Below are 72,089 nucleotides of genomic sequence, written 5' to 3'. Positions count from 1 at the left end.
GCCTATAAAATGGCGCTTAATGGGTGTACAATCACACCCACCGCTTGCTTGATCGGTGGATGGTCGTTAGCCGAACGGGTAGGATAGGGCAACCTCATCCTTTCATTAAAAGTATAATATGAAATACAAAGTAACTACATGTTTTTCAAAAATTTCCCAATCTTAGTTACTTTAGGAAAAGTGAATTGATGCAATCCCATGAAATTACACTTTGCACCTTGCTAAGAAGTTAGTGGAGCGTGTGTGGTTTACCGGCACACTAATTGGTTCTAAGCGAAGATGGTAAAGGGTGATTCATTGTTTATCATAGTTCGATAGAGCGTGTGTGGTTTACCGGCACATCGAATGAGTGATCGTTACAATGAAGGCACCATGTGAATTTGCATGGTAATTCACACCCGCTTTGTGATCCTCGGTATCCCAGTCACAAACAAGAGGGGCATATCGAGATTTAAACATGCCATTGAAATGTTTCAATGAATCTCATCTAAACCTAGGAATTCTCAAATTCATTTAGAACTTAAAGTTAGGTTTTCATGGTGGAGAATTAGTGAATCATCATTCACTTACCTTCAAATTGTTTGCATGTTAGATTACGGCATCCCTTTTCTAATATGTAAATATTGTTGTTGGATCCTAGCCCTAATTTTTCTTATTGGGTGATAATTAGGGATTCATATTCTAATCTATCTTTGTCCTTTCTAATTATAGATGTCGAACACAAACAACGATGCTGCTAGTTCATTCACATTGATGAGCCTTTGTCAAAAGGTCACCTTCGATGGAACGAACTTTAGCGAATGGATAAGATACATTCGCACTATTGCTCGCTATGAGGATAAGGAGTATGTCCTCGATGAGAAGCTCGAGAAAATCAACCCTGAAATCGCTACCACGACTGAAATGAACGCTTTTGAAACTCACGAGCGTGATGCAACAAAGGTTCATTGCATCATGATAGCCACTATGAACTCCGAATTCCAAAAGTCCTATGAGGACATGTACCCGTACGAGATGCACCAAGACTTATTGGAGAGATACCACCAAAACGTGAGACAAGAGCGTTATGAGATTTTCACTAACATGATTTCCGCTAAGATGGGTCATGGAGAGTCTCTTACCGTGCACCTGCAAAAGATGCAAAGGTATGTCGACCGTCTTTGCAAGTTGAATGTTGACTTTGGGGAAGACTTGGCGATCGACATGGTGCTTCACTCTTTGCCTCCAAGCTACAATCAATTTAGGATGACCTACCACATGAATAAAGAGGAGGTCACCCTAAGCAAACTCCAAGGTCTCTTGAGGGTTGCTGAGAGCAACTTCAAGGACAAGTCTGTTGCACCAACTCCCAATCCACCTGCTACTCCTGTTTTGGCTATTGGACAAGGAAAGGGAAAGAAGAGGAAGGCTTCGTCTAAGAACTATCGCAAGGTTAAAGCCCGAGATGGTGCCTCTTCTAGTGGGACCAAAGTTGATCCTGCTAAGCCCTGCCCTAACCCAAAGGAGGCAGAGTGCCACCACTGCCACAAAATAGGACATTGGAAGAGAAGCTTCCCAGAGTACCTACAAGCCATCAAGGAAGGAAAGATCAAGCAGTCTTTCGCAGGTATATACACAATTAAATGTAACGATTCATCTCATGCTATTTCTTGGGTTCTTGATACCGGTTGTGGTTACCACATTTGTTCTAATGTGCAGGGACTAAGAAGAAATAGGGATGTGGAGGCTGGAAGAATTAATCTAATCATGGGGAACAGAAGATCGTCGCTTGTGACCAAGATTGGAGTGTATTCTTTAGTGCTTAGGAATGGTTTAAGTTTAGATTTGAACAATTTTTGCTATTCGCTAGAAATGGCTAGAAACATCATTTCATTTCATGGTTTGTTTAGACAAGCTTTTAGATTTTCTTTCAATAATGAGAATGGTTCTATTTTGGCTTATCTAAATGGTGTTTTTTATTTTGAAGCAATACCGTGTAATGGAATTTATGAAACTGTTATGATTGTTAATAACTTAGGAAATGATGGTTTGAACATAGATTCTTCCAATAGTATGGATAGAGCATCCTTGTGGCATTGTCGTCTAGGATATGTCAACAAGAAACGCATAGCCCAACTCCAAAAGGATGGAGTGTTAGAGTCATTCGACCTTAGGGAAGATGACACATGCGAATCTTGTTTACTTGAAAAGATGACCAAGTCACCCTTCACAAGTACGTGTGAAAGGGGCGAGGGTCTATTGGACCTAATACATACCGACGTATGTGGACCGTTTAGATCAACCACGAAGGATGGGAACCACTTCTACGTGACTTTTACCGATGACTATAGTAGATATGGGTATATCTATTTAATCAAGCAAAAGTCAGAAACTTTTGAAAAGTTCAAAGAGTTCAAGAATGAAGTGGAGAATCAATTGGGCAGGAAAATCAAGATGCTTCGATCCGATCGAGGAGGAGAGTACCTAAGTCTTGAATTCCACGATTATCTCAAGGAGTGTGGAATAGTTTCACAATTGACGCCACCTAGGACACCACAATTGAATGGTGTGGCAGAAAGGCATAATCGAACCTTGTTGGACATGGTTCGCTCTATGATGAGTCGTGCTTCACTACCAATCTCTTTTTGGGGGTATGCCTTAGAGATTGCCGCCCATATCCTTAACCGAGTCCCTACTAAGAAGGTTGCCAAAACACCTCACGAGATGTGGACAGGGAAAGCTCCCTCGTTAGCACATATCAAGGTTTGGGGTTGCGAGGCTTTCGTAAGACGAGATACTCACGACAAGCTCGAACCTCGTAGTGAGCGATGTATTTTCATCGGCTACCCGCAGAAATCCTTTGGATATCTCTTCTATAGACCAAAGGACAATGTTGTCTTTGTTGCGAGGAGATGAGTTTTCCAAGAGCAAGAACTCATAGGCCAAGGAGACAGTGGGAGGAAAATCGAGCTTGAAGAGATTCAAGAGTTAATAGATGAAGGAACCTCTACCGTTGGCACTCAACCCGAGGAGGAAACTCCGGTTGAACTAATTGATGAGTCCTTACCTCTTAGACGTTCTGAAAGAGTTAGAGTTCAACCCCAGTTTTATGGTTTTCATATCACTACCGAAGGGGACACGTATATTAGTGATGGTACACTAATAAACCTTGATGAACCTAATAGCTATAAGGAAGCCATGGCAGGTCCGAAGTCTGCGATATGGAAAGAGGCAATGGATAGCGAGATCCAATCCATGTATGATAAGCAAGTTTGGAATTTGGTTGATAATGTACCCGGACGTAAGACCGTTGGGTGCAAATGGATCTTCAAGAAGTAGACCGACGTGGATGGAAACATACACACATATAAGGCGCGATTGGTCGCGAAGGGCTTTACTCAAACTCCCGGAGTTGACTATGACGAGACCTTCTCACCAGTTGCGAAGATAAAATCTATTAGAGTGATGCTAGCGATTGCCGCATTTCATGATTATGAGATTTGGCAAATGGATGTCAAGACTGCTTTCCTTAACAGAAAGTTGGCTGAGGATGTTTACATGGCTCAGCTAGAGGGGTTTGTGGATCCGAAGCATCCGAATAGAGTGTGTAAGCTTGAGAAGTCTATTTATGGACTTAAGTAAGCATCTCGCAGATGGAATATTTGTTTCGATGAGAAAGTCAAAGAGTTTGGATTTGTACGAAGCGAAGATTAATCGTGTGTATATGTTAAAGCCAGTGGGAGCATAGTTAGCTTTATCGTTTTGTATGTCGATGACATACTACTCATAGGAAACAACATCCCGACTCTGCAGGAGGTTAAGTCCTGGCTCGGGAAGTGCTTCACTATGAAGGACCTCGGAGAGGCTTCTTATATTTTGAGAATAAGGGTAGTAAGAGAAAGAAGTAAGAGACTAATAGGACTTAGTTAGAACACTTATTTAGAGAAGGTACTAAAACGTTTTAGTATGGAAAACTCGAAGAAGGGAGAATTACCGATACAATGTAATACCAAGTTGAGTAAGACTCAAAGTCCGAGTACCGAAGCTGAAATAGCAGAAATGAGCCGAGTACCATACGCTTCTGCAGTTGGCTCAATCATGTATGCTATGACTTGTACTCGCCCTGATGTAGCCTTTTCTTTGAGCATGGTTAGAAGATATCAAGGGAATCCTGGCAGAGCCCATTGGATTGCGGTTAAGAATATCCTTAAGTACCTTCGGAGGATGAAGGAATGGTTCTTAGTCCTCAGAGGGAGTGATGACTTGAAGTTGCGAGGGTATAGTGACGCCAGCTTTCAGACCGACAGCGACAACTACCGTTCGTAGTCGGGATGGGTCTTTACCCTAAATGGAGGAGCAGTAACTTGGAAAAGTTCCAAGTAGGAAACCGTAGCTGATTCAACGTGCGAATCAGAGTACATTGCAGCGAGCGAAGCGTCGAAGGAGGCAATATGGTTGAAGAACTTCATCGGTGATCTTGGAGTTGTACCTGCCATAAAGGAGCCCATGGAAAGTTTCTGCGATAATGAAGGAGCAGTTTCCTTGACCAAGGAACCAAGGGATCATGGTAGATCTCGACATATCGACATAAAATATCTCTTTATTAAACATCGTGTAGAAGAAGGACAACTCGTAGTGAAGAGGATATCATCAGAAGATAACCCAACAGATCCGCTTACGAAGGGATTGAGTAGGGTTAAGCACTTGCAGCATGCTAGGAGTATTGGGCTGAAGGATGATATTAGCATAGATTAGATAGTAGTAGAAACGTGTAATAGATAAATGTAATTAACATTTGATGATTAAATAAAGGAGTATTATTTATGAGTAATGTTATTGTCTTGTGTTAATTGTTTAACTATTGTTTCATTTTTGCATGTTTTGACTTCCAAAATAATTGAGTTTATTAAGAATAATCGAATTATTCAAATTGTCCACAATCGTTCATATGTTGGAAGTAGATATGAATGAAGATTGTCATGAATCGGTGTGTAGATTGTCTAAATGGTATTAGATATAGCAAAGGGTTGCTGCAACGTTCATGAGTGCTTATGAACTGGTTTTGAGCATTGGAACAAACCCACGCTTGCTGGAATCACCTTATGGAATATGATATAAAAGGGTGATCGCAAGACGATAATATCATATAGTCTTAAAACCTAGACATATGGTTTGTTATTTGTTAATTGGTTGTACATTGATAATGCGAAAACGCATCGATAACTCGGTGTTATAAAACGCATTGTTGTGTATAGTTGATTAATGAATAAGTAAATGCATATAAGTCGAAGTTTATCTGTTACTTTTATCCCAAGAGGGTAAAAGCGATATCTCGGCCGCTCGATGATTTGATTTGACTTATGTGCCGGGCCCGACCAGAACTAAATTGATGTGTTCGATTAAGTTCTATGTCAAATGAATCGGAGATCGAGAAACCAAAATGCTAGACAAATTATTCCATAGAATTGTCAGCATGATATCTAACAGAGGACTGTACGATCCCTTATCTAAAGGACAAGATTGATTAGATCAGAGTTTGACAGCGTCTTTGAGAGCTACGATTGCGAATCGGAATGTACTTGTGCATATAGTTACTAGACTTATCCAAGTGGGAGACTGTTGGAATAGTGTCTAAGGTTGCAACTATATTAGGCAAGTATTTGACCCGATTATGCATGGTCCTTTTGGGTTGCCTTCACCATAGCAACTTGACAGGATGATTTATTATGAGAGAATAAATATTATTGATATATTATGAGAATAATATAATGAATAATAATATTGTTAGTTGATTAATATAAGTACTGAATTAATTAGTATTAATTTGGTGACTTAAAGAGTTTAATTAAATAAGAGGGTATAAACTGTCAATTGTTTGATAGTTACACTTTGGGCTGTAAATCCTTCTTGGATAGAGGTTGGACGAATTCTAGGGCTTGGGATAGCCTCAAATTCGTCCAAGGCTTATCTTTGGAAAGGATTTGGATTGCTTTAAGGAAAGATTATCCAACTAGGGTTTAAGGGTGAAACCCTAAGAGCCTTACAAGTATAAATAGACCCCTAGGGCAAGGGAAATCGACACCTCTTCTAAAGCAAAGAAACCCTGACCGATTTCTAATCCCTCTCCTCTCTCTCAAATCATCCTACTTGCTAGTTGGTGTTTGTAAACCATTAGAGGAGTGACAATTATGACTCTAGAGCTCCAAGACAACAAGATCAAACAAGAGATTCAAAGGTAAACTTCTAGATCTGATTTTGTATAGTTCTTATACCTAATTAGTCATTAGAAGTCTTGGATTCAAAGCATGTTTAATTAGAGAAACCTAGATCCAAGCATTAGGGTTTGCATGTGCACATAGGAATGTTCATATGGCCAAAACCCATCACAAACAACGAGCCGTCGTCGCAACGAATCATGAAATACTATGGGAGTATTTTTGAGCCAAATCCGTTATAGAAATCCTCATTCCAGCATTGCTCCTCAATCATTCCTTTAGCGATAGTTTATTTGCTTTGATAACTCTTTCCTGCTTTATCGCTTAATAGAATTCTATATCTGTCTTAATGAGATATCCCCTGTTCCATATCTCTTGATTCAATTCAGAGGACTTATGATCCTCTCTTTCCTGGCTATTTTAGATCAAGATGCCTCCAAGAAAGAGACCCAGCTCAAAGAACAACAGCCCTTCGCCACCACCTCCTCCTCAATTTGATCCTATAATGTTCCAGGAAGCTGTTACTGCCGCAGTGGCAGCCGCCATGTCTCAAATGAACCCCGTTGGTTCAGGAGGTGGTCCCCATCCCCAAAACCATGAAGGTAGCCAGGGACACCGAAAGGAGTGTTCCTATAAGGACTTTATGAACGCAAAACCCACATTCTTCGATGGCACAGGAGGTGTCATTGCCCTAACTCGGTGGTTAGAGAAAATCGAATCTATCTTCGAGATCTGTGCTTGTTCAAAATTCGACAAGGTGAAATTCGCCGCCTGCACGTTCACCGATAAAGCCCTGACTTGGTGGAATGGCCGAGTCAAATCTCTAACCCTACCTGTAGTCAATGCTATGGGTTGGGAAGTCATGAAAGAACTTCTGTTCTCGGAGTACTGCCCTCGGGGCGAAATACAGAAGCTGGAGCATGAACTCTGGAACCTGAAGATGAAGGGTTCTGATATTTCCGCTTACACTTCCAGATTCGATGACTTGGCATTACTCTGTCCGGGAATGGTTACCCCGGAGAGTAAGAATATTGAGAGGTTCATCTGGGGGTTGACCCATCCAACCAAAGGGAACGTTTTAGCTATGAAGCCGGATACCTACGACAGCGCCAAATGCCTAGCGCAAACCCTGATCGACCATAGTGATGACCTAGAGGAAGCAACCACCACTCATGAGCCGACAGAGAGAAGTGGTGAGAAAAGAAAGTTTTGGAAGAAGAAGAAGAAGAGTCAGCCTTCTCAGGAGTCGTCGAAGAAACAACAAATAGTGGCAGTCCACGCTGCCACTACCCCTGCTGCTGTTTCTGTCGTCGGTTCCTCAGCCCAAGCACTTGTCATCGAATATGCTGGTATTCTTCCGTGGTGCAACAGGTGCAGTTACCACCATCGTATCCCAGGTCCATGTCGTGAGAAGTTTTGCGAAAACTGTGGCCAAGAGGGTCACCTTGCGCGAAGCTGTAGAACACCAACCAGTCAAGCCTCCGGAGCAACTATCAGTCAGGCCTGCTACGGTTGCGGTGAAGTCGGGCATTATAAGCGAAACTGCCCCAAGGCAGAAGCAACTGGCAACACCGGGAGAGTCCTAGCTATTGGACAAGATGAGGCAGCCGCCGACCCCACCGTTGCCACATGTATATTCCTCTTCGATAAATCTTATGCCTGTAATCCTTTTCGATTCTAGTGCTGAAAGAAAATTTGTTAGTTATTCATTCAAACACCTTCCTAAACTTATTTCTTCGTTAGTAACCGAAATGTTTACCGTCGAAATGGATAACAGTGAGAAAGAGAACGTTAACGACATATCCATAGGTTGTATCCTTACTCTGGATGATTATTCCTTTCCATTCGACCCAATGCCAATTTCTTTATGAAGAGCTTTGATGATTATCATTGGCTTGAATTGACTGAGTCCAATCATACTGATATTATTGGTTTCGAAAAGGCCATCCGTCTTAATCTCCCCTCTAACCCGACTCTCATGATCTACGATGACAAACCTAATTCCAATTTTCGTATCGATCAAATTCTGGGAGCTAACCCTATAACTAAGTCTCAGTATCGATTAGCGCCAACAGAAATACAGGAGCATTCCGGTCAACTTAATGAACTACTCAACAAAGGGTTCATCAGGCCAAGTTCCTCACCCTAAGGAACCCCGGTATTGCTATTCCTTTCGAATGTGTATCGACTACCGTTAGCTGAATAAGTTGACTGCCAAAAACCGATATCCTTTTCTTCGAATAGATGACCTCTTCGACCAACTTCAGAGAGCCAACTATTTCTCATAGATAGACCTTAGGTCAAGGGACCATTAGCTACAAGTTCACAGGAATGATGTTTCCAAAACAACATTTAGGACTTGATATGGTCACTACGAAGATGTAGTGATGCCCTTTGGTCTAACCATTTTCTTTGGTCACTTAGTAAGCGAAGAAGGAATCATACATTTTGAAACGCGTATCTCGAGGTACATAGAACTTTTCGAAATCCTCATTAGGATCGATCCCGTAGCCTACAAACTCCGACTACCCTCAGAACTTAGCAGCATCCATCCGGTATTCGACGTCTTTGTTCTTAAGAGGTGCCTATTCGATGAAACCATAGTAAATCCCTTTGATGAGACCGAAATCAATGAAAGTCCGAACCCCATGGAAAAACCAATCGAAATCATACATCGAGAGATTAAACGTACGAAACAAAGCCGTAACTCGATAAGTGAAGGATCCGAGTTCACTTGGGAGTGTGAAGATCCGATGAAATAGAAGTTTTCGTATCTCTTTCTAAATCCTTGATTCGTATCTAAAGTTTGAATTTCGGGATGAAATTCCCTCTAACGGGGGGATAATGTGACAACCCGAAGTTTTCTCCATCGTCGTAACCCGTTTCCGTCCATAAAATCCGTCTTTTTCGAATTGTTTCCGTTTAAGTTTTTAAATTAAGTCATTATTGTTGAGAATTCTATTATGACTTAATGGGTGTCCAAACACATTAGAAACTCAAGAAAACACCCCAATTTAGTGATTAGAAAATTTTTAGTTTCGACCATATCGGGTTACGACAACTTAATCGGGTGCGACCAAAAGCCCCGTTTAACATCCGTATCGGGTAGAATTCCACCGTGTCCCAAAATTTAACCATATATAAAGTGGAATGAGCCTCATTTGAAGCCTTTTCCACTCTCTCTCTCTCTCTCTCTCCTCCAATCCAAGCTCTAGGTCAAAAATCATCAAGTTAAAGCTCCAAATCATCAAGGTAACAATCCTAGCTCATAGTATAACATCTTTAGCCTTCAAATTCGTGTTTAATCTATGAAATAGGACCATTATCATGAGTTTACAGCCCTAGAACAGTCCTAGGCCGTGAACTCACATAAAATGGGTTTTGGAGCCCAAAAACCGTCCCAAATCACTTATGGAGCTTGGATATGGCTTAAGGACTTATTTGAATGGACTAGGAACACCTTAAACTCATCATTTAGGGAGTAAACATGAGTTTACGGCCCAAGCACATGCTTGGACCGTAAACATTGTTTCTTGGGCAGTAAACTCCTTTTAAGGTGTTAAGAAGCCCCTTAAACACCTCCTAAGCCTTGGATTAAAGTCTAGAAGCAAAAAAAAATGAGTTAGAGGCCTTAAACTTGATGAAAACCACCCCTATAAGAGCTTACAACCATAAAATCCCCAAGGATAGGTTCCTGGGCCATAAACTCCTATATCTTAGTCAAATGATGCCCTAATTTCAGCCCATGACTTATATACTAAGCTAGAAACACTTAGGTTTGACCTAGGACCACCAAAGCACACTTTGAATGGGCACATAAGAGTTTACGGCCGTAAAATCCTAGTTTACTGCCGTAAACTCCTCAAATGGTCCTTAGGATGTCCAAATTTCCTTCCAATGTTTTAAAACCAAGCCTAGCATTAACCCACAAGAGTTGTAAGACCATTTAGCACCCTAGAACACCCCACCATGAGTTTACGGCCATAAAATCATGGGGAGTTGGTCATTAGGGCCATAAACTCTCTTATGAGTTTAGTCTTGAAGAGCAAACTCCAATTCCAAGCTTTACACATCCATAGATGCCGCCGGGTCACTCTAAACACTTATAATGAAGTGTTTTCACGACTAGAAGTGTATATCCTTAAGTAATTAGTGGTTCAAATCCTAATTAGATACAAATTTGTATCTTTTCATATTACATAGGAACCTCACACGAGTTCAAGCCCCGAACTGACATTTAGCATTCAAACCGACACATTCCGCGACTGGTGAGTTCATACCCCTACTCTTTTTCCGTGTTTTTTTCAAATGTTTTCAGGGGGGAGGGGAATACAAGCAAAAGTACAAGGAAATCTTGTACTCAAATTTATTATTATTTCAGATCAAATGTTCATATTCTGTATGTTCTTAATATCGAAAATCGTATTAACTAATAATTCGAATTGCAGAGTTAGCTTTCAGACTAAATTGTAGATTTCTTTATAAAATGTTATAACCTATGTTTCATTTTATAATCTTGCGAAAGATTCATACTAACCATAAATTAGGATTAATTCTAATAAGATACGCCCTCGAAAGTAATAGAACGAATACGAAAGTAACCGAACGAATACGAAAGTAATAGAACGATTACGAAAGTGCGCCTTTGGTTGGCACCAAGACTTCGGAAATACAGCTAGTGTACGCCTTGAGTGTCACCAGAGTTTTGGAAATAAGTCGAAAGTACGCCTTTGGATATCGACAGAGTTTCGAAAATATACACCTTTGGATGTCGACAGAGCTTCGGAATTACGACTAAAGTACGCCTTTGGAAGTCACTAGAACATCGAATATAGAGCTAATCTAGGTCTCTGAGTGTCTCCAAACATTCAAAAATACAACTAAGTAAAGTAGATAATCGACATTCGAGTGTAGGATAACCAGGATGTCAGAATACATAATTAATATGACCAGTATGATAGATACTAGGGCATAGCATTCCGAACCAAGAACTAACCACGACTTTTAGGAAAATAAAGGTTTTCCTAGGATAACGAACTGTTCCTAATCAAACTGTAGGATAAACGAATAACTAAACTTTACTTATAAGAAAATATGGGATTTTCTTGGATAACGACTTTTTTAGAAAACCAAAGGAAAAATTGTTCTTTTACAAAAATAAACCGCTTACGAACTCACCAGCTTTATGCTGATTTTCAAACTGCTTGTATTCTCAGGTCCACATTAGACAGGTACACCGCGATCTTTTGGAGAAGACGGAGCGTATAGAAGACTCGTCTTTGGTTTTTTTCATCTGATATATATGTATAACACTTGTAACACTTTACTTTCATACAATGTAAATGAATCTATGTAATCTAAAGTTTTGTGTTTACTATGCTTACTATGTACATTGGTTGCGATACTTCATGACGTCTTCCGCCCCGGAACGTTTCCGCCTTCGGTTTCGGGGTGTGACATCATGAGTGTTATCGCAATCTCTATTTTATGTCCATTCACTATGGTTAATCCACCAATGCTCATGACAGTCTGGAATCACTACTTACTTCGAAGAGTATGACCAACTGTGGACGTTTGAGTAAATTAATACTCAGGAAGTGGGTTCCAAACATGCAAAAAAAGAACATAGTGATAAGTTAATTGAAATGACTGATCTTCATCATATATTAAACACTTACACTGCTTGAGTTATTAAGTTTAAAACAAACTAAACTAAGAGTGTTTAAGCCAATTCATTTGCAAATATAATGCCTCTTGACTTTTTCTGACTGTCAGACTTAGTGACATTGGCTTATGGAATGGATCGACAAGATTATCTTTCGATATAACTTTTTGACTATGATGTCTTTAAATTTGAAAAATTATCAAATGTAATGGTACTTATTGAGTATGTATTATATGAGCTTGTGTGACTTGGGATCCATACTCGAGGTAAGTTCACTCTAATAGTCACAAAAAAACTTCATAAGGACCATCAATAACTGAATTTAAACAAAGATGTCACTAATGAATCTCTTCAGCTACATTGTCTTCTTTGCAATTTAACCAACTGCAATATACTCTAAGTTTGTTAAATCCACTATAATGTATTACTTGGTACTCTTCCAAGCTAATACATCACCATTCAGTAAAAGCGCAAATTTCGATTGCGAACGAAATCGTTTTTATCAGTGTTGAACTTACCATCAATGTAACTCTTACAATGATCTATATCATACTATCAAGATCATTTCCTCTATCTTCCTAGGACACTTAAGAATGTTCTTAATCTTGATTCATTGATTCTTGCCAAATTGATCTAAACCAACTTGTTATGCTCAAGGCATACAAGTCATCAGATCTGGTACAGGTCATGCCATATATGATCGATCCCATAACAAAAACATATGGGACACGACTCATTTCCTTTAGCTCAATAGTAGAACTAGGACATTAGCATCTCTCAATGTCATGCCATATTAAGCACGAACTCCATGTTGAGTTCTGCATGTCGAGTCTCCTCAAGATTCCATGTACTTTGGCTTAATCAAACGAATCACTTTGATCTATCTCCATATATCCTTATTATGTAAGTGTTCTGTATCTACCATGTATTCATAGCGAAGAAATTCCCTTACCAAGCCAAGCTTTTACACTTGCTAAGTTAGAACATATAGCTTCCTATGAATCGTATACCATCTATGTATAAAACAAGGGTGGGAATAATGCTCCCACTAGCTCTGGCATATATTTGGCTCATCTATGTTTCTCAAAATTCAAAATCCTTGAACTTTCTCATTACAATAATGATCCCACTTGCTAGTTTCTTATTCCGGTCCATAAATGAACCTCTCAAGCTTACACATCCTTCGCAACCTATCTTGGTTTGATTATGTGTTTGTTCCTATCTATGTATGTCTTTTCTTGAAGATCCACTTACACATAATGGTTAAGGTCAAGTTCTTAATCTACCAAGGTTTCACATACATAGACTGAATCTCGCTCTCTATGTCCTCCTTCAATGTTCTAGCCTTTAGGGCATATCATAGCTTTCGATAGCTGGTATACTGTGATTGCTCCATACCAGTGACTCATTTACCTTAGTAATATAAACTCTTATATAACTAGGTGTATGAAGTCCTCTATCAGATCAATAAGAGGTGGAGGTATGTCAGTTATCTCAACAACACTTTCAACCTTGAATTGAATGTTAGGTCGAACTTTAGGTTCTTCGTTGGTTGACTCTCGTATCTTATCAAGATCAATGTGGCTCTGATATTGCCATATTTATACATGTTTTTAGGCAATATTTATTTACATATTTATTAATATTTTGGTTATTAGCATAGAATAATGGTACTTATAAGCTTAAATTGTTCTTTGCAGCAAAAAGAAGCATTTTTGGAGAAAAGGACTAAAAATGACAAGACATGGAACTTTGGAGGCTTGAAGATTAAAAGAAGATGAAGCTAACATAATCAGCTCATATTCATGTCGTGAGGTTTATGGATTCACGATATGAGCACGAATCTTCCAGAAGATAAACAACGTGAAGAGGAGTCCTTGTCTAACACATATATCTCATATTCACGTCGTAAGACATATCTATTCACGACGTGAGTGCGGAAAAATCAGAAACTATATATACTCTTCCTCATTACGACTTGGGGGACTTTTGGCTGATTGAGAGAGTTCCTGGAGACGAATTGCAGAAGGAGAAGTGGTATGGAATTGGTTTTCAACACCAAAGGAGAAGAGAAGTTCATATTAGCTTAATAATTTGGTACACTTTAATTATGTTTTTTAGTATGAGTTATTTATGTTTGTTTGCTAGTATGTCCAGCTAAATCTAGCTGCTTCTGTTAGCTAGATGAAGCTGGAACTCATGGTGTTAATAGTTTAGATTTGACTTTACTTGTTGGTTATGACTTGTGTTTGATTGATTGAACCTAGCATGTTCTGTTTAGTTAGTGAATATGAATCTACATGAATTTGAATACCTAATAATTCAGTGAACACTAGGTTATTAGAGCTAAGATCAAACCAATCTTAGATAAGCAATTGAGTTATTAAAATTAGGTTGTGCTAGAGAACTCATATTATGATCATAAGTGTGTTTGTCAAATCAATCTTACATAGCTCCAATTACATTTTATAATTGATTATGTGTTAGCTCTTGTGTGACTATACATAGATTTACGTGAATTAATTAAAGTTAGTAGATTTAGAACTAAATTGCTAATACTATCTTAATTGGTAACCAACAGTAATTGTCATAGCTAATTTACAAACCACTGAGGGAAAGTGGATTCAAACTAACAGAAGTGTTTTGATTATTGATTGAATCTGTGTTAAAAAATTAAGTTCATCTAAACTTGCAAAATTAGATAAATCCCCTTTTTTTGTTAGTAATTAGGTTAATTTAGAAGTAGATAGATTAATTAGTTAAAACCGTTCCCTGTGATCGACACCCGACTTACCCGACCATTCTATAATTTGACTAGGTACACTGCCTAGGTGCAATTTACTTAGTTAAGTTAGTTAGGTTATAAATATAAAATAAGGTGTAGCTATTTGCACGCATCAAAGTTTTTGGCGTCGTTGCCGGGGAACGGCTTAATTGTTAGTTGATTTGTTTAATTTAGGTTAATCAATCCTTTTTATGGGGTAAAACCTGCAAAAAGTTACTTTTTCAGCTTAATTTTTTTGTTCTAGTACCCAAATCACGACGTGAGCCTTAAGCTCACAACGTGAGTTCAGTAGATTTTGCGTTTTCTTCGTTTTCGTTTTCTGTTTAATTTTCTGCGACAACACGAGGTGGTACTTTTTACCACGTCGTGGTGACCAGTCGGTAGGCTATTTTTAGTATTATTTGGTTCAGTTTTACATTTTTATTTTTGTTTTATTGCAGAAGTTCTTGACCAGAGGTTCCAACAAACCTTTGGTGCCACCACTTGAAGATCCAGAGTCGGCCCTTCACAAGAAGACGGATTAGAACGCAGAAGTGAACCAAACACCAAAGAAGAAACCTTTCCAAGATCTCAAATTTGTCTTTACAAAGAAGTCCGGAAAGAAAACAGGAGAGTCGAGTTCATCTTCAAAGGACAAGAGCAAGATAGAAAGCTTATATCAAAAACCTATCCCATCCGAATCCAAATAAGAATCCGAGGCCGAGTTTGGACTGTATACGAGTGAACCTGAGAACGAGCCAGAAAACGAGATGGCAGACATTGAAGAGATGTCCATGGGAGCTTACAAGAAGTGTATTAGAGACGATATTGGTCCAGGCTTAATACAACCGACAATTTTCACTACTGCCACATTCGAGTTGAAAGGACACATTCTTACCGCGCTAAAAGATGTTCCATTTTATGGAAAAGATCATGAGGATGCTTTTAAGCATCCATATGAGGTCAATGACATTGCAGATTATTTCAATGTCCTGAATGTTAATAGAGATATCGTCTTGCTAATGATGCTTCCCGTTACTTTTAAAGGAGTTATGAAAGATTGGTTAAAAGCACTTCCACCTGGTACAATCAGTATTTGGGCTCAGATGCGCGAACAATTTTTAGACTAATTTTGCCCACCATCTAAGATAGCTAAACTCAAAAAGGCGATATCTAATTTTGAGGAACAACCAGGGGAGTCACTTCACGAGGCATGGGAGCGCTACAAAGGGTTGCTAAGGAATTGTATTCAACATGACATTAACGTTCAATAAGAGGTGTCCATATTCTATGATGGGGTGAATGTCTTGATAAGGCAACTCCTTGATTCTCAAGGGCCACTGACAAGGAAAAATCCAAGGGAGGTTAAGGAGTTAAGAGAAGAATTTTCAAAGCATTCTCGTGAGTACCATAATCCAAGAAATGGGGGAGTTAAAGGAAGCGGGGGTGGAAATTCTGCAGACATGGCTGCTGTAATGGCCATGCTTGATACAATGGACAGGAGAATGACAAAAATGGTCCAATCAATTCACTCTATAAGAGTTGGATGTGAAAGGTGTAATGGTCCACACTTGACTAAGGATTGCAACTTGGATGAATATGGGAACAAGAAGGCTCAAGTTTGCTACTTGAGTGGGGATAAATATGACGAAGACTGGAGAAAACCAAAGAAGGAGTGGCTGCCATATGATGAATACAAGAAGCAGAAGGAAGAGAAATATAAGCAGACATGCCAAGGATTCTACCAAAAAGAGCAACCACCAGCCGAGAAGAAAGTAGATTTGGAAAACATTTTGACCCGATTTATGGAAGCTTCCGAGAAAAGGCATGATGATATCGATGCAGTGCTAAAGGAACACATGAAAATGATGAAAGAATAGCAGACAATGATGATTGACCAGCAAGCTTCATTAAGAAATCATCAAGCATCGATCCATAATCTCGAAGTCCAGATTGGTCAACTAACTACTTTGGTGAGAAACAATTTATCCTCACAATGTCCTGAAAAGAATGCTCAATCCCATGTTATGATGACCGAGACTGAAGAAGAGGCAATCTCTGAGTTCTTAGAAGCACTTGAGGTGGAGCCGAAGTAATCCGATCCAAATCCAAAGAAGCCAAAGCTCGAAAACAAAAATGTTGCTGAAACACTGAAGTCACGACGTGAACCTCTTATGTTCACATCGTGTACCCTGTCTGAACAGAAAATTTCCGAAACCATTCCGGCTTATTATCTTCCTTTACCGTTTCCATCTCGAGCTAATCTTAGTCCACTGGAAATGGAGCATTTGGAGTCTATCAAGCAAGTAAAGGATATTCCAATTAATACTCCATTTGTCGAATCATTATCCAAAATTCCCGAATATGCAAGGTTCCTACAAGATTTAATAGACACTCGTCAGCATTTAAGAAGACTTCTAAGGTTATTCTAAGTGAGCAAAGCTTAAAAGCTGTATTGGGAGAGTTACCTAAGAAGATGGGAGATCCTGGACGCCTCACTCTTCGATGTGAGTTTGGAAAGAATTTGAAGACTTATGCTTTAGCTGATTCTAGGGCTAGCATAAATTTGATGCCTTATTCGTTTTATCACAAGCTGAATATTCAGAAGATGAGGGCTACAAAAATGACCATTCACATGGCTAATCATTCAGCGACTCGTCCTAGGGGGATTGTTGAGGACATCCTAGTGAAAATTAGGAAATTCGTTTTTCCAGTTGATTTTGTGGTTATGGACATGAAAGAGGATGATAATGTCCCAATCATTCTTGGTCTCCCATTACTTAAGATTGCTAGAGCCTTGGTCGATGTTCGTGAATCCAAGCTTACTTTGTGAGTTGGTGATGAAGAGGAAGCTTTTGGAGTACAAGATGGATTTCAAGGAAGTGATGTTCAAGGTGAGGTCTTTAACATTGATGAAGAGAAGGAACTTGAAGACGTAGAGAAGCGCATGGAGGAAGAAGTCAAGACAATTCAACAAGTTAAACGTACCAAACCAAGAGCATCCGTTCCACTTGTTTTTGAAGTTTTTGCTTATAAAACTCCAACATCTTTGGTGAGTAAGGAAAGCGATGATTTATCAAGTAATGAAGACGAGGTTACTTCTAAGGAGACAAATCCAGTGGCGAAAGAAGAAAAGATTTCTGTGGAGCTTAAAAAGAATGATGAAAAATTAGAAACTAATGGGATCAAAAGAAAGCTTAATGAAAACGAGGTGAAAGCTAAAAAAGAGAACTCGAAGAAGGCGTATATTAGACGTGTCCAAGCTTATAAGAGGCGATGGAAGGAGCAGAAGATTCAGTTGGTGGTGGACACTTCAGATGATTCAACATAGGAACAAAGGAGTCCGACTCACGAATCCATCAAAAAGAAGTGCTTCCCAGGAGGCAACCTGAGCTTGGTTTGAAATTTTCTTTTCATTTTAGGTTTTGCAATTTTTTTTAGTTTTTAGGAAATGGATCATTTCATCATCTAATAATCTCTTAAATGGTAAAAATCAAGTGTGGGTTGGTTTATAAATTAAGTGGTAAACAATTAGAATAAATAACTATCATTATCTAAGTTATATTTCGTCCAGAATATATTTCACATCGTGAGCATATGCTTCAAGTCGTGAATTGGATTAATAAATAGGGGTGCCATAGTTTAGCCTAGTTTTGAAGCCCATTAAGTGTAACTGTAACTTGGGCCGAATATTTTTAGCCCAGCAAGTCAGTCACGTCGTGAATTCGCAATTCACGTCGTAACCTTTAAAAGCCACAGGGGGGGATCAGTTATACTAAGCTGTGGAACTCATTCCCAATTGTTTACTACCGTACACATGAACGGAAGCAGGCCCCACCATATCCAATTTTCTTCCATTTTCTTCATAAATTCTTTTTTTCTCTTTTCTTCTAGCTACATTTTGAAAGTATTACTTCCACTAATTCTTGATAATCTTCACATTTTGTGCATTTTAGTGATTAGTGTTTATTTAGACGTTAAAAATCCAAAAATTTGTTGAATTAGTGGGTATTTATGAATGTATGGACTTAGATATAGGGAATAAACAAAACCCAAGCGACATGCATGACGGATTTTGACTGTAAAATGGCCGATCCAGACTCACGTCCTGAACGAGGTTCACAACATGCAACACCATTTCACGTCGTGAAGCCTGGGCGAACAACTTCTTGCTTTGTGCTTTTTGTGATACATCTTGGGTGTTTGGTTTTGTTTTGTTTGTTTTTGGTCATATCAAGCACATGGGTCCTAGAAAAGCAGTCCAACAAAAGAATGACCCTATTGATGTTGCAAGTATACACCTGTTATACCGGTTTCCATAAAACCTATCCCGCGCTTTGTTGACCAATTATGAAAATCGGTTGGGATGGTTGTACAACCGCGAATTTGCAATTGCACTGTTGTGGATCGAGGATGGCTTCGAGGAGTTGGTATGGTTTTGGAGTTGGAGAGATATTGGATAAAAGTGTTTGTCAGAGATGGCTTTACATTCTCTAGCAATGGTTGGCAAAATCTTTTCAGTATTCAAGAGCCCGTCTATCGGGAGTTGTTGGTAGAATTTTTTGCTACCGTGAGTTTCGAGGAAAGGCCTGTTGATTTTAACTACAACTGAGTGCTTGTTTTTCGGTTGGGAGGGGTGTATCACGAGTGCAGTCTTCACGAGTTTGCATGGTGTATGGGTTTGAACACCAAGGAGGTAACGTAATCACCATTTTTTGTGCCATTCTTGCAAGGTTGTGTTCGGGACTTTACCACCGATATATTTGATGTCTAATTTTGGAGGACCATTTCGAATCACAAGTATAATCCATGTGAAGCAAGTGAGGGACAAGTTAGGAGTCCCGTTGATCGATTTCTGCATCGCCTCATCACTTTTTCCATCAATCACAAACATCATGGAGACAAGGTGCCAATCCAAATTTTTTTTTACTTATGGAGCATCATCACACCATGCGTTGTTGTGATATTCCTTATATGCTTGCGTGATTTTTGGGAAAGAAGGCGACTAGCTCTAGGCCCGAGAGTCCTATTACAGGTGGACATTTAGTCTCCTGCCTTGCCCGGTCTTATGGGATTTTGACTCCTAATTTTATTAGGAACCTTACTCGCTTCCCGGAGAATGATTTGACAATTCAAGTTTTGGGTATTATGAGGGTTGTAGTGAATGTTGGGGGAGGATATGTGATACCCCTGGAGGATAATGGGGAACAACATGGGCAACCAGAAGGACAACCTCAACCAAGTCCTCGACGAAGAAATGTGCGAGCCCAGGGAGACACAGAGAGAGATCGTCATGCAGCGCACCAATATGCGGGTGGAGTACTCACCGACCCGTTTCAAAGTTAGGTTGGTTCTTATTTGGATAATCTTCGTGGTGGGATGACTTACAACACTCAAGTTATTGAATCCATGTTATCTCATATGAATGTGGTGCGACCACCCACCGTGCCACCCCATTGCCCGTATATCCGGACGTGGGAAGAACTTTGGATGCCGAGGGGGGTGGAGAAGGAACAAGTGGAGCAAATGAAGATGAAGAAGATGATTGATAGTTTTGTTTATTTTTATTTTAGTTTGATTTAGTTTATAATTTGGTTGGTTTTGTTTGAATTGTAAGACTATTTAAGGTATTATGTTACCTTTTGTTTCCTTTGGTTGTTAAATTTCAGATTTGCTAAAGGAGCCATGGGAAAAGATAGTCAAGATGAGAGTGTTTACGTCTTGCACAACGTCGTTTAGAGTTTAGAGGCGAGAGTTAAGACCCATAATTAGAAATAAGTGTGCGTGAGTCAAGAGAGAGGGTAGTGTAACGCCCGTAGATTCGGGCTAGTCAATTTTGAGGCAATAAGTGTCGAAAACGACTTTTCGGCAAAAGATTATTTATAATAAATAGTCTTAACCAAGTTGTAGTATGTGTTACAAGGTTTCCGTACATATAAAGAGCGCCGAAATCTGAGTTATAACGAAGAATTTATGGCCCGTCGAAGTTTAGCGATGGAACCGGCACGACACCGCGAAGTCGTAAATAGTGAATTTATGATAGAGCGACTTTTAGCCTTAGTTATCTAAATGAAAGTTGTAGAATATGTTAACCTAAGAAAGTCCATAAAAATAATGCCCAAATTTGACTTCTTATGAGGAGTTATGATTTTTCGAAGTTTCGGCTTAGCGGTGTACAACCCGAAGTTCGAGTATTAGATCGAGCGGTTTTTAGCCGACACAACCTAAACGAAAATCGAAGATCTAGTTATTATTAGCGTAACGATAAAAAGACAGATGAAAATGGACATCGGATGAAGAAATTATGAGATTTTAACGGACCAATCATGTCCCGGCCTGTTAAAAATATAACTTTAAAAATAAAGTCAAAATTAGCCAGCAGAGTCTATACAAAAGTTGTAGAGTACGTCTCCACCTACGCGTGGATATAAAGAACGTCAAAAACGGAGTTCGTATGAACGAGTTACAAATTATAATAGCATATTTACGTATTAAAATAAAGTATAAATCATATATACGTACACACACACACACACATATATATATATATATATATATATATATATATATACATATGTATATATCATTAGAAAGGTATCGACGATGCGGTCATTATAAGACTAATGTTGAGTTCTTTCGACATTAGTTTGGTACAAATATCATTAAATCTATTTAAAATAGCATTATAAAGGGGTGTTTAGTTGTTTATATAACTATAAGGTCATTAAGTAATTATGGAGGGTAGTTTTTGTAAATTCAATTACTATAAATAAGAGGCTTGGGCTCTCATATTTCTTGCACCATTCTCTTGATTCAAGAGTCTTTCTCTTCTTATCCCCCGAGCATTTCGGTCCCTCTTGATTCGACTTCTCTTTCTATAGTTTTAGTATAGTAAGGTGAGCGCTGAAGCGCTGCACGAATCTTTCTTAGAAAGATTCAGCGACGAAGTTCTGCCTTTGCAGAGCCCGACTCGTGGCTAAAATCCCATTGTAAGTAAGTTATGCTTACCCTATTTTAATATAGCTTATATTTAAAATTAATATTGTTATTATGAACTTATAATAAATATTTGAGCTATTATTATGACTTATATAAGTGTCGTTATAATATATTTTTAACTACTCGCGGTACGGAGAATCTGGTTTAAAGGGCCGCATAGGGTTGTTGGATTTCAGAAGTGCTATACGCCAAAATGGTCCTGCCCTTCGGTGTTTTATGTCTGGCCCCTGTCTGTACATAGTGGTTGGAAAGTATTGTTTAAACGCTTATATAATAATAATAATAATAAGACTAATAATTAGTCACGGTAAATATTAGACTAAAATCTAGTGGTAATAATACTAGGTTTCGTCGAAGGAAATTATTTTAAAGTAAACGAAGCGCTGTCCGAGTACCGAGTCACCACCTTCTCAGGTGAGTGCATAGTTACTTTCATCTTACACATAGATATGAAGTATTTTATATAAATTACGTGCTATGTGTGCATATTACCTGAATACTTGTTGTCTATGCTGGATGAACGATTTTATACATGTTTTAAATGATTTAAAATGTATATGTATTTTATATCTACGATAATGTTGGGGTAAAACATGGGTAGATGTAATAGATGGAATATGAGTTTGATGATGAGTTGAGAGGTGTTATAGACCACGAGGTGAGGGTGAGAGGTGGACGATGTGAGAAGCCTTTTCCCAAACGATGGCCGCGTCATTCAGCAGAGTATGGATGACAACCACAGACTATTCTAGACAGTCCAGTGGAATACTAGCAGGCTCGCAACATGTAGGTGTTCTGAACGATGTGTTCACCCGGTGTACTCTAAACCTTGGCGACCATGCAGACTTGGTGCCTAAACCTTGGCGATCATGCAGACTTGATGCCTAAACCCTGGCGACTATGTAGACTTAGTGCCCGTTGTGTAAACCTTGGCGATCATGCAAACTTGATGCCTAACCCCTGGCGACTATGCAGACTTAGTGCCTGTTGTGTAAACCGTGGTAACGATGGACTTCGTGCCAATTCCTTAGGATGATCCTTAGGAATAAATGAATGAGGAATAGTTGATTCTTAGGGTAGATCCTTAAGAATAAAGAAGATAATGGGGATGGGTAATTGGGTTGATTGCTTAATTGTTTAAACATAATAATTATATTATTGTGGGCTGAAAACCCTATGTACTCACCTGGTTTGCCAACCTGACCCACTCAGTTTATTTATATCACAGGTGTTGCTATGAAGTCACATTACACTGAGAGATTAAGAAGATATAAATCACTAGTGATAATGAATGTAAGTTCTGTTTATGCTTACGTTTCTGTATTGACGATGACATCCCAAATGTTTTAAAATGAATAAAAATACTTTTCTTCGGAAATGCTTTGATAATGTATTTATCATGTTTTACTGGGAACAAATTCCGCAACATTTTTATTAAAAGAGGCACTCTGATTTTCATAAAGCATAAACAAAATCGGTCTTTTCTGGCTGTGAAAATGGGGATGTCACAGGTAGAGTTAGAGAAGAGTCATTAAAATAGAGTTTTGGAAGAGTCTTAATTCATTAAGACATCATTACAAGTTCTAAGTTGAAAGAAGAGCTGGGAGATTTTTTTCTTGTCCGCTCAGTTTTCACGACGTGACATACCTATTTACGCTGTGAACCGGAAATCAATTGTTTTTCAGCTCACGCTTTTAGCGACTTCACGTCGTGGTATTCTGCTTCGCGTCGTGATTCCTTATGTTTCACGAAAATAAAGCCCATTGATGCATTTTATTCCCTGTTTCACCACTTTTCTTCTTGGGACTATTATGAAGATTATTATGGCTCGTTTTCTCTATTATGCAATATGGCGTATGCTTTCCCATATTGTTCTTCACCATCATGTGATTTGCACCACATTTTTTGAAGATTGAAGTTTCGACTCCATATTTTGTTGGCACATCTACATATTTCACGAGTTCAAGATGCAAGTTCCTATTTAGAAGAATTTCATATTCAAGATGCACATTTCAACCGAACGATTGGAGTTCGATCATGCCACTGCTATCCCATGGGAGTTTGTTCCTTTTTCTCCATTTTCTTGCTTTTAGTTAGTTTTATGCATATAGTGAGGGCATTGTATGTAATAAGTGCGGGGTAGGGGTCGAAAAAGTAAATTACTAGAAAATTTAGAAAATTTAAAAATTTTTAGAAATAGATACATAGGTTTGAAATAATAATCTAATAATTAGATCTAGTAATAATAATTTGAACTTAAGTTGCTAGTGTTGTATGGGATGATCCGATGTGAGCTCAAATTTTAGTTGATCCAATATACGTTATAGTGCATTTGTGACACTCTTTATTCTCGTGAAATCGTGAGACAAAAACACAACCTCGCTTAGTTTGAGGGATGCAATATGTTTAGCAGCCTGTACCTGAAATGTATCCAGGAAAGCTTATGTAGTCATTGCACATAGACTAATGCCTTAACCAATAAGGGTTGAATTTAAGCGCCCCTGGTTAAGCATGTAGGTTTTTGAGTGGAAAAAAAGTGAGTTACATGTAAAAAAAAGAGAAATTAGTGAAAAGTTGAAAGAATTTTTGGAGCAATCAAAGTATGAAGATCAAAAGATCAAAATTTTTGAAGAAATTCAAAAAGTTGAAGATACCAAAAATCACACAAAAAGGTGGTGAATTCAAAGAAATTGAATATTAAATGTCAAAGAAGTATAGAATTCAAGAGCTCCATATTTGGGTATCTAAAAGTTGTAATTCTCTAGATTATGTATGCTTGGGCAGCTTCGCAAAAATACCTTGAGGTTAAGTAAGTTTTCTGAGGATGGATTCAGAAGGATGCATAAAATGAGCGTTGTTCAAAACAAGTGGGCGCATGTTTATGAGGATTGTGAGTATTTAGAATTAGGGGGGTTTTAGAAAAAATTTAGACACAAATGCACGCGTTGAGATCTTAACATAATGGCTGAGCTTGAGTTGGATTGTTCTATGTGATGTTGGTGATGAAGGTTTGAGTTAAAAAAAATTAGATTTTCTTGAGGGCAAGCAAAGCATAAGTATGGGGTATTTTGATATTGTCATATTTATACATGTTTTTAGGAAATATTTAGTTAAATTTTAATTAATATTTTGATTATTACCAGAGAATAATGGTACTTATAACCTTGAATTGTTCTTTGCAGCCAAATAGAAGCATTTTTGGAGAAAAGGACTAAAAATGAAAAAACATGGAAATTTGATTAAAAGAAGAAGAAGCTAACGTAATCAGCTCATATTTACGTTGTGAGGTTTATGGATTCACGATGTGAGCACGAATCTTCCAGAAGATAAACAACTTGAAGAGGAGTCCTTGTCTAACACGTATATCTCATATTCACGTCGTGAGACATATCTATTCACGACGTGAGTGCAGAAAAATTAGAAACTATATATACTCTTGCTCATTACGACTTGGGGGACTTTTGGATGATTGAGAGAGTTCCTGGAGACGAATTGCAGAAGGAGAAGTGGTATAGAATTGGTTTTCAACACCAAAGGAGAAGAGAAGTTCATATTAGCTTAATAATTTGGTACACTTTAATTATGTTTTTGAGTGTGATTTATTTATGTTTGTTTTCTAGTATGTCCAGCTAAATCTAGTTGCCTCTGTTAGCTAGATGAAGCTGGAACTCATGGTGTTAATACTTTAGATTTGACTCTACTTGATGGTTATAACTTGTGTTTGATTGATTGAACCTAGCATGTTTGATTTGATATTTGATTACTTTAAATTCTTGTTCTGTGTAGTCATTGAATATGAATCTGCATGAATTTGAATACCTGATAATTCAGTGAACACTAGGTTATTAGAGCTAAGATCAAACCAATCTTAGATAAGCAATTGAGTTATTAAAATTAGGCTATGCTAGAGAACTCATATTATGATCATAAATGTGTTTGTCAAATCAATCTTACATAGCTCCAATTACATTTTATAATTGATTATGTGTTAGCTATTGTGTGACCATACATAGATTTACATGAATTAATTAAAGTTAGTAGATTTAGAACTAAATTGCTAATACTATCTTAATTGGTAACCAACATTAATTGTCATAGCTAATTTACAAACCTTTGAGGGAAAGTGGATTCGAACTAACAGAAGTGTTTTGTTTACTGATTGAATCTGTGTTAAAGAATTAAGTTAATCTAAACTTGCAAAATTAGATAAATCCCCTTTCTTTGTTAGTAATTAGGTTAATTTAGAAGTAGATAGCTTAATTAGTCAAAACTATTCCCTATGCTCGACACCCGACTTACTCGACTATTCTATTATTTGACTAGGTACACTGCCTAGGTGAAATTTAGTTAGTTAAATTAGTTAGGTTATAAATATAAAATAAGGTGTAGTTGTTTGCACGCATCAGGCTCCTATTAGCCCTTTTGGAAATCATTTCCCTCTCTTGGAAGACTCCTTTCAAGAAACATACACTTTGTTCTTAGAAGGTTGTTAAACAACTATCCAAAATGCTTGATACATTTTCCAACAAGATAACACATGTCTATTCTAAGTTCTATATTTTCGATTGCTTCACGACAAGCGTAAGCCTCACAATAGTAGATTTACATATGTGCAAGAGAGGTGTGAAACTCACTTCACATAGCATAGAGTGTTTCAAGAACCTCCTTAGTTGGTACAAGACCAAAAGAGTAATGGTAACACTATTCATGATACAATCCATGAATTGTTAGTATTTATAATTCGACTTATCTAGTACAAAATCAATGAATGATTTGTTTCTCTATCCAACTAACACTTCCTAATGGTAGTGTTTTGGCTGGAGATAGATCGTGAAAGTCTTTCACAATCCATCAGATGATCGATAAAGTTTGGACTAAGATTCAATAACCCTTGTCTTAGATCGTTTCCATTTAGAGGTGGATGATGTAAAGTGGATGATATGGGTATTCAGTTTGTGCTTTGGAGTCAAGGGTATTTCGGTAATTGTTAGCTATGGCTTCTATGGAAAATGGAGTTATGGTTTGACTACAACATAGAGGTTCTCGTTACCATTTCATGGATATAAGGATCGTCGGAATCTGGTTTATAACGAAGAAGTTATGACCTTTGGAGTAATTAAGAGTTTAAGAGGAAAACTCTAGTAAGCGAGGCGTACCTACGGAGTACACATGACGTATTGATGCGAGGGGTGTTACGCTGGGTGTAATGTTGTGTATGCTTAGCATACTACGAGGATCAGATCGGGGTTGCGGGACCTCGTATTTCGGGCGTACGAGGGTTAAAGGAAAACCCTAATTTTTGAATGTGAACCCTATATAATCTCATTAAGTCTTTTTGGTTGGATCCTTTACCGGCCTCCAAGTCCCCAAAACCCTAAAAATTGTCTCTAAGCCTCCATGGTTGTGATTTTAACCTCATAATGTGTATTTTGGTATTTTTGGGTCATTTACAAGAAGATGGAGTTTGATGAAAGGTTGTGAATCAAGGATGAGCTTTAGGATCCAAATTATGGACCTCATTTCCAGTTTGTGTGAGTTAAAAAGCTTTGATCTTGTTCATTATTAGCTTAGATATCCTTTGTTTGAGTTTTGAATCCATTTTGGTCCCATAGATGAGATCTTGTGGATTTTTATCATTCCTGAAGCTTATAGTTGCTACTCTTGGTGTTCTTTTGGTCATTGAGTCATAAACTTGTCATCTTTTAGGCTTAGAACCATCCTTGTATGAGTTATGGCCATTGTTATGGAAGTAGAAGGATATATTTCGAGATTGGGTTCATTTGGGTCTTGCAAAGTCACCAAGTCGGTGACTTTATGGTTCTAGACGTTGTTTATGACCTAGATCAATGGTTTGGACTTCTGTACTTCAGCATTAAGATCTTAATGTCGAAATGGATTAAGGAGGAGTACGTTGGGCGTACAAGTCTGTACGTGCAGCATAGAAGCCAGATTACATGTACGCTTAGCGTACAGCTGAGTACGCCCCACGTACTCAATCAGGGGGTTTTGGCCTTTTGGGCTTCGTGTTGGGTTCCCTTTTAGGCTTGGGTGTTTGAATTCTTAATGCGCCATCTGAGTATAAGCGTCTTGGACTAAGAATTTTGGTTGGGCTTTAGGGTAAGGCCCATGTAAGGGAGGTTGGCCCAGTTTGGAAAATTGACCCATAAGTGGGCCTTGGTTGGTTATTTGGCTTTTGGGCCTTTTCAGGCTATGAGTTTGGGCCTTGGTCTTGGATTAAGCTAGGTTAGGCGTAAAATGGTCTTTTTACCCCAAGTATGGATTTATGGTCATGATTTGGAACCTAATTGGTAATTGGGTGTTGTTTTGATTTTGACAGTTTGGGGAATCTATCGGCCAGCAGCCAGAGATCGTCTGTGTGATTCGGCAGTGCGAGGTAAGTCTCATCACTATGTTTAGCGGGTCAAAGGCACCAATGTTAGCCCATAGTCTGTTATGCTATGATGTTAGTTGTCTGTGTGACTCTTGTATGTGTATGTATTGGTATATATGTAGGGTAGGGCCTAATGGTTATTATGTATGCTAGTACAAGGTTATGCATATATGATTTGTATGTGGGCAGGGCCCGATGATTGTACATTATGCTATTATCTTTGTGATTTCCGCATGTGTTGAATGTTTATATGATTGTATGGTTGTGCGAGTGTGGGTGGGGCCCGTATCTTAGTCGAGTGTGAGGGGGGGGGGGGCTTATCTCAGTGGGTGGGGCTCATTATGTGGCTTGTGTATGTATGGTATGAGGTATCTTGGGGAACTCACTAAGATTTGTGCTTACGATTTTCAATTTATGTTTCACGTACTTCAGTTTTCAAAATTGAAGAGCTCGGGATGATTGTAGAGCACACACTATATGTTCTGCATTTAACTTTGTTCTGGGATTTATACTCTGATTGTAATGTATCGGTTTGAAACAAGTAATTGATGATGCTCCTTATATATTTAAAATGAAATTTTATGTCAATATTTTTGGGGATGTTACAAATTCTCACTATGAGTTTCTCGTCCTATTGCCCAGTTAATTCTTAACTTCGCTTGAACACCTGAAGGTTTCCAGACTCACGTTCATACGAAGTCGGTCTTTCCATGTATCATGGTTAATCTGAACGGTCCATTAGTGCAAACTAATTCCAACAAATATTCCCATCACCCAGTGATGTATTCATCATCTATCTTGATAAACAAGATTTGCATTTATCATGAGACTCGAGGTCAAATGATATCCATAATCCGATCCAACTGGATACTTAGTAATGCATTTCTCATTTATGTATCCACGACTATGATTCCAAAAATACATTTCACCTAAACCTTTAGGATGTATTTGAATCAGTATGTATTTTGGTCAATCTGAATGATCCATTAGGTAAACTAATTTCAACAGATATTTGCACCACAATAATACACCTTATTCAAATTTTCGAATCAACTTTGAACTATTACTACTATACTAGTGTCATAGATTTCATGACTTTCTTTTAAAATATTAGAATGCTCTACATTTAAATAAGTCTGAACTATCTCATGAATCATAGTATAAACAAATTCAATTATAATACCATAGAGTGAACATTTTGAAAAGAGTTGTCTTTTGATCCTATGAATACTGGCATGGGATTGGCATTCACGGTCAAATTATTTTCTGCATGTTTCATTCTTCTTATTTCATTTTAGTCACTACACATTCTTGCAAATGTCAGTACTTAATTCTTAGTAAAATACTCAAGGTTTAGGAGTAATGTTCTGATGGCATTATGAACCCATATATTTGATTGAACACCAAACATGGGAAAACTAGTTATCTTTTGATCCTATGGAAAGTAGCAACGGCTGATGATGCATGATCAAATTTAACTTCTTCATGTTTCAGTCCTTTCACCTTAAATATATATTTCGGGCATGTATGTTTTCTAAGTCCTTACTTGTTATGTAAACAAATAGCTATCAAAACATGTCTCAGAATAAGCCTTCATTTGTCCATGGCATTTGGGCCTAGATTAGGTATACCAACACTAATCGCCTTTTAACCCCTAGGTAATTTGCTTTCTTCTTCTTGAAACTTTTATTTATGATAAGGAAAAATATGTGAGTGTTTTGAAGTTTGAGTTTCTATTATTGGCCATGTTAGTTTCAATAGGAAACCTCAACATGCTACACAACTCCTTTATTGACATTCCAAGTTGTTCGGATAAAAATCAGAATGAACTGATTATATGTACATCTTAGCTAGTTGACTAACCCTAATCAACTTCTAATTCAAGGAAGTTCCATTTTACTTCAATATGTCAGTTTACAACATACATTTGCCCAATACTCTTTCTAATAGTTTAGAATGCAATCTTTGGAGTAACCTTGGAAGAGGTTTATCAAAGGCATGATCTTCTTTTTCATTTATGAGAACTGTTCCTAAACTACGAATTTAGACAAGATTGATCATCCTAATAGCTAATCCTTTCAAAGGTTTTATAGCGGTAGACTTTAGTGGATAAGGTTATAGACATCATTCAATATTAATTTCCATTATAGTTTGTTTTACTTATCCTTAGAAAATAATTACCCTAAACAAAATTATTTAAGAAGGCTAGGAACCATATTTGGCTCCATAATGTGTAAAGGGATGTTGTAAACACACCATAAAGTTATTTAGGTAGGCAAATCCCTTTGCCAGTTTCAATCACCACAAAATTCATAGGTCTTTAAGATTTATTGACTATCAGTGGCATGTTAATCTCAGATTATGTTTTTCTCATATTCAATGACGGTGTCGTTGCGGATCACTGAACAGATGGTGAATCGACCATACAAAATAGTGTGGTCCCCGACCCAAGTTACGCATGAGATTCGCGAGTTCCACATGAATCTCTACCTATACTGTCAAATTGATGTATCGGTTAACCACACGAGCTCCATCAACAAGTTATAAAGAGAAGGTGAAACTTTTATGGATAACATAAGATTCACACTAAATAGATTGTGAATTAACTATACAAAATTGCATGGTCCCCAGCTCAAGTTACGCTCGAGATTCGCGAGTTCCATATCATTCTCAACTATACTCTAGATTGATGTGCCGATTAACCGTACGAGCTCCATCAATAGAATATAATGAAAATGTGCAATTTTCATGGATAATATGAACTTCACATTCTATCAATAACAATGGATTTTGTTTTATACTTGTATTTAGAATACTTTTAGATTGACCATTATCATTATCAAACCATTTTGGTAGCTCCATTCTCAAAATGCAATAGGGCGGTGAGGGTGGTAAGCGCGAAGCATATTAAAAACCAACCTCATTAGGAATCATAGATACCTCCTTAAACCCCTGCATCAGAACGGGTAAGTCTAGTCATGGTAAGACTGATAATGTCAATATTTAAAACATACGAAGGCGTATGTTGTAACTTTCTTATACATATGCAATTCTAAGATATAAGGGGTAAATTTAAATCTCTTTAATTAATTCTAATTAGTTGCAAGGACACAATGTAACAATTAATAAAACATAAGTGGTTAATACTCAAATTTATAAATCTCTGTTATAAATAATATTAAATATTTAAATTTACTATTTAAATAATAAATAAATATTTAAATTCAAATCTCTATGAAATAATATTTATTATTTTCCAGATTTAAAACATTTTAAATTTGGTAAGTATCCATATTAGATAAATTTTCAAATTTGAAAAATAAAAGAAAAGGAAACCCTAAATTCAACAGCCCCACGTCGTAAGCGTGGACTCACACGCCGTGGCTTGCGATTAAAAGGTTTCTTAATTAAAAAAATTTCAATCTTTCTTCTTTCATTCAATTTCAAATAAGGATTTAGAGAAAACATGGATATATGGTGAATGTAATCATGAACCAATGGCTTTGATACCACTATTCAGTTTTCTACGCATTAAATACACTGTAAACTAAGTATTGGAAAAACCGAAACTATGATATACCTAAGTGTACATAAAACCTATGGATATATGGTTTCATGCTAATTACATCTACCTTAGAAAACAAAAATAAAAAGAAGAAAAACATACCGCTTATGTAACCCTTGATCTCCATGCTTGAGATCTTAATCCTCCATGAGGTTGCTTACATGAGAGGACCCAAATCAGAATCCCTCTAATGGTATCCCACCCCATGACACCAAAGAGTGGAAAAGATAGATAGGAGAAAGGTCAATTTCGCAAACCCTAAGAGGTTTAGAAATCGTTGCTATGGGAGGAGGAAGAAGAGGTGAAACTTCAAGCCAAAGAATGAGCAAGGAAGAATGAATCGCTAAGGCCCTATTTATAGTATTGGATGCCTTCCACGGTTCTATCCTCAAGCTCATGTGGGATGGATAACCTTGAGAACAAAATTCCCTTTATCCTAAGAGAATTTTCTATTCGATTAGGTGTCTAAGCCCATAACTATAATTAGTTTGTACTTGACTTGATAGTAGCATGGTCTATTTTGGGTTGCATTCACCAGAACAATTTGATAGGATGGATATTTGAGAAAGAGGTTACTTGTGATTTATTAATATATTATAAGTATAATATATTATTAGAAAAATCATATTTTTAATTACTATTGATCAAGAATTAATTTGGAATTAATTTAGTGATCAAAAGAGACTAATTAAATTAACGGGGATTAATTATATAAATCAGTGATACATATGGTTTGGGCTAATGATCCATGATTGATTTGTGATGGACTAAGCTTATGAGATAGTCCATGAAGTGTTAGTCCAAATCAATTGTTGGATCATAAGCCTAAGTGTAAGAATTAAGGTTTACAAGTGACTCTTGGAATTCTACACTATATATGTAACCTCTAAGCCCCTAAATTCGGTACCAAGAGTATTCTAAGAGGATATAGCCAATTTTTGGTGCTCCAAGATCTCTCTCATTGTCATCCAATTGTTGGTGGTGTTTTGTGAAACATTTGAAGCATCACACTTGAGGTGCTAAGCTCTTGAAAGGCCAACTTCTACAAGCTACAACAAGAGGTAATCATCTAACTTGTTTTATGATTCAAATATCAAATTTGTATGCTAGTTAGGCTTCATGCTTTGGAAAAAGAATATTGCATGTATAACTAGAGAAAACTTAGATCCAAAGCATTAGGGTTGTATGTGCACCATAGGGGGTTATATTGCTCAAAACCCATCAGTGATATCAGGGCCAGGTTGTTTTCTGTTATATTGATACAATTGTTTGATTTTCAAAGTTGAAAAAATGTTATTTTTGGCCATTGACTGCTGGACTCACCGAGTCCCATAAGGGAACTCGATGACTTGGATCATGTGTGATGAACTCGTCGAGTCCATGCCATGAACTCGACGAGTAAGATCCCATGTTTGTAGATTTTTGAGTTTTTTTTGGCCAATTTTGGATTGGGATCATTACCACAAACTGTTTTGAATGATAAAATTTGATTTTTCTAATAAGGTAATTATTATCCTCATCCAAATTGAATGATGATTGTCAAATTTTAAGATAATTATTTGATTTTGTGAAATGTTAATTATTTGTAGAATTTGATTTGAATCATCTTGCTATGCGAAATTAGATTAGGTCAATTTATGATATAGTTAATTGTATGATTAGTTTAATTGCTATCAAATTGATCCAATAGAGTATTGAAAAGTTTCAAAACTTGCCCTCAATATTTGGAATTTGATAAATCTCATTTATGTAACTTTAAATTCTAAGTTACAGAACTCAAAAGGTTTTGAAGAGTTTCAAAACTTGCTCTCAAGTTTTGGAACTTGAAAAGTCTCATTTATGAAACATTAAATTCCAAAAACCCTAGTAATTTGAAAAGGTTCAAAAATGCACCTCTTGGTTTTATAACTTAAAATTTAATTAAGTAGCCATTATTGTGAAATCTTAAATTTAAAACCTTGCTATTTTGAATAGTTCAAATTACACCCTTAAGGAGTTTATTAAATTAATTAAATGTTTAATTAAAGGAGAGAATTAAAAATCATAATAATATGGTTTAAATTTAATTAAATTAAAAGTCTAATTTATAGCTTAAACCACCTGGTATTTTAAATGTATAAAATACACCCTTATAATATATAACATTAAAAGTCTAATATATTATATATGTATAAGTTAAAAGTCAGTCTTACCGTTAGTAGACCTCATTCATGAAAGTGGTCTATAAGGGGTGTTTAAGGAAGCAGCCTGTAAAATGACCGCCATTAGGTATTCATTCTTACCCACCGTACTCTTGACTAATGGAGGGTCGTTAGCCGAACAGATTTGATAGGACATTTAAATCTCCATTAAAAGTATAATGAAATATAAAGTAACTTAATGTTTTATAAATTGTCAATCTTAGTTACTTTAGGAAAAATGTGGAATTGATGCTAACCCATGAAATTGCATATTGCACCTTATTAGTCGTTAGTGGAGCGTGTTTGGTTAACCAGCACACTAATATGGGACTAACGAAGGATGGCAATGGGTAGCTCGTAGTTTGTCATAGATCAATGGAGCGTGTGTGGTTAACCCGCACATTGATTAGGTGATAAATGACTTCGAGAGTACCAAGCTAATTTGCATGGCTATTCACACCTTGTTTGTGATGCTCGGTATCCCGGTCACAAACTTGAAGGGAATAATCGAGATTAAACATGCCATTGAAAAAATTCAATGAATCTCAAAATATCTAGGAGTTTCATATAAAAACCTAATTCATTTAAAAGATTTCGTTTTCGTGGTGGAATTGGTAAATCGTCATTTACCAACCTTTAAATAATTTGCAATTAGATTACGACATCACTCTTCCGAATTGCGAATTATTGTGTTGGCTCCTAGCCTTAATATTTCATTTGGGTGTTATATTAGGGATTAAATCAACTTACTTGAATTTCTCCCCTTGTAGATATCTAGTTTTGACAACTATGGTCTACCTTATCCTTTCAGAAAAAGCTTTTCTCATGAAGATGATGTTCTACGTTTCGATCGAGGAACTAGAAATCATTCTTCACTTCCTCCACCTTCTCAAATAATCCTCCCTGACCCACATGTTCGTCGACTTGAAAATTTCAAGATCACTCAAGCCCTGTTGGCAAGCAAACACGAAGATGGAAAGTTCGTATGTGTTCACGTCTTGGAGGTGAAGTTACATATTGACAAGCTGGGAATGTTGGGTGTCACTTTCCCGAGGAAGTCGGATGTTGACTTGGTTCTTCTGTCACTTACCGAGTCGTATGATCATTTTGTTAAAGACTACTATATGACAGATCACGGCGTGACCCTTTTTGATTTTACATATTTGCTAATTGTTGTTGAATCAACAATGATTTGGCGCATTGGTCACGCGAATTTGATTGGAAATATCAATCTCCCGAACTTCCATGGACATTGACAATGGCAACATTGGAAGTCTAGAAAAGTTTTCTCTTCCCAATGGAAAGGGATCGGCCAAGGTCAAACAGTTTGACCAAATGGAAAAGAGAAAGGCTAAGCCTGAGATTGTCTTGTGTGCTATTCAAAAAGAATCTGTCTATTTCTATTGTCAAGAGAAGGGTCATTTGATGTGAAGCTTTTGTATCTACCTGTAAGATCGCAAGGATGGTAAAGTAAAAATGTGTGACTCTACTCCAGGTAGTCCACTATCTAACTCTATTAAGTTCCTATTTATAGATTCTTAATACATGATGTGATATTATTACATTTTGATGTTTTGTAAGATCGAAGAAAAGAAAGGAAGCTTAAAAGGAATAGTGAGTTGAGTCTGGTCGCGAAGAGATGGATTTTGATCGCATGGTTCGATGATCAGATTTTTGAGCTGCTGCTTAGGAGTTATGATAGATTGCTTAGGAATATTTAGAAACATAGTTTTCATTTGTATTTGCATTTCAAGGAGAAATTTTACACATTTTATAAATAAATAAAAATTTTGATTCTATCTTATTTATGTTTCTTTGCAATGATATTTGTGAAAATTGTTATTTATATGTTTCCATTAATAGAAATGTTGAAAATGTTTGATTCTTAGTTATATCGATTGTGGTAGTCTCGTAATTTTCTAAGTAAGGAAAGACCCTCATCGCCCAAGTTTCAATTTGACAGAAACTTCGAATCATGTGGTTTGAATTATATGATGTATGAAAATCTTGGTACTTGAGAAGATTGGGACTAATTCCTTGTTCACATATGTATGTGAGTCATGTGAAAGACCTAAGGATCTAGTTCACATTGATGTGTATTTGTCAGATCCACCACAAAGGATGATAAAGACTATTCGTCATAATTTATTAAAATTTTAGTAAATATGGTTATGCTTACAAGATTAAGTGTAATTATGAAGCATTGAAAAAGTTTTAATGTATAGCAGAACGAATAAGAAGAATCAATTAGGCAGAAAGATAAAAGTTTCTCCAATCTGAAAGGAAAGGAGAGTACTTTAGCATCGTGTTTTATGATCATCCTAATGATTATGGAACCATGTCACAATTGACCCTCAAAGTACACCTTAGTGCATTTACATGACTAAGAAGAGGTATCGGAAATTGTTGAAAATGGTTAAATCAAGAAGGAGAGTCATACTTTGTTCCAAAATCGTGTCTTAGAGTTATACTCCGAGATTGTGTCTTGAGTGACATATCCTAATTAGGTTAATAACACATCATAAAATGTGGAGTAGAAAAGTTTTCTTACTCATGCACATTTGTAATTGGTAGTTGTGATGTCTTGGATAAGATAAAGACCAACTGAGACCAATTATATGAAGTGTCATTTTTTATAAGAATCTGCACTAACTCTTGAATATTTGTTTGTCAATAAATGTTTCTTGAGAAGAGAATCTTATATTTCAAGAGGTCAGTGGGAGTCTTAAAGATCTTGAAAAGTTTCAAGAACTAATCAATAATAAACCTATTGTTAATCACTAGCGAACGACTTGAGGTTCGTAACATATCGTGTTAACATATTATTGTTTCTATGCTCATTCTAGTGAAAGTTAACTATGCATGTGAGTTCTATGAGTTCTCAATTGTTTGCATAAGGCAAGGCACCTGGATCAGTGAAAGTACATTGATCAATAAGGGTGAGTTCCTGAACAACTTAGAAGACAAGGTAGGCCCCTGTGCCACGACATGGCAAGAAATTAATATTGAACAAGTTCAGTCCATATGAGTTCGGATTTGTCACAAACCTTGTCTTATGATTATGGTTTTGAAAAATTCACATGGATATGAACGAATCAACATAAAATCTAAGTGATTCTCTCCACTTTATGAAAATGATTGTGAGGAAACACTTTCACTAAGTAGATTTAAAGGGATAGCAGTTGTGTTAATTGCATTTTTAAATTCGATTATGATTATGACATCCCTCTTCATAGTTCGAATTGTGAGAAAATGGCAAATACTCTGAACATTCGGAACTTACTGCTGTAAAGTTCTAAAATAGTTTAGACATACATATGAGCTATCTAAGGAAAGATGTATGAGAAATCAGAAATCAGAACTTTGGTAAGAAAGTCAATAAGTATTGATTTCTAGAAGTCTAGTTGTTTAATGGATACATGTCAAAGGTAGTGGGAGCATTAGTATTATGCTAGTAAAAATATAATTATTATGCTAGCGGGAGCACAATTATTACGTTAAGTGTTGCAAGTTAGCGATACTATATATAGAAAACAAAGTTTTAATTTACAAAATTGCATAGTTAGAAAAGTTGTTTCGCTATAGTATGGAGAGGAACTAAAACTTCATTTCGAATCTAAAAGCTTAGATTGAGATTTAATAGAATATAGTCATGTACATACATGAATGTTATGTTGAAATGATTCAACATAAGGAAATTATGTATGTGGAAATATTATAGCAAAGGACTAGTCAAGTATCATGTTTTTATGTAAGACATTATGAATCGTATCCCATATGCTTCGGGTATAGGATCTATTGCATATGCTATAATATTCACATGTTCTAATTTCCCAAATGCCTAGGGAATTGAGAGGGAAAAAGGACTAGAACTGGATATGACTAAAGTAGTTAAACAATTGTCAGGGACGATCTAAGGTTCGCCGAGGATTGGTTTCTTGTTGGCAGTTGGAAGTATAGTAATGGATGGACCATATTGATATAATTCAGAATAGATAGGATTCTATTTAGAATAGATAGTCATATGTCAATTATGGAAATGTTTCCACAATGGGAGTTGGATATTATGAATTTAAGTGTAAGTTAGAAACTTTTATGCATGAAGGATGTTCAAGGAATGTACCTTGAATGTGAGACTTCATTTCCGGGGAAATGCCTTGTAACAATCTCCAATGGAATGCTTTGTAATATCGTTGTCCAAGTCTCTGCGATTTTGGTGCCTCGGCATTACAAAAGGAACGTTGCATAAAGTTTAGACTCTAATGGATTCTATTAGTGGCAAGGATATAGTATTCTTACCCTTATAATAAGGATTAGGAAATTGTGAAATGAGCATCATTGGAAATGTGTTCAATTGATCTATTTCACAAGGTAAGGACCATAGGCAACCATAGTGTGCATGCTTAGAGCATGGGATAACTGTTGTTTTAATTCAAGTATTAAGTTGATTAATCGAAACATTATACAATGAATAATGTGTAATCAATATGGTTAGGTCCATATTGGATTGGATTATTCTTATGTTTCACTTTGCATATTTCATTTCCCGAATAATAAAGATTATTCAAACATCCATAGTCAATCATACTTTGGAAGTAAGTTATGAGGCAAGATTTTCGTGAATCCGACTGTAGATTATCTAAGTGTTTAGACATAACACAAGTTTGCTACAGTCTTCATGAGTACTCCTGTAATAAGATTTGAGTATTGGGTTAAACCCATGCTCATTTGAGTCACTTCATGGATTTTATCACGAGTGATTGTGAGACGATAATATCCTATATTCTTGAAACGAAGAGATATGAGTTGTTGTTTACAAGTCGGTTGCACATTGATAATACGTAAATGCATCAGTAACTTGATGTTATAAAACGTATTGTTGTGTGTGATTTGATGAGTAAATAGTACAAGCATATGAGTCGAAGTTTATCCATTCCTTTTACCCTAAGAAGGATAAAAGCGATATCAGTGGGCCCTCAATGATTCAATGATGACACCTTAAGCGCTTGGCCAAGCCTGGACTAAGTTGATGTGTTCAACGTTGTCTGTTATCAGTCATCATAAATCGGAAGTCGAGAAACACACATGGACAGAGAGAATGATTATAATCCATGTCTCAGTCCATACGATATCTTAAAGAATGGAGAAATATATGATCCCTTATCTAAAGGACGCGTTATTGATCAGAGTTGACAGCGGCTTTTGAGAGCTACGATTATTAGTCGGTTTTTGAACTCGTACTTGCAGTTATAGTTATTATACTTATCCAAGTGGGAGACTATTGGATTAGGTGTCTAAGCCTATAACTATAATTGGTATGTACTTGACAAGATAGTAGCAAGGTCCATTTTTTGTTGCATTCACCAGAACAATTTGATAGGATGGATATTTGAGAAAGATGTTACTTGTGATTTATTGATATATTATAAGTATAATATATTAATTGAGAAATCATATTTTTTAACTAGTATTGATCAAGAATTAATTTGGAATTAATTTAGTGATCAAAAGAGACTAATTAAATTAACGGGGATTGATTATATAAATCAGTGATACATATGGTTTGGGCTAATGATCCATGATTGATTTGTGATGGACTAAGCTTATGAGATAGTCCATGAAGTGTTAGTCCAAATAAATTGTTGGATCATAAGCCTAAGTGTAAGAATTAAGGTTTACAAGTGACTCTTGGAATTCTACACTATATATGTAACCTCTAAGCCCCTAAAATCGGTACCAAGAGTATTCTAAGAGGATATAGCTGATTTTTGGTGCTCCAAGCTCTCTCTCATTGTCATCCAACAGTTGGTGGTGTTTATTGAAACATTTGAGACATCACACTTGAGGTGCTAAGCTCTTGAAAGGCCAACTTCTACAAGCTACAACAAGAGGTAATCATCTAACTTGTTTTTATGATTCAAATATCAAATTTGTATGCTAGTTAGGCTTCATGCTTTGGAAAATGAATATTGCATGTATAACTAGAGAAAACTTAGATCTAAAGCATTAGGGTTGTATGTGCATCATAGGGATGTTATAGTGCTCAAAATCCATCATTTTCATCCACCGCCCTTCTTCTTAGGGTTCTGGAATATTCTTGATCAATCAACTATTAATTAATTGAATATTCAACCCTTTGATTCACTAAACTGTTAATTAATTCCCAAAATATATTTCCAATTAGTTTCTAATTAATTGTTAACCATAATAATTAATAAACCGTTTTCTCCTTTATTTATTCTACTTACTTTGGGTCTTGAGGGCAACCCAAAAGGACCTTGCTATTATCAAAAATATTACCAATAGTTAATGACCTTGAACACACTATCCAACAGACTTGGATGGTGAAAGTGAGGTCGTTAAGGAAAACAAAATGCCTGTAGTTGGGGACAAAAAGACATTAGATGCTTGACACAACTACACAAACGTTAGAGATCCAAAGATGGGCAAGATTGTAAAGGCGCAATGTAAACATTGTTCCAAAATCTTTACAGCTACTACAAAGAATGGTACATCATCTTTGGGTAAACATAATGTTGTATGTTTACAAAATCCTGATAACATTGATAAAAACAAAAGAAAATTAGCATTTTTAGAACAAGTCAAAGTGATGTCACTACCATTTCTAATTAGGAATTTAACCAAAATACAATTAGGTTTGCTTTAGCAAAAATGATTGTAACTGATGAACAACCATTTTCATACGTTGAACGTGACGGGTTCAAATATTTGTGTAGTGTTGTTGTTCGACAATTTTGTATCCCGTTACGTTTCACGATTGCTAGAGATATTAGTAAAGTGTTTCTTAGTGAGACGGAGTAATTGAGAAATACCATGAGAAGTTTGAATTCTAGGAATGCTCTTACTACCGATTGTTGGACTTCTGAGCAAAATTTAAGCTATATGTGTTTAACTGCTCATTTTGTTGATGACAATTGGAAATTACATAAAATAATTTTTAATTTCCGTAATATCGATAGTCATAAAGGAAAGGAAATCGGTCAAGAAGTAGAATCTTGTATTATTTATTGGGGGTATCGAAGAGAAGTTGTCTTTCATCATTGTAAATAATGCAAGTGCTAATGATGTAGCTATTGCTCATACAAAAGATAAACCAATAGATAAACTTGTCTTAGGAGGTGAGTTTTTCCATATGAGATGTGCTACTCATATAAAAGATAATCTAATGGGCCCCATCAGTAATTCTAACCATTTATTGGACTGCAAACTATATAAAACTCAATTATGGGTAATAAAAATCTAAATTTTAATGCATAACGTGAAACGATCAAACCAAAAACATAATAAATAACCAAACTTTATAAATCCAACTAACAAAAAGAACAATATTAATTATAGTTCATCAATATCTAAGCAGAAGTAAATAGAGTATTAGCCGACATGAAAACAAAAAATAATCAAATAAGAAGCATTAAGCATAATGTCTAAATCAAACTTAATGATTTATGATGTTTTAAAGCTTCGATCTTCAAAACGATGCTTCAACCTTGCTCTTTAGCCTTAACTTCGACTAAAAAGGGTTTTAGACGAATCCTTCGTAATTGAGTGTTGGTATATCCAATATATTTCAACATATCGATTAGAGTGGAAACATCCCGTATTTATAGATAAATTCAGAGATGCCACGTTACGAGCTTGTATTTACTTCGTCATGGAGCGTAATGTGTCCCTGTTCTTCTCGAACTCTTAATACTATGTCGCGCTGCTAGATGCTCTTTGTCATGTCACGGTTGTCTGAGTTTGAGAAACTTTTGACCTTTATTATGGATGCAAATGGAGGTGGATATTGGTGGGGAATGTAATACCCGTCACCATACCCAAACTCCTATCCCGACACCCTTCCCGCGCCGCCCCGCCTAATCTCTGACGGGTTCGGATGAAAAATTCTCCGCCAGTACCGGGAACCGATTGATCCCCCTTTAGTAAATTTTGTTTGTAATTTTAATCTCTTAAACAAGATAAATTCTTCATTTTATATATTTTTGTAATAATATTCTACATATTATTACCACTTTACTAAATATATTCAATGCAAAAGAACTAGAATATGTTAATAAGTGGTAGAAACTTGCTTTACGATTGATATGTATTCTTATTTCCATTTGAAATATTTTTAAATAAAACTAATGTTGATAAATGGTAGCCAATCGATGATAAGGACCGTTCATTAAATATTAAACATTTAACAAAAGTAAATAAAACGAAATAAGTTTTGACGATTCAACACCCTAGTCGGTAATTAGTATTTAGAAAGTAGGAATCGACATGCATTTAATAGTAGTTAATGCCTCAATGGGATTTCCAATGTATAATATACTTAAAATAAGAATATATATATATATATATATATATATATATATATATATATATATATATATATATATATATATATATATATATATATATATAACGTTAGGTTATAATGTGGATACACAACTATTGTCCGGACGTGTGAACAATGTTATTTTATAAGAATTACTAAGAGGATAGGTTGTTCACTAATATTAATACGTTCAACCTTACACAACTATCGTTATTTTCATATATTCTCACTAATTCCTATTTATTTTTGTTCTCACACATCGTTTTTTTACTCATTTACATTCTTAAAGAATACGACTTAATATAGATTCTGACAACATTCTGACAAAATGAGAATAATAAAAAAACCTATAATAACATTATAGATAATTTAATTACTAGAATGTGTGATAATGACAATAATTATGTAAGATTGAACGTATTCACATCACCAAAAAACGTATTTTATTTAACATTCTCACATAATAGCACTTTCCACACGTCTGCATAATAGATGTCAGTCCATATTTGAACTTAGTTGACTAGCTCTCTCTCCCTCTCTCTTTCTCTCTCTCTCTCTCTCTCTCTCTATATATATATATATATATATATATATATATATATACACACACACACACAAGGTGTAAAACCCATGTATTACCCGAGTTGATTAAATAAAATATTAAAATGCAAATAATAAATATTTTTAACATAAATTTTTGATATAAGGAATGAAATTTTGAAATATGAATTAGTATAGTATTTATTACATTTTATAGTTTACATATATAAATAATTAAATATTATGGACAAAATTGCAAAAGTGGTCCCTATGATATACATTTTTTTGGAGTTTTAGTCCAAACCACGACTTTTTTAGATTGGTGGTCCTTTTGAGCTAGTTTACATGCAGTTTTGGTCCCTATTCAAATGAGAACCATTTTTAAAGTGAGAACATGAGGACAAATCTCAGCCAATCAATTTATATAATTAATTAAATATAAAAATTATAATATTTTACATTAATAAAGGCAAGGTTTGATTGTTTAATCAGCTTTAAAGAATATATCAATCAAACTCTTATAATTAAGGAATGTTTTATATTATATCTATCAAACATTTATGAATTCTTCAAGTATCAATCGTGTGTGTCAGTCCTCAATATTAGCAACGTGAATCGGATATTCAAGTTTAGTTGGTCTGAAAGGAGTCCGTAAGATTCCATTAATGGTTTTGTCATTCTGCAACGAGTTTGATGATATAAACGCGATCAATGAAGAGGACGAAATCAATTACGATCAAACTGCATCAGTCGAGGATGATTTTTTGTCAAGTGATGATGAATTTTGTTCGACTGATGATGATAATACCGCATTTGGGAAAGTCGACATCATGGCTGAACACAATCAACGGGATTTCACATTTCTTGAAAATATTGATCAATCCATTCAAGTTCCTAGTATGTTTGTTTTTTTTCTTTAAGTTTGTTAAAAAAATGTGTCGATTACATTACACAATTTTGTATATTGTTAGAATAATATCAAAAAATTGACATTCAGTATCATATACTATTTATTTAAGTTTATTTGATTTGTTGATTTGTTGATTTGTTATTTGTATTATGTTATTAACTTGTCATGGTTATTAGATGTTACAGACATTGATCAATACTTGGTCATAGCTGGTAAATCGTATTGGATTCCTTATGTCCCTAATGATGCAATTGAAGACATGTACAGAAGATATGCATGTGTAGCAGGTTTTGATGTTAGAAAGTCAACAAACAAAAAAAAAAGCGTGGCATGGTGTACATGAAATATCTGCTATGTAACAGGGAAGGTTTCCCAAATACATCTCCTGTTGATACTTTGGACCCAAAAACAATTAAAATTAAGAGAAGGGTTGACACTAGTAGGACGGGATGCAAGGCACGTATACGATTTAACATTTTTCATGGAACTACCAAATGGTTGTTATATGAATTTGAAGAAAAACACAATCATCCACTTATACCAAGGGACCATATGTTGTTTTCACGTCATCATAGGCAGTTGGATGACACTCAAAAATCTTTCATTCTTACAATGTCTACTCAGAATATTGGTGCAACCATAGCTCACAGGATGTATACAAGTATTCTTGGTGGATACAATTTTGTAGGCGGTCTAATTGATGACTTCAAAAATTACATGAGGGATCTCAATTTCTTTATAGGTGGTAATGATGCTCAGATGCTAGTGGACAAGCTGAATAACAGAAAAGGAAATGTTAAAAATTTTTCTTTTGAGTATCGAGTTGAGAATAAGCAGTTGAATGCTCTTTTTTGGGCAGATGAAACATCCAAGATAAATTATAAAGAGTTTGGTGATGTAGTTTCTTTCGATGCTACTTTCCGAACTAACAAGTTGCAAATGATTGTAGTTTATTATATTTCTACTTATTAATAATATACATATTAATTAACATACTTTTACATGTACCATATGGTTTTTGTCCCATTTACTATAATTGATAATCACAAGAGGTGTGTCACTTTTGGTGTTGGCTTGTTGAGCAGAGAAGACACTGATTCCTATATATGGTTGTTGAAATATTTTATTAAAGCTTTTGGCAAACAACCATTGTTGGTTTTATCCGACCAAGACCCTGCAATGAAGAAAGCCATCGAAACTGTTTTCCTATAATCGATTCATAGGCTTTGCATGTGGCCTATCACATCTAAATTGCCATTGAAGGTATTTATTATTGTCTATGTAATACAATTTTACCAATAAAACAATCATTTTTTTTGGTGTATTCAAATCAGAATGTTTTTGGTTTTATAGTTGATTACGTATATTACATTTACAAATTCACAGGTTTCTTTGAACATTGTCAACAATCCAGAATTTCGTAAAAAGTTCAACTTCTTGATATGGAATTCTAGGCTTGAAGTTGATGACTTTGAGGTAGGGTGGAAGTCATTATTGAATGAATATAAGCTCACGGATAATAAATTGTTGGATTGTATGCATGGATTGAGACATTTCTGGATACCTGCATTTTTCAAGCATGTACCTTTATCAGGATTAATGCAAACCACATCTCGTTCTGAAAGTGAGAATTCAGCATTTCACCAGAACACGCATTATGGTTCTACTGTTGTCCATTTCATGATTTCATTTGAAGCTGCTATGGAGAAGCAAAGATTCACTCAGTCATCTTTTGACTTCAAAACTAACAACAAACATCCAACAATGAGGACACCATTTGAGATCGAGAGGAATGCCTCTATGTTTTACACTCGCACTGTCTTTCGTCAAGTTCAAAATGAAATGTACTTGTCTATGGTTTCATGTACTCAAATTTCGATCAGCACATTCGACAATGTTGATGAGTGTCTTGTCAAGGAATTTATTCATTACATTCCTTCTAATGCAAATGCTTCTCAGCTTGATCCAAAAGTTGAAAATGATTATCAATGGGATATACCTATACGTGAGTCTACTTACAAGGTAATTGTTCTTGAAACTTGTACTCTTACTCTTTTAAGTTTCATATATTTTTTAATAACTATTATTCACTTTATTCAATACAGGTTACAAACAATAAGTCTGCACAAACATTTACATGTCATTGTATGAAGTTTGAGCAATTTGGTTTTTTGTGTCGCCACATTTTTACCGTAATGAAGACATATAACATCAAAGAGATTCCTTCCAAATATTTACTCAGACGCTGGCAGAAGGACATCATCCCCACAGAACTGATGAAAAAGTGTTTTCGTTATGTTGATTCTGACGAGAATACCCAAAGAGTTGCACTTGATATATTTTCTACTATTGATAACTGTGTATCTTCTCTCAACAATAATCACACCAAATTGAAAGAATACTTGGACGAAATAAAGCAGCTTGAAGCAAAGTTCCTTTCCAATTTCACAACTCATGATAAAGGAAACAAGAATAAAGAGTTCAAAAAAACACTTGGTGTTACCATTCCCACTAGTGTGGATATTCAAAATCCTGGAGAAATCCGCAACAAAGGAAGTGGTACTAAAAAAAGAGTGAAAAGTTCGAGAGAGGTTGCAACAGAAAAATCAAAGGGTTCCAGATGCAGTTATTGTCGCAATGGCAACGATCATGATTGGCAAAATTGCCCTGTAAGGAAAGAAGATGAGAAGAACAACATTTTCAAAGAACGTCCTGGGAAGAAGAATTAATTTTATTTAGCATTTGTTTTTATTTTTTTTAATTGTTTCTAAACTTAAATTTTTTTCTTCACATCTGCTTGTTTTAGATTTGTCATATTCATATTACAGACATGTTTGAATGCTAATAAGAACTTTGTTTGTCGTTTATATTGTTTTGCATTTCTCTATATATGTTATTTTTATCTTAGTCTATACTAATTTTTATGTACAAATTTATTCATCATTGAATGATATTAGTATTCATACTATTACAGAACACTCAATAGATGATGTGTCGTTTCCAAAACTTAAAAAAATATTAAGTTTTTCCAAACAAATGTTTTGTTGCATACATAAAAATATGACGTATTATGCAAAACCCCTTGAATAGAGCATCCTCACAATGACATTCATTTATAATACTACATACATTATCAAGTACGACAATTTCATCACTTAATGTACATATCTTGTACTGTACCGTATACACGTTTATCGTGGTTTCAAAAAAACGATAACACATTACATGTACATATAAGTGTCAACAAAAATTGTACATATATTGCTAATTGCGAATTTATAATGATTTGGTTGTTCTACTTACAGCTTTGGATTACGTATACTTTCTTGAATTTACAGATTTGGATTATACAACATTCAAATCACATTCCACGACATGTCCATTAAAGTAAAAACTCTAAAAAAAATTATTTGCTGAAAATCGAATGCAGTTTTACCTTAGACTAAATCATTTCAGACACATTGATCAAACAATCAACACATAGTCAACATAATAAGGGTTCCATACATAACTAGTAGTAATAAGGGTTCAAACCACAACCAACATAATAACTTTAGACACATAACAAAAACAAATCCATACTACATTAACCCTAAACACAAACCTACCATCCCACCAAATAAAACTGTTTGTCAAAACAATACTAACCCACAAGCCATACCTAAAAAAACAGCTTCCCCATCAGCTTTTAACCAATTGCTTCATCAAAGACTACTTTTAGATTCTCCTGAACTATTCTCTTCCTTGTCGCCTTATCCATTTTAACAAACTTTGCATACTCCTTTTCAAAATCACACCTCAAAATATTATGATCAAACAACAGCAACCTCACCAAATACTTGTACCTTAACTTCTGTAAATACATATCTTGTGTTTTTAAATCCACAGCTAGCCCACAATCCCACTTTGATGTTTGATCCCCCATAAAACTCTCCATATGTCGCATAAGATAGATTCCACCGTCATCTGAATGGTTGTATGCTTGACACTTCATTTTCAACACCACCACATTCATTGTCATCAGGGTCTTCACCCTCTTCTTACAGACATCATTTAGAAAATGGCAGAAAAATCTTTGTTGTTAACAAAACATTACAGACAATCATTAATTATGTAACACAAATTGTACTAACCATTTACATAATCATATGAACATATATTAAGACTAATGATCTTATTTTCATACTTACCAACACATGGGGTATGTTCCCATAGACCGACCCAACTGTCCCCACCAATCTCCTTTGATCAATTATCAAAAGTGAAAAACTTTTAAGGTTAAAACATATGAGGTAGTAATTCCCATCAACAATGGGGAAGAAAACCTACAACATATTAGTCAACATATAACACTTAATAAAAAAAATAAATGTAATATCACATTTTAAACATCATATTTTTATTACCAAATCCATGTTTTTTAGCTCAGAATCAGTTGTAAGATCTTCAATTGCTGAGGAGACCATAACTTCAAACTCCTTGTATCTCACATCTTCATTTACCCTCTCATCATACATTGATTCACGCTGGGCATTACAACTAAACAACACAATAAGTAACATTAAATTTTTAAAAAACTGTTATTATATTTTTTAAAATAAAGCATACCAGTGTGCCTGTTGTAAAAAAAAGTCTAGAATATGACGACTCTGCCTTACTCTCTTCCAATTTGTTTAGTACAACACTCCAACAATCGATTACATTTGAATGAATATTCACTTTTGCTGCAAGAGTTTTGGCATATTGTAGATGCATTCCAAACCCTTCTTTTGATTCCCATACGAGCTCCCTGCATTTTTCATGGTTGTATAAATCAGATATTTTACGCAACATTAATCATAAAAAAAAACAAATAAACAAGTATGCAACTACACCTTTTATCCATTCCTAATCCAACAATGGCTTGTGCAACCAGTATTTCTTTTTGCTCAATTGAATCTTTCAAGTCCACAACTCTTTGTACAAAAGGTGACTTCAATGTAGGCCCATGCTTCATTTCTCTTTTTTCTCTCATTTTAATCCCTACTACAGCTTCAACATTTCTCTTTGTCCTTTTAAGACCTTCCTGTTCAACAATTGCATAATCTTTACCTTCATTCCCTTTCGCAGTATTCATCTCATATGCGCATTCATTAAGTCTAGCTTCAAATGATGGACAATCATTATTTAACATACTACTCTTTTTAGAGTTGTTCCTTTCTATTTCATCAGCTTTCTTTATCCAACCAGGTGTTAATATACAAGGAGAATCAAAAGTAGAATTCCCATTGTACATTACAACTTCCATTCCTATATTATGTTGGTGTGTACCACCATGATGCTCAAACAGAACCTTATCATTGCACATACCGGTTGGCTTCACAATTGTCGGGGACATTCCTTCCATTCCATGATATGAAGCATCCACATTTGATTCAGAATGAACTTTTCGTCCACTAAGTAAATCCTCCCTCATCTTATTTGTCAACTTAGTAATCATTTGGTTCATATCCTCATCTGTTTGTCCTCCTTCTGTTGCCTTCACACTCGTACCATCAACCTCCATTCTATCTTCATGCCCTTCAACAATTAAGGCTTTTAGTGTTGTCCCATTAAAGATGTCAACGACCTTCTTAATCACTGCCTTCACTTTATCATTATTCGGATGCATTTCCATACACATCAAACTACTTGCCTCTACAACCTGCTTCTGCTCAACCAACCTTCCTACCATACTCTCAATAATCCCACAACTCTCCTACAATAAAAATAAATGAAATGTTATTTTAACAATCTAATATTTTTTTATACTATACAATTAACAATCCATAAAATAAATTAACTACTATACATATTATATTTATTATACAATAATTTTACCTCAACTGATCTATCTTTTGAATTATCTTGATTCATCATCGCATCATAAAACACACCATCCACATGTTCCCTTAAAGTTAGAGTTCCAAATACACCCCTGCTTATTTCATATTCTTCTAACACTCTAAGGTGCTCTGAATCAATTTCTGTGATAAAGGGCCTATGCATACACAAATTGACATCTTCACATATCACTCTGTTTGCATACGCCATCTACACAATTACATTCAATAATTTTTTCATTAGAAATAATTTTTAATGATAAAAAAGTTAAAAGATTAAATTAAGATTCAATATCATACCATTAGAAGCGCTACAGGTCCTGTGAAGTAGCAGTTTTTGTCATTTAGCCTCCATTTATTCTTGCTTTTTCCTAAACAGTCCACTATGTACTCACACCAGTTAATCCTTGACACATCTTTGCATTGAATTAACTTTTCAATAAAATTAATTCTACAAGACCCCATTGTCTCTGTTTCAGCAAAAGTGTTAATGAATAACGTCAAGAAATTCAACTTAAACAACTCATCCGCAATATTTGTTTTCCTTATATTCTTCAAATAGTTCCCATTATAATAATTTCCCTTCCCATATTGTCCTTTCCAAGCTTCAAGCAAAGGATCATTCTTATCACATTCATCTAGTGTGTTAAAATCCAAACCCTTATTCGGAAGTCCAAACATAGCTTCCACTGTCTCGTTTGTTATGGCCACTTCACCATTTCTAAACCTTATGGAACAAGAACCTGTTGTGAAGCTATCCACAACAAAATATGCTAGCTTTCCAGGTAGTGTATCAATCTTCATTCCCAGAAAAGATCCAAAACCCATATCACGTCCCATTTCTCTCTGGCTCTTTGACAAACTTTTCATGGCTAGATACAAAGAATTTGGAGACATACGAGTACTCAACCTTTGAAATTCAGTTCCTACCTTCCCTTCTTTACATTTTCCTTCGGTTCCAATTACTTTTTTCCCTTTCACCTTAACCTTTTTATCATTAACACTCTTGTCAACTCTTTTCCTTTTCATTTTCATTTCATTCTTTCCAGAACCCACCTCCTTTTTCTTCTCAACAAAATCATCATCACTTGAGTCATTCTTATATGATTTTCCATTGCTTCTCTTTTTGGGTAATTCTAGTTTTTCCCCCCACCAGCACTACTAGAAAAACAACCTTTTACGACGCTCATTGCGCGTCGTAAAATGCTCAGACGACGCGCAAATGCGCGTCAAGGAAGGCCCTGTCATAAAGAGAGACGATGCACATTTACGACGTGCGGTTATGACGCGCAATGCGTATCAAGGAAGGCCCTGTCATAAAGGAAGACGACACGCATTTACGTGTCGTAACCTTACGACGCGTGTGTTTATGACACGCAATGCGTATCAAGGAAGCCCCTGTCATAAATGAAGACGACACACATTTTTGCGTATCATAATTTTAATTTTAAAAAAAAAAAATTATTTATAGGTTTACTGATTTTCAAATTAAGTTTCCATTTCATGTCTCGTAATAGAAAATAAAATACTATATACAAAAAATACAATACATTGCACAAAAGTTAATGTCATACAAACAATCATTCCAATAGTAGACAAATGTAATACATCAAATAATCATTCCAATAGTAGACAAATGTAACATTTCAACATTTTTTATATAATTAACTAAATTATTAGCCAAATTTCCTAAAATACCAACATACTTTTCTATGAAGAGCATTAACACTATTCTTTTCCATCAAAAACTTCAAAACCTGCATAATTAAATTAATGTGTAATCAGCTACAAAAATTTGTGTGAGCATATGGCAATAGAAAGAGAAGATGATAATCAGAAACGGAAATTTTTGGCATTGCAAACCATCAGAATAATTGGAAGTATATGTATACTTCACGTTGGAGGCGTTGACTTTCTGTCATTTTGTAGCAATTTTTCTACTTAATATATAAAGACTCCAACAATAAATAGATATGTTATGTTACCTTGACGCATCTCTGCTGTCCAAAAGTATCCTCAAGTAGGAGCTTTCTTCATATTTGGATGCCTCTCTGTTCCCCAAATCAATCAATCCACACACAACACAAGTGAAGTGGAGAAAGAATTACATTAAAACTTAACAGTTTCAATCTCTTCAAGATTCAAAATTCAAGAAACTCGTAATATAATACCTTCTTTTGTCTGTAATCTTCAGGCATCACAGTAGCTTCAATCTGAGAATTACAAAACAAACCAACTTATAGAAACGAAAGATGATCAAGAATTTGTTGTTTAAAATTAAATTTTCAGTCACAGATTCAATAGTTGGACCTCTTCATCTAGTCTCTCCACATCATAGACATATCCATTACTGATTTTGAGCATATGGGACAAGAGTATCTGTAATAAAATCCATTGAAATTTAGCTAAAATTTCACAAGATTTGGAAATGAACTAATCCAAGACAACTTTAGATTGACTTACTTATTACGCTTAATCATCTCGTGACAGCATTCTGAGTGCATTGTGTGCCCAAATTTCATCACAGTTGTGTCTTTTAGCGAGCAAAATAAGAAAATGTATTACATCATCATCATACCAGTTGATGTATTCAGAAGATTTGATGGCCGACTAGTTGAGAGCATCGTGCCTGTATCTGGGGAAATTGTGGAGCATAACGTAAGACTATTTGGTTGGTTAAACCCATCAAACAATGAACCCTAAGATCCATTCCAGTAAGCTTTCCATTTAGCTCTGGCAACACCTTTCCCACAACCTATTTTTTTTTATAAAATATAAAAAGATTTATAAAAAAGAATATAAAAATTTACAATTTCATTTTATATAAGAATAATATATACCTTGGCGGCAAATGACAAGAAACAAGATTTATAAAAAAAGATTTATAAATATTTTTTTATAAAAAGATTTATAAAAAAAAGACATAAATGCCCTCCTAATCCTTATCATCAAATGCAATACAAATGAGAAGAAACAAGAATATGTCTACCTCGCGTATTGTTACAACATCTATTTTCAAAGATTGCACAGAAGCAACAACTTCCAAAGCATGTTGTAAGTCCAAGTTTCTATCTTTTTCTACCAACACTTGGACCTAAAAGAAACACCCATCAACAACTATAAATTATAATCAATCAAAAGACAGCAGATAAGAGTTGACTGATTTAAATTGTCATATGATCTTGAAGAAAAAGACACTTCTGAAAGCTTCTACAGCCCACTAGACAGAAAGAGGGCCTTCGTTTCTTCTTTATAGTTATCCTATGACAAAATTGGGCCATGAATCAGCCCAAACAAAGTAAAAGAAGATGACCTTTCCTCTGCTACAGTCCAACTGTCAACTTGCCACCAATTTGTACTTTTTAATCATAAAAGTTTGATTAGATGTTGAGTACTCGACGTTTAATCACATTCATATCCTCAAGTCATGGTAACCAATTTTGGGACATGATTTCAAAAAGCTCATAAATAATTTAATGTTAAGATAAAATAATGATATTCTAAGAATATGCAACATTTAATTTTTATTTTGATTATTATCTAAAATAATCTAACTTATATAAAACTTAAATTCTCACCTAACCAGTAACTCGGGTATGACGTCTAATGTGTTTTCTTTAAAGATCATCTTCTTTTACTTTGTTTGGGCCATGGAGAAGGTAATTCTTGATACAAGAACATTCTAGATATTTTGAAATGACTCCTCATTGGAATATTATATTTTACAAATTGACATACAGGTTAAGCTAAAACAAGGATTGAAAATTGCAATGAGTATATCTGCTGAGGGCAACGCGTATCTACAAGTAAGTCTACAAAAAAAAGGGACAACCAAAAATGGTAATGGAATGTAACAATCCATTCCATTACATTGTTGTGATTCCATTCCATCATACCAAATAAATTGTAGTTCAGACATTGGTTAAGCATGCATGAATGGGTTTATGTATTAACTTGATGTAGGAAAGTAAATTCTGGAAGCTTTACAGAGAAGCCCTACCTTCATGTTCCATAGTAATGAAAACTTCAGTGGGAGTAGTTTATCTTCTTGCTTGCCTTTTAGAGCCTTTTATGCCATTATTTTCCATCTAGGCAAGTAATTTACACTTTTTTTTTCCTAGAATGGAAAATTACATTCTTACCCTCACAAATATCCTTCCAATTTGTCTGCTACAGGTACTGAGGCAGCTTTCTTTCCCCCACCAAGTTTCCCTCTGTGATGAGAAAGGAGATGTAGAGAAGGCCAAAAGACCATGGGAGATGATACCTTCTGGCCACAGAATCGGGATCCCTGTGCCATTATTTAGAGAACTGGTATATAAATATATATAATATATATTTTATAATTATTGAAAAATATAGATGAGGAAGCTTATTGTTTTTGCATATGTGTGATTCTTGTGTAGAGAGATGAAGAGGTGGAGTTGTTGAGGGAAAGGTTTGCTGATTCATGGCCCAATTTTGTCATAGGATAACTATAAAGAAGAAACGAAGGCTCTCTTTCTATTTAGTGGGTTGTAGAAGCTTTCAGAAGTGTCTTTTTCTTCAAGATCATATGACAATTTAAATTAGTCAACACTTGGACCATATGAGATTCTTCGTAGACCAAAAGGGTCATTAGTTGAACTTGGTTGACATCCTGCTCCAAACAACCACACTAGGCTATCTAACCTACCAAATTCATGAACAAAAAAAACAATTCAAAATCATCAACTAAGAAAATAAAAAAAATAAAAAAATAAAAAAAAAACATTTTACCTGTCTAAATCAATGGACCAACCCTGATTATATATAATATCCATGATGCCAACTCATGAATATTGTTGTTTATCACCAATCGAGTCTAAAAAAAATAACAGCTTTTTAGTTCTAGGGGTAAAATAGGAAATTAAGTTTCTTCCTAGTTTTTGTGTTAGAGTCAAACTCATTATGTGTCTAGTATAAATATAGGTCTGTGTTGCATCTTTATTTGTATTCAGAATCTTCTTTGTTTTGCTTATTAAGCAAGAGACTTTGGCACCAAGTAATTGTCCTCTGTTCCGGTTTTTTCTTTCCTTTCTTGTTCTTGTTTTGCTTGAGTTTAAAGTAGGTCCTTGGTGCAAGGACAGGCAAGTATGATTGTATGTAGAAAAAAGACTAATATAAACTTGCTGACCTGATACATCTTGATTTGATGTAGCATCTACATCATCAGTTAATATTGAAGGCTTGTGCATTAATGAAGACAAAAGTTTCTTTGAAGGCATTTCAAGGTTTTCATAGGAAGCGAATGATGCAGAGTAAGATTGAAAAATAACTGACTAGTCAAGTGATTAGGTTCACATTCGCAAACAGTCCATTCGCAAATTTCGCAACCTGAAAGAATTACATTACATCCATCCATTAGATATCTAAATATAACATAAATAAACAAACATCACTTGCAGTTGTAGTTTTTATACCTCAGATGCTGGAATATTTGGAAAAGAGGCACCAAGAAGCTTAATAGTGTACTCTCTCACAAACATCCCGTTGTTTGGATACGGATACAAAACATTTGACGTGTCCCACAAAGACTCAGTCAATGACCCAGATTCCACCTACAATTAATTGCCATGTCAACAAATATTATACTCCTATATACTTGCATATGATTCAAATAAAAAGTAGACTAGAGATGATATACATCCCAGACAGAATAAGTGTTGCAGCACCAACACATGCACAACTTAAATGAAAGTGTCGGTCATCACATCTAATATTTCTTGCACAATCAACACAAAATAAGACCGATAAAATTGATTACAAAACTCCGAGTTCAGCAATCAAAATCAAATAAAAAATATGAAATAAAACATATTAAAAGAGCAAGGTTTTAATAATGAATTGTAGTAGTAGTAGTGGTACCTGAAAGTTTTTAAGCATCTCCCACTTGTGATAAAATATTCGCTTACTATTACAATAGAAACCTGCAATTAGATAACAACAAGTGTTATAATTGAGTAAACCCATTTACAAATTACTCCTTTATGTATAACTAAGCTTCTGTAGACAAATGGCTATTAGAAGTAGAATTGCAAACCATGTGTTTCTTAATAAGGATGTCCTGCTCCTTCTCATATAACCCAGAGATACTTAATATTTAAAAAAAATAGAAAATGTGCATAATAGTTTGATACAGGTATGGCTAACATCTTCATTCTATCTGTGAAAATATATCCGTATAATGGGTGATTCAAGCACTCAAAACAAAATTAAAAATTAAAAATGTGAAGTAGAATAAATGAAACTAACCTGCTGGCCAGTGATGTAAACATTAGTTTCCTTAAACTGGGAGTGGGACCCACCAAGGTCTTCATTAGAGGTGGAATTGGCAGCTGTAGCAGCTGAACCAGGGTTATAACCAACAGGAGTTACTGAAGCATATGGTCCATAGCTTCCTTTGTTTATTTAAGCAAGCTTTGAAGCATACCTGAAATGTGGTTGTTAAAGAAAAATGGCTCAAGTAGCGATACCGCCTCCTCATGGCTTCTGACTGTGTAACACTCTCCAATTGCAAAATCTTACCACTAATCCTGCAATTTTGTGAATTTAAGTTTCAAAAGGGAGAAAAATAAACAAATGAAGAATTTGATTCATGAATATCTATGAAAACTCCAATACCTTCAACTTTTAGGCCCCCCTTCCATAAGTTCAACAACAATACCTTCAACTTTTAGGACAACCTCCGACTTAATCTTTTCAATGGAACCAACAACCAAGTTTGACCACAACTCTTTTTTTCCAATTCAAAGCTTGGTCTAGTGAAAATGGTCTTGTTCAGCACAGATGGTGGAAAGCAACACGAAAATTCCTCTGCAATGATGATAGGCTAGGGTTTTAGAAAGAAAGAAGAGAGGAAATGTTTAGAGAGAGAGAGAGAAGCGAGTGAAATTCAAAATAAGGTATGGATGATTGTGATATTCAGAGATGACATACACTTCTCTAAACCATATCAGGGTGAACCCATACCATCTAGAACTGCAAAACAGAGAAAACGATCATCTTTTTCTTCAAGCCCATAATAAGGTTACTTTATTTTGAAAAGACATTAAGAACAGTACCACAGCTCCGATGCATCCTCCCCTCGGCCTTAAACTCTCTTCTTTATCTTTCTGCTCATTTTTTCTTTTCTTTCCCATTTTCTGTTCAGTCTTGCCGCGCACACACACACCATCTGGGAAGTAGGACGACGTGAACGATGGTGGAGGTGATAGCCGGCGGTGGCTGGTTTAGGGCTTTTTGAGAATATGAGATATTTTGTTAAGAGAGAGAAAGTGGAATCGATGAGAATGTAAGCTTCGGTTACTGTTTATCAAAAAAACTGATGTAAGCTTGAATGAAAGTAGAATCGATAAGAATGTAGAGAGCCCCAAATTGAAACCTTGTCCAGTAGAATCGATTTGAGAGTGACTGTTGGATTTATTGCTTCCATTTCCCGGTTCGCTTACCCTTTAGTTACCCTAGTCGATCGATTCAAGCTTTCACGAAAAACCCTAGGTAGCAACTGATAGAGACAAAAAGGATGGGGCGAAGGTAGGATTGGATCCGATTTCAAAGAGTAACAGTAGACTTCACTGAAAACCGTTTCCCGATTCGCTTGACCTTTGGTTACCTCAGTCGATCGATTCAAGCTTTCAATAAAAACCCTAGGTAGCGACCGAGAGAGACAAGAGGGAAAGGAACGAGTGTCGATAATGTGGGGAAGAGGGAAAGAAGAAAAAGATGCGGGGTTTTTAATTGTTTAGGATTTCATTTTCCACCGGATGGGCGCGTTCCATTAAAATTTATAAAGCGACATCTTTAGTAGACACACATTTTATTATAGGTGCCCTTCGTGTTTTTTTTATTTTTTATTTAGACACTAATTTAAGGGCAAGCAAGAATGCGTGACATAAATCCTTAAATTTTTTGAAGAGACGACACTTTTTTAGTGTCACTCTCTTTTGCGTAACATAAATCAGTGAGTGTCGTTGTTTGTGCGTCGTAAAAGGCTGTTTTTCTTGTAGTGCAGGTACCCCTTTCTTCCCTGCACTTCTCATACATTCATTTCCTGCACTTCTCATACATTCATTTCCTTCAACTACACGGATGCTTGATGACCCTGAACATTTTAATAAAAAATATCATTTTTACATTTTACACATTGTATTTACATTATTTATCCAATAACTAATGTACATAAAAAATATTATCTCACATATTGACAAATTAATACAAATTCATAACAGATTAATCACTACAAGCCATTTTTAACCCATATTCACACATGAATACATACTCATGTGCCAAAAAACTAATCCATCATACAATGTACTCACAAAAGACTACATACTCACTTCCTTTAAAAACACACATACACTTCCAGATTACTCATTCACATCCACATTCATTGCAGATTCCTCATTCAATTAAGCAATTACAAACTCTTGGCATAAAAATTATCCCACAAACCTTGATTCAGATTCATTACAGAAATCTCATTCATTGTCGCACACATTCTCTATTGCATACTCATTCATATTAATTATTGATTACAGATTCAATTATGAACCACATAATCACACATCCACATTCTAAACAGATTACCAAATTCACTACCACACATATGCAGATTCAATACAAAATTCCCATTCAACTCCACACACATTCACTATTGCATAGTGATTCGTATTCAGTATTGATTAGACATTCAATTATTAACCACATAATCTCACATCCATATTCCAAACAGATTAACAAATTCACTACCATACATATTCAGTTTTACCAAACTCAACAAACAATATCAACTTATACATAACATATTCATAAATGCATCTACATCTTATCTATTGTAATTTTCCTACCTAGCAGTATGCGACTAAAAGCAATACACATTTCACTTTTAATCATCGAACACAATTCAGAAAATTGAACCAATTGACTGTTTACAAATAACATTTAAGGCGATACTAAATCTATTTTTCAAAGATCAAACAAAATAAAGTTCAAAGTTTAATCAAACAACTTGATAACTTAGTAATCAATCACATTTAAATAGGCATTCATTCAAAACAGAATTGTACCTCATATCACATCCACAGACAAAATTGTTATTCAAGCAAACCAAACATACGATCAAATCACACTCACTACCAACTAATAAATTTACACAAAAAAACTTCTATTATACCGACAAACAGACAAAACATCATAAATCCTCAGAAAACCCTAAAATAAAACCCTAATTCCGATCGTAGATCAAAAACCAAAAAACTAAATCTTTATGTTACCTGATTCAATGTACAAGACTTCTTCTTCTTCAAGGTCGATAGCATTGTTAGCCGTATTACTAACCTTTGAATGGAATCCTCCTTCCATCATTCTTGAACTCCTTCTCAAGCTCTGTGATCTCATCCACCTCGTTTCACTTCAATTTTATAACATAAAACAATTCGTATAATATCTTGGAACTTTTCTGAAGATTCTATCAAGATCGTTTCACCCAAATGGAAACGATTTGGTTAGATTTTTCCTCCGAGGGTTTATCGGGAACCGTTTGCAATTTCACAATATTTCCTTATTTAACAATATCGTCTGTTACATACACCTCATTAAATACATACATATCCCCGTAGAATATTACGCGTATTAAGAAATCATGTTAGAATACATATAAATTAGGAATACTAAATCTTGACCCTTAAATACACCAAATCTAATGGCTAAAAATAGTCCTCATGTTCTCACATAAAAACCTATTCTCAATTTAACCTAACCCTATATATATATATATATATATATATATATATATATATATATATATATATATATATATATATAACGTTAGGTTATAATGTGGATGAACAACTATTATCCGGACGTGTGAACACTGCTATTTTATGAGAATTACTAAGAGAATAGGTTGTTCGCTAATATTAATACGTTCAACCTTACACAACTATCGCCATTTTCATATATTCTCACTAATTCCTATTCATTTTTGTTTTCATGCATCGTTTTTTACTCGTTTACATTCTTAAAGAATACGACTTAATATAGATTCTGACAACATTCTGACAAAATGAGAATAATAAAAAAGGCTATAATAACATTATACACAATTTAATTAGTGAGAATGTGTGATAATGACAATAGTTATGTAAGATTGAACGTATTCACATCACCAAAAAACGTATTTTATTTAACATTCTCACATAATAGCACTTTCCACACGTCCGCATAATAGATGTCAGTCCATATTTGAACTTACTTGACTAACTCTCTCTCTCCCTCTCTCTTTCTCTCTCTCTCTCTCTCTCTATATATATATATATATATATACACACACACACACACACAAGATGTAAAACCCATGTATTACACGAGTTGATTAAATAAAATATTAAAATGCAAATAATAAATATTTTTTAACATAAATTTTTGATATAAGGAATGAAATTTTGAAATATGAAACATATTAAGTACAATTTAGTATAATATTTATTACATTTGATAGTTTACATATATAAATAATTAAATATTATGGACAAAATTGCAAAAATGGTCCCTATGGTATACATTTTTTTTGGGGTTTTAGTCTAAACCACGGCTTTTTTGGATTGGTGGTCCTTTTGAGCTAGTTTACATGCAATTTTGGTCCCTGTTCAAACTAAAAAGACTATTATACCCTTAATGAATTTAGTTTTCATTTTTCTTTCACTTTTTTAAATTATTATTATTTTTAAAAATAAAATCGGGCCCACCTTTCTCCTCCCCCCCTCTCTCTCTCTCAAAAGAAAGTCAAACCCCTACCTACTTCTTCATCTTCCCCAATTTATATCTGAAGAACACACATACATATTGTTCATCGATGCTTGCATAATCTGTTGGTAGCGAGGGTAATTTTGGCATAAACATATTGTTTGTGGTATATACAGATGTTTTGAATGTTCTAGCTTGATGAATGTAATATCAAGAACACCAATGTGACAACCCGAAATTTCCATTCTGAACAAACCATTTCAATCCAATAGAAGTTAGAACAGTTACAGTGAAAACTCAGATTTCGAGTATAAATTGGCAGTTTTCAGGATTTTACACTTAAGGAGATATTAGGAGAGTGGATGCACTAGGGTTTTGTGCAACACTGTTATTCCAAGACTCTAGGACAATAGAGTTCGTTCCAGGAAAAAAATATTTTCTGCCAAAAATATTTCAGGACTATAAATAGATTTCTGAACTAAATTCATTCATTATTCACAATTCCAACTAGAGAAAAGCCGTTTTCTCTCTCACGGGTCTTCGGGTTTTTATCCCAAATCGTGAGTACACTTCTCTAGTTGTGTTTTAATGCTTGTTTTATGCCTATTAACATAGATTGTAAGTTAAATATAAGAGATCCGGGAGTTTACCGCCCAAGAACGTTCTTGGGGAGTAAACTCCATTTTAAGGTCCTTAAGGGTTCAAATGACCCTCAAAGCTTTAGAACTCGAACTAGGAGCCTCCGATTCATGCTTTATACCACAAAACAATTAGGAATCATGGTTAGAAGGGAGTTTACGGCCAAGGAGCTTCTTAGGCCGTAAACTCCATGTTTTAGGTGCCAAATTGCTTTGAAACACTACCTAAGGCTTGGACTCTATTTTAGACAAATACCCTAAAGGTTTAATACCTAGAAAACATAAGAAAAGCACAAGTGTTGAAGAGTTTACGGCCAAGAGTGGTTCTTGGGCCGTAAACTCCTATTAAGGGGTCAAAGGACACCCTAAATCCTTCCTTGAGCCAAGAAACAATTTGGGCATGTACCCAAATGAGTTATGGACTAGTAAAAACACTTAGAACCCCATGAGTGAGGGAGTTTACGGCCCAAAAGGTTCTAGGGCCATAAACTCCATAAAAATGGTGCCAAATGTGCCATAAACTCTTCTAAAGACAAGTACCAAAGCCTAGTTTAGTTCCTAGAAATGTTTGAGACTTGAAAACACCATAAGAACCCTCCCAAGGGAGTTTACGGCCGTAAACTCCAAGGGAATATGGTCTTTGGGCCGTAAACTCCCCAAAGGAGTCAATATGGTACCCAAACACTTGTATAGCCTTGAAACAATTCACCACTAGAGTTGTAATAATTCCAAGCACCATTTCAAGCCTTGGTTGAGAGTTTACAGCCAGGAGTTTACTCCCCTGGGCCGTAAACTCCAATGATTATGGTCATTAGACCTTAAACTCACAGTAGGGGCATTGCACTCCTTTGTTGCAACCCATTAGCCTCCTAGCACTTGACCAAAAGTGTTTTTCCTCGCGTTTAAATGTTTATACTTGTATAATTAGTGATTTAATCTCTAATTATTTATACACATATGTCTTCATATGTAATTAGGATCATTGTGTGTGTCTAAGTCTTCACTTGACACGAAGCACTTGTCCGATCCTTCCGTACGATAACAGTCCGTTCAATTCCAGTCACTTACTGTAGGTGAGTTCATACCCCTTAACTAATGTTTTAAACTATTTTAAATGTTTTATGGGGGGATACAAGTAGAATCATGCTACTTCTTATATCAATCACATGCGATTAATAAGTAGAATTACGCTAGTTATTATATCAATCACATGTGATTAATATACAACATTCAAATGATTTGGCTACTCATTAGACGTTTTACCAAACAGTTTCCTTCAAATGATTTTTATAAACATTTTATATGTTTTAAACTCCTTATTACACTATACATCTTACTCTGTACATTACCTTTCAAACTTATTTACAACTGTGTTTCAAACAAATGTTTCCTTATACTCAAAACTGTTTTATCATACTTATGCCTTCAAATTGTTTTATAGATTGACATCAAGTCGATCTTTTCTTAAAATAATATTTATGTTACAAATGTCTTACAAAACTTAGTTATGCTTTTATATTATTATAAATTGCATGCCTCTATATGTATAGTTATATAAGAAATGTTTAAAAGACTTAGGAAGGCTATCCACCCTATTTCCTTTTCGTGCTTGAGATGTGGTCTGGTGGGACATCGGGTACCTGTCCGAAAGTCGTTTAAATGTTAGTTATATATCATGTGTACGTATATAGTCATAAAAGGTCCTTCCAGTTCATTCCATGCCCTTGGGTAGCAAGGGTATACATCCATGACCATACATACCAGATAGATTACTAGTAAACTACCATATGGGTAGTTTAGGAAGATACTAGAACCATTACTAGAACGCGATATCATACAATGAGTCAGTTCATTCATGATTCAATACTTTCTAGAACATTACTGTACATTACATATACAACTATACTAGGACGAGAACATATACAACTATACTAGAATGATTACATTACTATACTTGCTAGGTAGAGAGCACGTACATTACAGCTAGAACAGTCCATTACATTACATATACTAGAATACGTTAATTACTGTGATTTAAATCGGAGCATGACTTAAATGACATGGCCCGAGTTGTAGCCAGAGTCTCTTGAAGGGAGAGCGTGAGTTTGCGTACAGATTCTATAATGGATTGACTATCCTACACCTTGTTGCTAGCTACAGCGGGACCTGCATGTGACAACCCAAATTACTGCCGTTACAAATTTCCTTCTGCACTAACGGAATTCGTCATTATATACTATTTTCCGTAATGTTTGGAGTCGTCAATAAACAAAATAGTTATATGTCATGATATTATTATAAGTAATTATAACTCGTAAATGTTAACCCTGTTTAACTAAATAGAGTTGTATTACTTTTCAACCACTTCACCCGGGTAAAAAGTTTTAACCCCGTTAAACTTTAGCATCGGGTAGCCATGTATCGGGTGCAATACCCGAGGCATATGAAATGAGTGTAAACAACATTTGAACACTCTTTTACCACACATTCACTCTGTCTCACTACTTTCTCTCTCTAGACCTGAACCCGACTCCAAAACCGCGAATTCCGGCTTCCAAACGTAAGGATTTATTCCCTATCTTATTCTAAACATACTTCATTGTATTTAGAGGCCAAAAATCATAGAATTTAGGGGATTAAAGGGAGTTTACGGCCTAAGAAGCCCCTTAGGCCGTAAACACCTAAAAACTTGCCAAAAGCCTCATTTTTCCTTCCTTTAAGTTTATGTACTAATTAAGGGATATACCTAGGGGAGTTTGGACATTAAAACACAAGAGTTTGAAGCCTAAAAAGGAGTTTACGGCCCAAGCTTATGCTTAGGCCGTAAACACCCAAAAACCCTTGTTAAAAGTCCCAAAAACTCATCTAGGGCATGTAGTAATTTAGTCTTGACCTAGGGAAATGTTTAAAGACTTCAAACAACACCATTTGAGGATAAAAAGAGGAGTTTACGGCCAAGTCTAAGCTTGGGTCGTAAACACCCAAATTTTATGTCAAACAAGTCCCAAAAACTTATCTAGGGCATGTAAGGAAATTAGCTAAGACCCTAGGAAGTGTGTTGTACCATTAAACATCTCATTTTGAAGCCAAAAGAAGAGTTTACGGCCAAGGCTATACTTGGGCCGTAAATTCCCCAATTTTTATGCCAAAATGTCCCAAAACTCCATCTAAGGCCTTCTAGAATTTATCTAAGGTGAAGGGAAGTGTGTTGTACCATTTAAACATCCATTTTGAGGGATTAAATGGAGTTTACGGCCCAAGCACAAGTCTTGGCTGTAAACTCCCCAAAATGTCACAAAATGAGGGTTTAAACCCTCCATATTAGTTCAAGACACTTGCTAGTAAATTAGGGAAGTGAAATAAGGCCTTAAACTTGCATTTTGGAGGACCACATGAGTTTACGGCCAAGCCTAGGGGGCTTACGGCCGTAAACTACCAAGGAGTGGCCTTTGGGCCGTAAACTCCAAGGGATTGAGCTCATGGACCCTCCCGTAAATCTTTCTTGGCCTTATACCACTCCCAGGAACCCCTTCTAGGCCCTAAAACCCCGAAACGATGCTAGAATGCCCAAATACTATAATGAAAAGCATAAGATGATTAAATTCTTGTAAAATACATATTTCATATGACATTAGGGTCCTAAAAAGGTGCTCAAGTCGTTATTTGATACCAAACGCTCAACCGACACTTTTACCCGATTTACCCGATTCACCCGATTTACGCGAATTCAGGTGAGTTCATACCCCTTTAATGAATCTTTCAAATGTTTTATATGTTTTAGGGGGGGGGATACAAGTCAATTATACATGTTTATGGAAATTTATACAAGTCATTTATTCATGTTACGGAAATTAATCACATGTGATTCACTATCCGTAGTTCAAATCACATGTGATTTACCACTATGCTTTATAAAAAGGATTTTCGTTTTCAAAACCATTTTGGATAAAAGATCATTTTTCTAAATATTCACTTTTGACAAGATTTTTATTAAATAAATTCCTTATAAAATGTAACCACACCAATATATTTATATAAATAAGGCTTGAAGGACTTAGGACCGATAGCTCGCCTTAATTCCTGTTCTTGTTTGATTGTGGGCTTAGGGTAGTTGGTATCCGTCCGGCTGTCGTTGATTTCTTACTTATATATCATATATATTTGTGTTGGATACGAGTATTTTCATTTCATTAAATGTTTAAACCACTAGATTGACAAGAATCATACACACTAAGTTAACTATAATAGGTATAGTTAAGGCCACTATTACTCGCTATAGCTACTACTCTACACACTATAATACACTCTATAATGATACTATATGCTAATACGAGAACGCTAAGAGTGTACAAAAGACTACTACGCTATAATACAAGAGAAAACACTAATCAAGAGATAACACACTAACCCACTACGAGATACTCTATTCGCTACGCACTACGCCCAGAGTCTTCTGACAGGAAGACGACGCTATATGTAGCTGATAACTTCAGTCCGAGCCGTACAGGCCCAGGGATGCCGCTACTTCACTACATTGTGCATGACCGGGAAGGTCATGGGGTCCTCTATTACTCACACTATCGGTAACATACAAGAATTACACTATAACCACACTAAAATACTAGACAAAAGTTAAAGTTAATATCCCGAAGTAAACAAGTATCTAATACTAAAGAAAGTCTACACCACTATTATGGACTTCAGGCATAACCTACCATATTGCATTACTTATGGAAAACCCACTATTATACTATTACAATGAATGTTTTCTTCAATGATGAAAATTACATGTCTCTTAAAGGTTTTCACTTACAAAGTATTTCTGGAAAATATAGGATTTTCTAGGTTTTTCTACTACTTATGAATGTAAATTACAGCTTTTCATACTATCGGTTCTAATGCATTTTATACAAAAACTCACACTAAACTCTTATGAACTCACCAGCTTTATGCTGATATTCGTTTTCAAAATAACTTGTATCCTCAGGTCAAAGATAGACAGGTACAGGTGCATCATTTTGGAGAAGGTGGAGCATACAAGATCCATCTCTTATTTTTGATTTACTTTTGGTGATTGTTAAACATTACAAAACACACTTGTAATTAAATTCACTATGTAATGCAATGGTTGTATGTTTCTTGTTTTTACTATTATGCAATTGTAATGATACTGTACATGATGTCCTCCACCCCGAAACGTATTCCGCCATTATCGGTTTTGGGGTGTGACAGATTGGTATCAGAGTATTGTTTATAGTGAATCAAGTATATCAACCTATAAAAGATATACGAACCATAAACACTTTGGGACTAAAACACTCTGACCAAGAATATATACTGTTAAGTATCTAAAAGATCTAACTAAGTATATATATATATATATATATATATATATATATATATATATATATATATATATACACACACACATCACTATGGAACACAGAAGTCAGTATCATCCTAGAACAAAACGAAAGTATTAAGATTGTTGGGCAGCACAATTGGGTTTAGAGACATATAGTCACATTCGGGGTGATGTAGCCTGATCAACTACGTTTTCCTGAGAGTGACTAGCATGTGCCTATGTTTGGTTGTGATGTTGCAACAAGTCTAAAACTTACCAACACTACCACACTAACGTTACCATAAGAATACTATAGGAGTATTATGTATCTCTAAAACATACGTATGTGATAACTAAAAGGGGTCGTTACTAGTAGGACAATAGTTGCTAAGTGGATGCTCCACGGTTACATGTGACTAGGGCGTCATAGACTCAGAATCTGAAGCCTTTGCTTCATTCCCTGTTCTTGTTTGATTGGGGGTCTGAAGTTAGGGTTGCTTATTCGAAGGACTATCTTGCTTCGGTTACATGTAATCGGTATGCACTACGCAAGTATTGGGTCGACTAATAACGATTCATCCTATAAGTATTTTAGAATATTACGTCTATTAACCTCTCCTTTCCCCTTTCTCGCGTAGATAGCATGGCTGGCTTCCACCATCCCGATGATCCGTACTTTCCGAACCAGGGCAATGGAGGATGGATCGAAGAGGAGTCAGACGATGATCACCCGATCCCTTTGGATGATCATCATGCTGAAGGCTTCTCGGATAGCTCGAGCTCCGAACCAGAAGTTAACAACCAACCTCCTGAAGCCCCGGACCCTAACCCCCGTCCGGCATTTCAGGGTCCCACTCCTATGTGGGCCATATCCTTACACCGATGGAGCGAGGAACAGGGGCAGCCCTTGCCTTACAATGGAGACCGAAGCTTCTACAACCTAAGCGAAGGAGGATCAGCTGATCGGGTTCTGCCCATCATGATCCAAAGGATTGCCAGGAATGTTGAGCAAAGTCAAGATGCTATTGGTCGAGTTGTAGAAGTGGATGTCAACTCGAATCTCAACGTTGTTCGCATCCGCCAACTCGAAGAAGCCATGGACAGGACAAGGAGGACCAACGAGGCTCTGCAGCATCAGCTGGCTGCATCCCGAACCGAAGTCAGGGAACTCCGAGCACGCCAAAGGACTCATGATCGACACCTTCAAGAAGTTATGCGTCAGCTAGTGGATCTGAGGATTCGCCCAACAAGTAACCGTCGCCAGTAGGAGACGTCTAGTTACCCCACTCTTTTGTTTAAAGGACTAGCCTTTTTCTCTGTCACACCCCCAAACCAAGGATGGCGGAAACGTCCGAGGGTGGAGGACTTCATGTAGAGTATCACAACAACGAGTATAATAGTGCTCAAAGTAAATACAACCATCATAAATATAATTGAAAAAGTTACACCAAAGTATATGTTTACATGATTCGAATCAATTACATTATGAAACAAAATGAACTGTTTGACGATTTATCGTCCCATCCTCAAAACGTTGTGGATTTCCTGTTTTCACTGAATTCCTGAGAATACAAGTAGTTTGAAAAAGTGTCAACACAAAGGTTGGTGAGTTCATAAGAGATTTTGTTGGAGAAGTAAACTGTTTTCCTTGTAAAAGCGATAGAATATGTATCCAGAAAATCCGATATTTTCTTTATAAAATTTATGTAATGTAGTCTTATACCCGACGACCAAAATGTATAAGTAACCTCTCTTACTAATAGAAAATGATATGTGTTTAAATTGACATAAACGCGCTTGAATTAAATGAAATTCCCGTAAATTCTTATGTTTGTTAATACTTTATGTATATGTAGTCCTAAATCCCAGGACCGAGAAAATAACAAGTATTGTCCATACTTAAAGATATAAATGTGGTTTCAAATGATGTGTAGTCATAAATACCAAAACTGAAAGTGTACAGTAATATCTGTACTTATTGAGATAAAAAGTGATTTTAAAATCGACATAAAACCCATTTAAGTTTTATAAAAATCCCGTAAACTTTATGTATTGTTATATCCCTATGTGAGTCGCTATAATCATACTATGACTAAATGAACCTGCCACGACGTTTCTCAGGCGTCGTAAAACTGAAATGACATTTGTCACCCGTAGACCTGCAGGTCCCACTGTAGCTAGCAGCAAGGTGTGGGGTGTCAAACCCAATATAGATCTATACACAACTATCACGTTCTCCCTCCAGGAGACTCTGATTATAACTAACAGGAATTTTATCCCGCACTCGGACGTACGGAAAGAGATTGTCTCACAATTTAGGTTAACAAGTTTACGAGTTGTGTGCGTGAGTGTAAAACCTTTCTGTATGAATGTACCCTTTTTGTACGTGTGTGTTATGTGATGTATCATAAACTATACCTATTATAGTTTTATCCAAAATGTTTGTAATATATAAGAACTCTTTTATGAAAAAGCGTTAGTGTTATGAAATCCATTAAACTATGCTTATTATAGCTTATATACGTGTTCTAAATGAATGAATAATCTTATCATGAATGACTTATTTTCAGTTTATGATGATAAAATTTACAAGAAACACATTCAATACTTAGAATTTATACTTATACACTTTGCTCAACATAATACAAAGTGTTATGAAAATTATATGATGTTAACTAAATTAGACCTTCCTGCACTGTTTTAGAAAGGCCATAGAAAAATCATACGAAGTCGAAAACTAAATCCGTAACTTCTGATAGTTCCCAAAATGTGTCTAGCTTACTCATAGTTTTTATCATGATTTATAATGATCTCTAACTTGGGTGAAAAGGTCCATAATCACAGACTGGTCCGGATTGGTGTTTGAAATGATAGGAAGTTTTGTAAAATTCACCATAAACTGTAGAAAAATCGTATGGAGATGTGCAAGTAGTCATTTTAAAGCTAATAACTGGAACTACTTACACCTAAAACAGTTTTTCAAACAAAAATGTTTAAGTTGTCCAAAACAGTCCGTGAATGGAGTCCAACTTTTCTGATGAAAGCTGTTAGAAAAACTTAGTTATGTTCTTGGTGATTTAACTTGTATTCCCCCCCTTAAAAACTTAAGAAAACATAAAAATGTAGGGGTATGAACTCACTTTGAGTGATTTCAGTAGATAAGTGTTGAAGAAGAGAAGTGTTCAACCCAAGAACACTTGAAGAATCCCTTGAAGATTTGAAGCTCTAACACAATTATAATGGAGTTTGTGTAAGATATCCATGATTTGAGTGGAAATAATTGAGATAATCATAAAGAGAATGGATTATGCTTACCAAATGTGGAGGAAAAACTCAAGATCAGCCCTTGAATCTCGAATTTCTAGAGAGAGAAAGTGAGAGAGGAAAGAGTTTGATCTTCTTGTGAAATGAGAGCAAATGAGAGAAGTGAGGAGAGAGGATGAATATTCAGCTCTCAAAAACGTGGGAAAGAGTGATGATTGAGTGGAAAGGACATTGATGTGACCTAGGTAAGGTGGGGAGGTGTGGCTGGTCATAGAGTGGGTGTGGGAGTGGTTGCTTGTGTCATAAAATAAAGCAAAGTCAACACTCCACCTCTTTGTACTTTACCCACTTGCTTTTATTATTTAAATAAAGATTTTTATGAAAATATGATTAGATTGTGAATATTTAGGGTTTATTATGTTAAAATAAAGTTTTGGGTGAAAATCCCGTGCTAAAACAATTAAAAACGGGCTTAAAACGCGAATTTAATCGAAAACCGGGAGAAAAAGGCTTCCCAGCGAGGCCTCTCGGTCCTAGGCCGAGGTTCGGTCATGGTGGTTGCTGAGCCGGATGCGAGATGCGAACTAGGAGCGAGAAGCGAAGGGTCCTAGGCCGAGGGTTCGGTCAGAAGCTCAGAAGCGAGGCTCAGAAGCGAAGCTCAGAAGGGAAGGTTCGGTCCTCGGTCCTCAGAAGAGAAGGTTCGGCAAGCCATCAGAAGGGAGGGTTCGGTTAGTCATCAGAAGAGGAAATGGTCAGAACCGAATGAACTGTAGTGAACAGTAGTGAACAGTACCTTCGGTTCGGTTCCTCTTCATCAGAAGGTTCGGTTCCTAAGAGGACTTTCGGGTCCTAAGAGGGGTTTCGGTTCCTGAGAGGGGTTTCGGTTCCTTAAGTCCGTTTTTCGCGTGGACTTCCGTTTTTGGGCTGTTTTCGCCAAATTCGAGGGTCGGGATGCCCCGAGTGATTATAGAAAGTTGGGAGAGATTTCATATTCTTAGAGAGATTTGGGAGAGATTTCATATTCTTAGAGAGATTTGGGAGAGATTTGACATACTTGGAGAGATTTCACATACAGAGAGATATTTGGGAGAGATTTCACATACTTAGAGAGATTTGGGAGAGATTTGACATACTTGGAGAGATTTCACATACAAAGAGATATTTGGGAGAGATTTCACATACTTAGAGAGATTTGGGAGAGATTTCTGGTAAGAAGAGATGGAGTGAACACGATTGAGAGAGGTTTCATTGGTGACCCTTTTTGAGTGTTCGGTTTCACAATGCAGGGTCCGTAAGCCCCGTTAAGCCTTGTTTAAGGATCTTGCATACTCCCGATGAGTATGCAACATTGTTTTATCGGTTTGGCTCGCCACGTACCACAGTTTTAGGTTAAGGAGATCTAGATGTACGCACTTTTCAATTTATGATTTCTCATTAGAATAGAGAGTTGTTTAGAAATTACATAACGTAAACTCTAATACTCACGGCAAATTGAGTTGGCCGGTTTGACTTGTTGACTTTAGTTGACTTTGACTTGACCGAAAATTAACGCTTGTCACATTCTCTCTATGTTCTGTAGGTCTTTTGTTTGTAAACATTCCTAGCTTAAAAGTACTCTAGTTAAACCTCTAAACTGCCAACATTTTCTCTATGGTATGATGTAAGACCTACTGTTAGGTCAATTTTCATAAACTTGTGTTGCATCATTAATACCAATGTAGTGGCAATTGATTACTCTATTGCTATGACTCTCATTCTGATCTTGGATTATGTTGATTTAATCCATGAAACACTCTATTCATATTTGCAATAGACTCTTACTATTGCTATCATTTCTATGGTTTTCCAGTGAAAAATGCCTCCTCGAAAGCGTCCAAGTCAAGGAAGACCAGCAACTCAAACCCCTCCTCCACCACCTCCTCCTCTGCAGTTCGATCCAGTGCTGTTCCAAACGGCTGTGACAACGGCTGTAACAGCAGCCATGGCCCAAATGAACTCGGGTGATGCGAGCGGTGGTAACTCCAGGTTCGGTGAAGTCCATCATAGGGTGCAGGGATGCACTTATAAGGACTTCATGAATTATAAACCTGCTTTCTTCGATGGTACCGGAGGAATTCTGGCATTGTCCCAATGGTTCGAAAGAACCGAAGCTGTATTTGAGATGTGCTCTTGCCCCGAAGAGAGCAAAATCAAGTTCGCTGCTGCTACCCTCACTAACAGGGCCTTGTCATGGTGGAACGGCCATGTCAACGCACTCTCCTTGGTCACAGCCAATGCCATGGGCTGGGACACTCTAAAAGATCTCATGAGAGGAGAGTACTGCCCTAGGGGCGAAGTTCACAAGCTTGAGGAAGAGCTCTGGAACCTCAAGATGAAAGGGACTGACATAACGGCTTACACTGCCAGGTTTTGCGACTTGGCGGCTATGTGTCCCAATATGATCCCGTCCGAAAGCAAGAAGATTGAACGGTACATCTGGGGTTTAGTGCCCCCGTATCGAGGAAACGTTCTGGCCTCACGCCCCACCACTTTTGACAGTGCCAAGGAATTGGCCCAGAGTCTGATTAACCATGAAGTCTCCTCCACTCCAGCAACATCAACCACAACAACCACCGCACCACCCGAATCATCTGACAGAAAAAGGAAACGATGGGATAAGAAGAAAG

General features: G+C 35.9%; 1 protein-coding gene, 1 long non-coding RNA gene and 1 other non-coding gene across 3 annotated transcripts; 1 reads left to right on the top strand and 2 right to left on the bottom strand.

The window, feature by feature from the left end:
* Window positions 1–15,777: 15,777 nt before the first annotated feature.
* On the bottom strand, window positions 15,778–15,884 carry LOC145060852 (small nucleolar RNA R71). The gene has a single exon (XR_013687034.1). It is a non-coding gene; the product is annotated as a small nucleolar RNA R71 (small nucleolar RNA).
* Window positions 15,885–44,164: 28,280 nt separating this feature from the next.
* LOC145059869 (protein FAR-RED IMPAIRED RESPONSE 1-like) lies at window positions 44,165–46,281 on the top strand. Its single transcript, XM_079007638.1, has 4 exons — window positions 44,165–44,497; window positions 44,603–44,752; window positions 44,939–45,574; window positions 45,658–46,281. The coding sequence occupies exons 1-4, from the start codon at window positions 44,165–44,167 to the stop codon at window positions 46,279–46,281; spliced, it is 1,743 nt and encodes a 580-aa protein (XP_078863764.1).
* Window positions 46,282–51,582: 5,301 nt separating this feature from the next.
* LOC145057580 (uncharacterized) lies at window positions 51,583–51,965 on the bottom strand. The gene is made up of 3 exons (XR_013686149.1): window positions 51,877–51,965; window positions 51,724–51,792; window positions 51,583–51,626 (listed from the first exon to the last, which is right to left on the bottom strand). It is a non-coding gene; the product is annotated as an uncharacterized LOC145057580 (long non-coding RNA).
* Window positions 51,966–72,089: the final 20,124 nt, after the last annotated feature.

This window comes from Lactuca serriola, chromosome 6, assembly GCF_051521515.1.
Source record: "Lactuca serriola cultivar US96UC23 chromosome 6, Lser_US96UC23_V15, whole genome shotgun sequence".
NCBI classification, from domain to species: Eukaryota; Viridiplantae; Streptophyta; class Magnoliopsida; order Asterales; family Asteraceae; genus Lactuca; species Lactuca serriola.
This window is presented reverse-complemented; position numbering and strand designations above follow the sequence as displayed.

What these genes read in the sequence shown, in the direction of transcription:
- LOC145059869 (XM_079007638.1), top strand. Translation starts at nt 44,165, where the DNA reads ATGTCTACTCAGAATATTGGTGCAACCATAGCTCACAGGATGTATACA. An exon ending in TGAAGAAAGCCATCGAAACT is followed by an intron (nt 44,753 to 44,938) that starts GTTTTCCTATAA and finishes ACAAATTCACAG; the next exon opens with GTTTCTTTGAACATTGTCAA. An exon ending in TACGTGAGTCTACTTACAAG is followed by an intron (nt 45,575 to 45,657) that starts GTAATTGTTCTT and finishes TATTCAATACAG; the next exon opens with GTTACAAACAATAAGTCTGC.